Consider the following 72,089-nt stretch of genomic DNA (forward strand, 5'->3'; position numbering starts at 1 on the left):
TGCCAGAAGCAACTTGAGTCCTTTGGTACACAGTGTCCTCTCCTGCTTCAGGCATACCTCCATGTCTTTGCTGTTGCTGTAAATGCCACTGGCATGTGGCCTGGACTGTGTGTGTAGTGAGAGGGAGTCCCCCAGTGCAAGGAAAGAGGGGTTCAGGGTGGGCTGGTATGAACCAAGTCCTATCACCCACCAAGAAACATGGGGATGCACAGGCATGGAGATCATGTATGGGTGTCTGAGAAGCAAAGCCTGGATGAAATCTGGATCCTCCTGGTTGTTGGGGAATGCCCTACGTGAAAGAGTTTCCAGTCCTGGCAGGTCCTCACCACCTCACCTTGTTGTCATTAGTCAGAAGATTTTGGTTTCAGCTTCACTGGATTTCTGTCATAGGCACATGAGAAAATGAAATGCCAGCTTGCATTGGAGCTGGCAGGGATTATGCTTTTCTGTGTACCTAGAATCTGAATGGGCATCATCAAAGGACTGGCAATCACACCTCCTTCAAGTTTCTCTATTCAGTATATTGTATTTTAATAAAACACAGCCTTCATTAGTCTCATGCCTTAGGAATAGACACAGAGCTTCCTGATAGATGAAGAAAGTGGTTATTACACAATGCAAATATCTGCCACTGGGATAAATCTATAATTAGGATATCCACTTCTGGACATTTTCCAAATACGTCTAAACAGTTATGCCAATTACTGGTATAATTGTAAATGAATCAGAATATGCATCATCAAATGAATCAAACTGGAAGTTGTACAGTTTGCCTTGCTAATTATACTGCTCACAAAATAGCTGACATGAGATATCTGCTACCTGCTGACTGGGGAATGCAGGGGGTTCTTTATGCTAATACTGAACACTCTTAATAAGTAGGTTATTTAAATAGAAAAATATAAATAACTTCAGAGAGTGATCAAGAGTGGTTATTTTAACATCTAGGACATTCCCATTCTATTGGATTTGGAAAGCATGCATTGGTGAGGACACCTTTGCAGTGTGTTAACAGAAAATACAGATGCTTTTTTTTTTTCCTTTTTTTTTTTTTCCTCCTCAGTTTGAAGTCTGAGTCCGGCTCCACACAGCTTTTTCTTTTAGGGTTTCACCTACCAGTACCAGCAAAACCTTCTGTGACAGACCAAAGTGTATGTCCAGGTGTTTGCTGGCAATCACTTTATGCCCAGTTAAAGTAAGGATATTCCTGAGATCTCTATAATTCCGTACCCCTCCCCTCCTTAGAGAATTTGACCCTTTTTATTGATTCTGGAATGATAGAAATAAAATGTGTTTTATTTTATTTTATTTTATTTTATTATTTTGTTTATTAAGGGAACTTTTAAGTAGTTATTTGTCATGGATTTTTGCCATGGTTATTTACAAAGAAACTCACGGGGAACTCACAGGATTGACAGTTATTAATATCAGATTGATGTCATACTCATTGGAATAACCTTCATTTTGCAATTGACCCCTCTCAGTGGCGTTAATACTTGACTAATATAACGAGCTGTGCCTGCTCCCCCACCACCAGCTGGTTCAGTCCCACACAAGATGACAGCGAAAGCTGGTGAGGGGGAAGCAGCAGAGAGGAAGCGGAGACTAAAGCTCTTGCTGCCTCATCTTTGGCGTTGCTTGCTTCGCTGTGCAGCTCAGCAGTGGCAGAAGTGCCTCACAGGTGCCTCTTCAAACAATGATGCAAGTGTTCATGCGTCCTCACCACTTGCAGGAGTCAGGGGAATCAGCTCATCTGCAACCCCTAGTAGCAGTCTTACAAATCAAAGAAGAAGCTTGTTAGCAACAATAGCGAGTGCCAGGCTCATGATGATCTCTTTTGCCTCTTGTGTTTCGCTTCCCCTCAAAAGATCTGAGATTACAGCACACATGGAATAAGGGTGGTTGTAGAAGCAGCCACATCTCTATGAATGGCTGTAAATTTTTTCTTGTTCAGAGCAGGGAAGAACTGACTCTGCAAAAACGTGGGGTGAAAGGGAGTTCACAGTCCTGTTTAATTGCTGTAGTTATCCAGAAATAAATCCAGACAATGGCTTTTTCCACCTTATACCTTTTAAAATATAGAGAGGAGAGAGAGAAGAAAGAGGCTCAAAAGCTTAAAGAAGAATAAGTGTTCAAATAATTATGTATGCAGAAGTGAACAGAATTATGTTTGGTTCTTACCTTCTATGGTCTATCTCAGATGGCTCACAAACACTGAATATAGGGAGACTATAATTATCATTAGGTACCTGATTAGAGTTAAGTGTGAATAATAGCACTTTTCATCCACAGGCTGTACTCACACATTGGTATGTAACAGTGCCAGACTCCTTCCTGAACTTTACCGTATAATGTGATAATTTAGGGGAAAAAAGGAGTACGTGAGAATTCTTCTCTTTGATCTCCCAGGTATCCTTATCCACAATAACTATCCAATAAACCAAGTAAATCTCTCTAATTTTTATATTTTTATACATCTCTTTTTTTCCTCATATTGAAAACTGTCTTTAGCCTTCTAACAGAATTTCAGAGACACCCACATTCTGTAATATCATGCTTCAGAGAGTAAGGTATCTCTAATACAGGTTCTTGCTTATTTTCTTATGCTGCTAAGAAAGCCAACCTCTGCTCAGAGAAAACTGCTTGCAAAACAACTTGAGCAAAAACATGACATATCTTAAACTCCCTCACCCTTTTTGGCATATCTGTTATGTTCACTTTTAAACAGTAGCTCCATCAGCTTAGGTGCAGTGGTGTCTTTTGATATGGCCGTAATATCTATGCTTTTGCAGAGCTTGTCCCTGCTCTGTGATGCCTACTGCCTCTGATGTCTGCATACTGGAGAGCTGTGCTTTGAAAGAAAGAAAAAAGCCTGAATCTACTTAGAGATTAGGATTTTAAAGAAAAGAAGAAGAGGAAGAAGGAGAAAAGAAGAAGAAGGAGGAGGAAGAGGAGGAGGAGGAGGAGAGGGAAAACAGAACTCAAAATTGGATAAAAGAGGCTGTGAAATACTTAATTTTGGACAGTGTCTTGGACCACTGAATCAGTGACAAAACTCTTGCCCTGGTTGCAGTGGATCCTGGGTTTCACTGTTTTTGTATTCCTGAGCAGAGGGTAGATGTTGTCCAGGAATAAAATAATGACTGTATGAATATTATGCAGCACTTTGTCATATAAACTATGACCTTCCACTGCTTAAAAGTTTTCACTCATCATTCTGAAAAAAATTGAGGTTAAATGCTACGGACAAGCTCTTCTGCTACTGATGATTTGAAAGATGAGGAAAGTGCATAACCTAGATGATATTTACAAAATACAGTCTGCCTTTTGATAATGAAGATGATGACGATGTGTAAGAGTGACTATCCGTTACAATGTGATACCTGTTGTATATTAGGTATTATGTTACTGGGACAAAAGTATTTGAAATCCCCAGGAAAGAGTTTGCAATTTATGTTGATGGCTATTAAAATATAAGGAAACTTCACCTTTCTCTGCTGAAAACAAACAAACAAACAAACAAACAAACAAAAAACAGAAGAAATCAAAATATATAGAAAAAAATGAAATAATAGGTTAAAGACAAAATGTTTGAGTAAATCATAATAAAGGTAATGAAGGAATTTCCAGGACATAAATTTGAGATAGTAGAGAAATTTATAAAGGAATATAAGAATAGATGAGAAAATTTTGAGTGCAAAGAGTGAAAAAAAAAAGAACAAAATAAAAAACTGGGGAATACTGAAGAAGTACATTATCTTGAGCTGTTCCTTGCACTTTTCATCCACTCAGCATCATTTCCAGTGAAATATCCTCTCACAAAAGTCTCACCTATGCTTCCCTTCTTCCTTGACAGCCACCAACAATCTTGCCTCCTCCTGCCAGCCCTCTCCTTCAGCTCCTCTCAGCTGAGGGGGACAGAGTCTGTCCAGCCCTTACAGGTTGTCCTGTGCTGAGAGGTGGTGCTTTACATCACCTGATTGTATTGTCTCATGAAAAGGGACAACACACCCTGCCAGGCCATATGCTTTGCCATGCGGACTGCCTCACACGGTGCAGGAAGGAGGCAATTCATTACTATCTTCCTCCTCTACTAGCTGCCCAGAAAAGGAGCTCTAGGGTTTCCAGTTCTTTTCTCTCCAAAGGAATATGAGCTTTTACTTGAGACAAAGAAGATAGAGGCCAAAAAACTGTTTCCATATCAGTTTTGGGGATGCAGAGTAGCTGTCTCCTTCCCTAGGCAAGCTTACAGTGGGATTTGAGGGGGAGTGAGGAAAAAGCCTGTACAAATCCCAGTTCCCAGAACCAAAGACCACACAAGGAAGAGGAGAAACACAAACACAAGAAGACAAAATTGCTATGCAGGATGACAAAGCAGTGTGTGGAACAAAGATGACAACAATGGTAATTGATGGGGAGGGAATAAGGGAGGCAAGCTTGGGCAAATGGAAAAGACAAAAATAAACGACCAGCCTTCTCAGTGCCTGTCATACAGAAGCCTCCTGCTTCCAACCACTGCTGGTGCCACCAGCTGCATCTCCTCCATGCTGCCCTCCCACCAGATCTCTCTGCTTCCTGTTACTCACAGTAAATGGTGATAATAATCATCGAGGGTGATCAGCACAGCAACTTGCAGTACTACTCCCATCAGGAGCTTTCTCCATAACACTCTAAATCCCAGAGAGACAAGAGAGCAAAGCAATGATCAGATTATAATAAGCATCATTCACTTTAGACTGCACATAGTCAAAGTGCAGAAAGCTGAGCCTTGACAGTGGAAGAGCCTTTGCTCCCACACTGTGTTCCTGCTGGAGAAAAAAACAACAACCCTGTTTCATCCCTCCTAGTTCCTACCATTTTTCCCTGTGATTTTAGAGCCTTCACAACATTGAAAACATGAACTGCAATGGATTTCTTATCTCACCCCACTTGCCATTTCAATTTATTGGCATCTCCTGCTTAAGTCATGGTAGTGACAAATCTTCTCCGCCACATTTATGGTTAAGATATGCTGCAAAAAATAAGGATATCAAACATATGCTGGTTGTAAAGAAACAAAGATTGCAGATTTTTTACTGTGTATATACAAAAAGAGAGAGCATTTTGCTCAATACATTTTTTATATAGTAGTTCCAGATTCAGGAAGGTAGAAACAATATCATACATAACTGAAATCCATAGACTTTTAATTTTGACTTTTCATTATGAGTCCTTGGAAATAAACTACTTACAGCTCAGTTGGACAATTCATGCAATGTTTTTGACAGTTGTGGAAGAAAATAGAAGCCTGAAACAAACTAACCAACAGAGCTGGGTAGAAACGGAGCCTGCAGACAATTGTCAGTATTTTTAAACTCCTTGCCGCAGCCTAAATTCCATTAACATGAGGCTTGGAAGGACACATCTGTTATTCTTTAAGGAACTAAAGCACTTGGCTGGTCTCCTAGCTCTTGAACAAAGTGTTCAGGGCTCACATGGCAACACTTTGCTGCATATAACGAATCTGTTTAATTTAAATTATTTTTCTAAAGGAAGAAAGAAAGGAATGAGTAATGATTGAGAAGCATCTGTGAAGGATCTGCTATACTTTGCATTTTTTTTGCAAAATCTGTCTTCATATGTTGGTTCATCCATCATCTACAGTACTAGCAGCAGCACAAACATGTGGAAGTACTCTAGATAAAAAGTGAAATGTCTAGAGATTAGTTTAGCTTCCTGATATACAATCTTATATGTTAATGGAGGGTTCACAGAATAGGTGTGAAGAAAGCTCAGTTTAAGTTGCAGCTATTCCCACCAAACTGATTCAAAATACTGGCAAAGCTTTTCTTCTCTGAGCCACTTTTGTGTTGGAGTAAACATGCATATTGTAAAAGGAGAATTCAGGTTTCCTTGAATTGGATTTTGGTGTAAGAATCTGATTCTTAAGATTTCATAAAATTCAGATTTAGGAGTGTAGGGAAGAAATAGCCAAGTGTGAAAAACAAGCCAAGAGAATAACATTATCCAAGGAGACAAAACAAGGGTTAAGTGAAACCAGATGTGTTTGAAGCTGTCCATGAAATAATGTACCAAGAAAACCACAAAAATAAATTACAGAAAGAGAAAAGTTCCCATTCACTCTTCAGTTGAAGAGATTCATCTTGACATATTTGAGTGGCTGCATATCTCATACTAGGATAAGTGTGTCTGTGTGTATGTATGCTATACAGACATTCACAGTGGGTTAGTAAAGAAAGAAAAATTACAAGGAGCAGTTACAATAAATATGCAGAGGAAAGGTTTTGTGATTTGGTTAGTAGGCTTTAACTACTGCACTCAAAGCCTTTCAGTAGTCAGGTTTTTCAGTATCCTCATAGCTAATACAACCTGTAAATGTTGCATAGGGTGGATAGCTTTATGGGTATTTTAGGGTTTTGATTCCTTCATTCAAAGGACTTAAAAAAACACAAGTGTTTTTCTCTGTCCATCCAAGTTCCAGATGCCTCACAACTCATTCTGGTCACAGAAATATTTCAAATACTACTTCAAGTAAACCCCTCCAATTATAAAAAAACCACTATAATCATGCATTTAGGAACATATGTTTAACTTAGCTTCATCTATTTTAAGCAGAACAAAAGCCAACTGAAAAGTTTCAAAGGAGATTACACCACTTTGAATGGAGACACTAATAGTTGGTGTATTTCTTTATATTATTATTTTTTTATTTTTTAAAGAAACACAAGATATAAAGCTGAAAAATAATATAAATAAATTATGGGAGAATGAAATTTCAGCATGTATGGACTTAAGGATGATTGCCAGGAAATCCCTACCTCTCATGCCAGCTCTGTCAGTGATTTGCTGTATAATATAAAATTAAGAGGGATGAAGTTTCTAGGAACAAGTAATTTGCATTAGGCTAAATGATGTCAAAGAAAATGGACAAATTTGCAAGCCTTTCAAGACTTTAAGTCATGGAATATCTCTGTCCCACTTTTGTCCGTCTGTAGCAACATTCAACCTGATCTACTTAAGGTACTGGCTGATCCATCTGAGCTCTGCTGCTGAGATACACAATCATGCGTGTGTGCTCCTGGGAAACACTTTGGCATCAGTTCAGCAGAGGCACTGAAATGTGCCAGGCTTCATGCTCACAACTAATTTTGGTCCAAGGACTTGTGGCATCTTACTTGGAGTACTCCCATGTATCAGAGCTTGTAAACTATAATTTCAGTGTGCAGCTTTAACATGGCACAGATACAAGTCTGCCTTCATGCCCACAGCTCTGCCCAAGCAGTTATAGTCAGCACCATGTCACTTTTAAAACCATTTCTCTGCACCCCTGCACAAGATATCCACTGCTATGTCAGGGGTAAAAGTTAATAAGTAGTGTGGATTTCAGTTCACCTCCCACTTTTACAGGTGGAAGAATGTGAAGCAGCATGTAGGAAAACTCGAGAATCTTTGAGTCATTTTGCTCCACTGTACTACAAAGGGAATTTTACTGTTTAGAGGGAGACAGATGATGAAACACTTGCTCAAAATACAAGAATGATTGACCTTCAAGGCCAGCAGACCCGGTGGCAGTAGACAGCATAACTTCTTGCTGAGTAGTAGAGGCTGAATGAAATGAATGCCTTCAGTGCGTTCTTCATCCTCAAACTCATCTTCTGAGACTCATGAAGGAATGAAAATTGTGCCACAAAATAGCACCAAGCTAATAACATTTCCTCTCTTGCATTTCTTTCCTCCATCTGCTCATTCTTCCTGCACATCAGATTGATCCGAAGAATGTTTGGTTGAAGGTCTGTCTGGCCTATAAGCCTCTTGCAACTTCCGTAATCTGCAGTAGAGAGAAATACTGAGTGGTTCTCAATGATTTTCCTATGTAAATGTTGACCTCAGAAGGAGCAAAAATACCTGCTCTGTTAGCATTGCATGAATTGTGCCTTGTCCTTTTTGCTCAAAAGCAGAGAGGGAAGGAGAGGTTCAAAGAGCCTAGAATTCAAAGTTCTTTAGACAAAGAGCTTTCCTTCAAGCCTGTAGACTCTCAAATCTTTTAAGTGTGTTTTCTTGACATCATGTTAGTGTGTGATCATGAAAATGGAGGCTTGCTTGTTTGACTTCTTCTTAGAAAGAATTCTCCCATTCTTCAAAAGACATTTTGACAACAAAAATTTTAAGATTTTCCATTTCTGACTTTAAACAAAGACATTTAGCAGCAGTATTTCCTGAAGGCCATATTCTATCCTAACATATATATTCATAGATGTAGACCAGAGAATTTGCCTTGAACCTGAGAAATGCTTGAAAGAGCAGAAAGAGGTGGAGAATGCAACACATAAAGACACAGAAGAGTGACCTAGAGATAATTAGGCAATCATGTAATGATTTAGCATTTTCTAGCAAGCCTGTGGAGATGACTGCATCAAAATAACTTTCACTAATCTATGTTTATATGTTTAAATAAAATGGAAGGGCACAAATGGAGAGGTGGACCCTGCAACTCAGGCCCTCATTTGAGCTGCGAGAGGCTGGGTAGGAATTTGAAATTCTCTTCCACAGGCCAATTATATACATTGATCATTGGTCTACTGGCTATTTTTACACAATTTTGACTGCTTTAGCCAAAAATTCTGTGCTGAAAAATCTCTGTCATTCATTCTCATTGACATTATTTTATTTGTATCAGGTTTCAGAAACTGGCATTTTCCCACTGCAGAGCTCTTGGCAAGCAGAATTAGCATGCACTCTCGGTGACAGTTTCATTACTGCTTTCGTTCATTTGCACCCTGGTGAAACATAGCTCTGGAGTTGAGGAGAGCTTTACTCTGCCTGTTTTCTGCATAGTAACCTTGGGAAAGCTGTCTGTTTGGAGGCTTCCTTTCCCTTTCCCCAAGAGAAATACAAAGACTTCCCTCCTTTACAAAGTGCCTTGAGACCCATTGTTGGCAATCACTCCATGAAGATTACCTATTTTATATAATCTCTAAAGCCACCTTCCTTTCTCCCCATTTGACTGATTCATGTTGATGTTTGCACAAAGAGAGAATTTCTGTGTGCTACCAACCATTCATTCAAGGCCTCTTAATTCAATCAAGCCACTTAATTCCTATATTATATTATCAAAGAACTATGTCTCACACTGTCAAAGAAATGTGATTACATTTCTAAAATTGTTTTTTCAGAAACTAACCTCTGTTTATAGCAAATCAAAACAGAATGTAATCAACTCAGTTTGCTTTTGACAGATGTTTAAAGCAATTTTCTGCTACATAGTTTCCTTGTGTCTGGTTTCTTCAGTGCCAGGACACATTAGTTACAAAGCAGGTTCACTGAATATGAGGAGGATTGTTTGCCATTAGATAATCCTCCTCTATACACTACTATTCCTTTACTTCCAACATGTGTGCTGTGAGTTCAATGCTTGCAAAATGTATTGCTCTGACAGCAAGGAAAGTCATCTTCTGCTTATAAACTGGGAAAAACACACCGACTTCCTCTACTGCGTTACTGAAGTGCCTTAACACTAACATGGCTCCAGATGCAAAATCAACATAGCCTTGAGGATATGCTTAGCTTTGAACATTATCTGTCTTGAAATCAATTATACTAATTCTTCTCTAAATTGAATCGTTGAACTGCTCTTTCAAACTAATGCTCTACTGCCCACTCCTGGACATAGGAAAGTAGTTCATTCTCAAAACCTGTCTGATTCACGACTTCCCTCCTGAGCATTTGAAGTTGAATCTGAGGCAGACAGTTATTCCATCAAGAGCAGGAGTCCACTGAATAATCTTGTCTTGGCATTCAAAACCATTCTGGACTGGATTTAAGCAAGTTGTCTGAACTTCCCAGTATTTCCCCACTGACTTGTGTATTCTTCTGTATTTCCCTTTTCCCTCCTCACCACTGGCAATAAAATAAATTTCAACATTATTTATCTTTATTAGACTGCAAGTAAAATGAAAGGAATGTATTTGATATGCATCACATCTAGTAACCACCTTAGGAAAATTGTTTTTCTTCTCAGTATTAAATGGCAAACAAGCAATTATAAGCTGAACATCACATGGAGAAGGAACATCTAAGAAATGCAACTTTGATTATTATATGAAAAAAAAAAAAGCTTATTAAAAAAATATAGTATCTTGAAAAGGAATGAGAACATGATTAGTGCACTGAACATAGTACTTAAATAATTTATATCCCTAGGCAAGACTAAAGGTTCTTTGAAACAGATGTCATAATCTACAAAGTAAGCTCCTTTATCCCCAACACTGGTTTTGGAGATATGTCTTGCAAGATGGTGGTGTTTGTCTTCAGGACCTAAAGCAGTTCTTGACATTATTTCTCCCTCTCCCCCTTAAGGCTTCAAATGGAGGCTGCCAATTGCTGTTTTAGTAGTAATGTCCATAGACTGATAAATTTACAAAATAGTTATTAAAAGATAAAGTATAAAAAGTAAAATTGCAACTATATCAAAGCAAAAGTTCTCAGCAGAAGAGACTCAAATGCAAGGTGAGACCTGTAGATGCCTGCTCCTGTGATGCAGGGGAAGAAGAAAGGTCATGAGTTCAGGGAAAGCAAGAACAATCATAAACAGCCTTGGTCCTACCTTTCTTGCTCTTACAGCTAGTTACAGTCTTTATAAATGCTGAGCATTAGGTCTTCCCTGAAGAAGTCTTGTCGTTCTGGGGACAACGTATCTATCCCATGGATACAACAGTTAATTTTTAGATCACTATCTGTCTCTGTTTGGGACCTTCTCAATAATATTTTTCCAGGACAATCTTGCAGTGGGAAAATCTTCCCCAAAGCACTGTAGATGAAAACTAGTAGTTGATTTATTTCCCATTGTAGACACTGCCTTGTAATTCTGTAGTGTCAACTCTTCTCTGTCTTTTCCTGGTCCCTTTTCCCCACTTCAGAAATATCTACAAAATATTCTTTCTTTAGTGCCCAAGGATTTAACAGAGATATTGACAGTAGCTGGTAGTCTTATTGCTTCTGATAGTATCAACAACAAATATTTACATTTGGGAGAAGTGCTCAACTGATTTGTATAGGACTTGTTTCCCTAGAAAAACTCTACAGTCCTAGTACTGTATTGTACTTGCGTATGCCACAAGCATGAATATGAATATGCAGCAGCAGTATTATTCAAGGCAGAGTTAATGGTAATAGCTTTTCCCCCCAAATTAATGAGAAAATATGTCAGCATATTTAAATAATACATTGAAATCAGAGCACAGCATGAATAATATTTAAATTAAATCTGACAACACAAGAAATATAAAAAAGAGTATTCACAGTAGTGGAAAAAAAATAAATTTTGAAAACTACATTTTCTAAAGGAGGAAATAATTAAAAGGCCTACTTCAGTAAGATAATTTATGGAATCACCTTATCAGCAAATAAAAAGTACAGTTAGACTAAAAGAAGCCTCCACGAAATGAAAATGAGAATAACTGAAAGCAAGATGGATATGTATATTGCTTTGCAGGAATGCACAGAAAACAAAACAGGGAGATTGTTCTCCTGAAAGAAGTCTCATTTCTTGCAGCTGAAACCTTTATGCCATTAAAAGAACTTTCAGACAAAAAGTCTTTAAAAATGATGCTTAAGCACATCTCAAACCAAGCAGCTGAACAATAAGGATCTCCAGTTCACATTTTTGAATGGTGGAGCTCACAATGGGAGGTTACATAAAAACAAATGCCTGAAAAATAGTGAAAGTCACTGTGACAGTACCTTGTTTTGGGCTAGAGATAAGGAATGCACTTAGGTGTAGGTATTGTTTGTTCTATATTTCACTGGTGCAGTGGAAATAGGACAAAGGTAACCTTGATTTTGCACCTTGCGTGACCAATTCTAGACACCAAGTGAAGTACAGTGGGCTAGAGCCTCAGCTGACTCAGGTCTGACTTTACTACCGTTTAATGTCTTTAAAACTCCAGATGCTAGTGCCCTTCCTTCCTCTCTTCTGATGTGATATAGCCAGCCATGTCTTGTATTTAACTGAATGGCATGGACTTTGGGCAAGGGTGATTTACTTTGCTGAATAAAAAGAATCCTTTACCTTGCTGCCCACTGGTCAAGAGTATCTCCCTCTAATTTAGCTGTGTTTTGGTGGTGTTCCTCAGAAATGCTCCTTGGTGGTTTAGTGTGCTTCCTGTCTCAGTGCGTCTTCTGGACTTTTAAAAAGTCCTTTCTTATATACAACTTCATACTCAAATTGTCCATCAATCATATACTATGATTGAGCTATGTCTTTTGGGGAATTAGCAACTGATATGAATAGTGACTGATTCATTCCATCCTACTGCTCAGGCTTAGATAAATATCAAGATGTAATGGTAGGAATGAAGATGTCACCTGAACCTTGTTCTGGCACATGGGAGGGTGGTGGGGAAGTAATAGCTCTTCCACTCCATTGTACGTTGCTCAATTAAGCCAAAAACTGATCTCAGACAAAGGTACTCCAAACTTGCAGATGGGAGCAATGCCTTCTTCACATATGGGTGTGAGTGTCCAGTACCAAGGAACATAACACTGTCACTGAAAGTGTGTTGATGCCTGACCAGATATGTAAAAAAATGGCACTATTGCCCACAATACAAGGCAATGCACCACTAGTCATTTGCAGAACTCCCTGGGGAGAAGCAAGGAGAATTTAATGAGTAGGTTTAAAACAAGCTGAGTGTTGTGAAGAAATACTGAGTGGTTCTCAATGATTTTCCTATGTAAATGTTGACCTCAGAAGGAGCAAAAATACCTGCTCTGTTAGCATTGCATGAACTATGCCTTGTCCTTTTTGCTCAAAAGCAGAGAAAGAGCAATAAGACTATGATCATAAAGCCACTAGTCTAGAGGAAACCACTTTCTCTCATTCTCAAGCCTGTGGGCACTTGCATAGCCTGAGTGTACTTTCTTGACATGCTTGCTTGATTAGCTTTCTGTTAGAAGACTGTACTGCCATTCCTCAAAAGATACTTTGCTCTGGGGAAGAGAGAAGTGGTTATCCAGGTAATGTGAAAGTTAATCATCAAGAAAGGGAAAAGGACAAATATGGGAAAGCAGTTGAAGGGGTGAGGGTGAGGAAGGAATGGCTTTTACCCTCAGTCCAGTCTTTTAAGTTGTGCATCATGTCACTCACCATGAAGTTTACTTTCCTCTTCCTAGATGTTACCGTTACTCAATTCTGCAGAGGACATAGTATAAATTAGCTGGCTGTATTAGTTCTGTGTTTGTGAGCTGACAATGAGCTTATGTAATTTGTTTCACAGTTCAGAGATATACAATTTTTTTGACAGGTATCTCAGCCTTCATGGGATTATATGCAGATTGATTTTCTTTTACTCTGAACAGATATTTCTAAACTATCCAGTTCTAATGAAATATATTGTCTGCTTTTACAACTTTCTTTCTTCCACCGTATCTATCATCCAGGGCCCAGCACTTGTATTGGGGTTTTGGCTTTTCACTTAGGAAATTAGTTTTCCCTGTGGCAACTTAACATCATGAGATGTTTCAAAAGCTTCACAGTACCTAAAATTAGTTATGTTGGTTTAAGCAGATTTCTTACAACTTTTCATGCATCTAAAGCAGAAGGAAATGCATACTTTTGACATTGTGGAAAGTCTTAGCCATTGAAACTGTTAATTCTTTACAGAATTCAGATAAATACAGGAATTACAGTTCATATCCTTCCACGCATAAACAAGGTATAGGGTATAAACTGTCAGTTCTTGTAAGGAAATATAAATAATCTCCTGGCAGTCTCTTTGAACAGAAGTTCAACATTTGCTTTCTGTTAGTAAATACTGTCTTGTTGACCAGTTTTCACAACAGTGAAAATTCCCCTAAGGCAGACAAACTTTTTGACAAAGCGCCTAAGGATTTGGATCCACTACCTAATATAACAAATGTCTTTGATTTGGACATCGGATAAGACATTAACTGCTTTAGTAGAAAAATGAGATACTGTGACATTTACCAACTGTTCTCTGAAAAGGTTTATTTTCCTCTACAATTTTTGGTTAATTCACAGAAAAATGCCATTTGGATATGGCTTGGGGAGATGATGTTTGTTTCAAAGTGGAAATTCCCCATGCTGTTGTGTAGAAAGGGAGAAAATGGTCAATTTGTTTTTGTCTAAAAGCTGTCAATTTTGAAAGCAACATTTTTGTTGTTGTTGTTAAAACTATAAACAAAGAAAAGAAAAGCTGTAAGAATCACAGTGCTTGGAAAAAAAAATCATAATCCATGCACAAATAAGTTATAAAAAGACAAAAGGTTTGATAAGGAAATTGCATCAACAGTGATACAGTAACTTTGGAAAACCATTGTCATTTGAAGGACAGCAGAACATACAGTTACCTTCCTCATGAGTGCTGTTTTCTTTGTGTCAGCAACTAGAAGTTTTCACTTGTATTTTGAAAAAAAAAAACTGTTAGGTTAGATAACCAGCTTTTATGACATGTTCATTTGTTTTAATTTCCTTTTTTTTTTTTTTGTGAAAGTAGATATTATTATTAAACTACACTTACTATTGTAAAACAAGTTTTCTGTGAAATGTTTTACATAAGAATAGTTTTTTCATCTTTTTTCATAATTTTATCCCTACCCACCCAACTTCCAACTCTGTAATTACTATTGCCAAGTGATAAAAAATAATGTCATTTCTGCATCGAAAGAGATTATTACATTTCTGTGGGTGTGATTCTTTTCAGATAACTCTGACTAAATCAGTTTAAGGCTGGCATAAGCCAAATATCTATGCTTTTCATAGAAAACTATGGTTTTCTCTGTAGTCAGAAAAGAGATATGGACATTCCTGAAAGAAATTTGTCACTTCTGCTTTCTTGCATGCTTATTTTGGGCCACCTTTGAAAAGATTTTTGTTTGTTTGTTTGTTTGTTTTTCCTTCTCTTGCTACTAACTGTAAAGGAGCCTACATCAACTAGCTTCTGCATGGTCCAGTTTTTAGATGGCTCAGGTCAGGTATGATCAGTTCAACTGCAAGCGTGTGACAGCTTGCACACTAAAAGATTTTGAGTAACTACATGCAAATGTTCCTACTCAAAAAGGAACTGCACACAAATAAAATGCTAGCTCCAATTGGAATTAGTTTTGATTCAATCAAATAAATATTATCAGTTTGAAAACTTGATAGAATAGGCTGACCAGCTTGAACCAGGAAAGGATAATTAGAGACTTGTAGATCTGGACAGTCCTCTTTGTGAACTATAGAGGGGTTTTGATGAGCTCCTCTTCTGAGTTCACAAGTAGGCATGCTACACAAATTTTCCTTTCACTTAAACATTATTTTCAGCAAGAAATCACCTGCTGGATTTACCTTCACCCCTTATACTGTTACAACAACCACTCCAAGGAGCAAGTGTGAGGTACAAATCCAACTGGGAAGGTTGTTCATACAGAATTTGGGTTGATAATGCATATACGTTTAACTAAGAGATTAATGTTATTTTTCTTAAAACTAGTTTTAAATGCCCGGTATAGGCTATATACACAGACACGATAGGAAGAGCTAGGGAGAACATTTCAGCAGTAACTATTTTCTGACTGTTTATTTGAAGCAGTTTTGCTGTTTGATAATTAAAAGCAGTTAGTCAATTTTAGGACCCCCTGCAAATCACTTTCTGGACCCATGAATAGGTATAATCCCTTTCAGTTTTGTCAGGAGAGACCTGCCTAATCTAATCTGCTGTATTTCTAATGTTTGCATTCCCAGAGCGTTTAATTGCTTCACTGAAAATCATTTCCATGGAACGGGAAGGAAAATCCTCAATAAAATTGCAGAAGGCTGAAAGTGTAGTGAGCAAAGTATGGTACTGTGATTCATGGGTAGCTTTCTACACTTAACCAGATGCACTGGGGATGTACTTAATTGTGCATCATCCCAGGGAATCAGTTTGGCCCAAGCTGGTGAATGGCATTGACTGCTGAGTAATGAGGGTAGTTCTGACAAACATTTCTGTTTAATGGATATCATTTGGTAAGGGCCAACAGCTTAGGTTGTGTTTAAGCACAGGAGAAAAGAGAAGGATATTTCACGCTTACAATTTTATAGTACAGAAGCAGCCAAATAAAGAAGTTAAAATAAGTAATTAAGATGGAAGAAAATATTTTTTTCTGTCTGTTTATACATTACTGTATCTTATTTTGAATAATTCACAGCATTAAATTGCTTCCAAGTCTGTAAGAGACCATTGAAATATTATTTACTGCTGAATGCCAGCTATATCTGTCAGCACTCCAAAAATGTACAGTTGACAATGAGTCATAAATAAGAGATTAATTAGTGCAGTAGTTGGAAGTTATGTTGCTGATTCAGATATTTAGTATCCACTTCTCTAAGATAATTTGCATGTGCTCTGCCCTCTTATCTTCTGTTGAAAGATCTGTTTAGAAAAAGGAATCTAAAACCGCTGATGGCTGAAAAGAAGAGAGGGACGTACAAGAAGGGTGCATGGGGGTACCTCAGTGCTGGCATGAAACAGTCTGGGAGTCAATGAGGGTGACAGGATTGATGCCTTTGGAAACGGGATAATAGGCATTATATTTAGAAGCTCAAAGGCCAACCACGAAAATACCTAATCAGTTTACACTCTTGATTTAAGCCCTGTTCCCTTATTCTGCATTTTATTTATTTATTTATTTATTTTTCTCCTGTCACTGGGAATTTTGCCAGTGCTCCTAGTGGGAGAATTAGGTCTACTGGAAAAACATTTTCAGATATTAAAAGAATTTATAGCAGTATAAAAAAATGCACACATATTACAAATGAAACAGACATCACATATTGGAGATGACACGTGTTAAACTGCAGAGCTGTAGAAAAAAAAATAATTGATGGTAAATCTTAGTTACTTCACCTAGCTCTGTCCCCTAGTTCACCCTTGGACTTACTTTAATGTCCTGAAGTAATGTCCTATCTTTTGGTAACATCCGATGTCTTACTGCAATATCCTAATAAATGCTTGTACAGCTTCTGGAGGTTAACTATTTTTTTATTGGCAAATATGAAATTCCTACAGAAACAGTTGCCTATTTCTCCTTGACCACACATAGGACATCAGCAAATTATGCCCTAACCTGTTTTCTTCTGAACCTTTGATGTTATGAGTTTCTATTACTGACTAGTAGGCAACTGCACTCTGAGTTAGTTAGTTAGCTCTGAGATCCCTATACACTTAAAGGAAATAGGTACTTTGGAGCCTGTTTCCTCATGAGCATTTAGAAAAAATGTAGACATCTCCTTTTGCATGACCTCAATTGCATTTTGGAACTGGCTGTTTCTCTTACCTGGATGAGCTTGGGTGACCAGATCAGATTTAGGTATCTGCATTTGGTCAGATAAACTTCATGACTCCAAATCTTTAGTGAACCTATTGATATTTATGCTGATGGGGTCATAAGTTGAGTGAAATAGAGAAGTCCTTCCATACCATTCATCACTGTTGGATGAGTAGTCTGCAGAGTCAGGAAAGATGTGGGTCAATTTTAACGTGTTATAATGGTGAGCCTCATAAATGACTGAATGTCTAGAAAACAAGATCTTCATGAAAAGATGAGAGAAATGGAGATTAATTTAGTTTAGCAAAGAGAAGAATGAGGGAAAACGAAATCATGTTCAGTGTATTTCTTTCATCTGCAAAGAGGCAAACAAATTTGTCTTCATGACCTCTGGGAATGGGACAAGAAATAAAATGCTAAAAGTGCAGTGAGAGAAATCTAGGTTAGATAATAGAGAAATTTCTAAGAGAAAGGTTGCTCAAGCAGAGGAACCTTAATCACTTAAGTGGTTATAGAACGTTATGAGAAGATTTTGTAAAAGGGTTGAAGCAATGTCTCTTGGGTATATTTTGAAGTTGGGATGTGAAATGGAGGTCCTCAGGGTCCGTTTTTTCTATCACTCCTTTTATGTCATTCTTTCTTTCATTCACTGATCTCTCTATTTCTCTCTCTTTTTGCATGTTGTATTTGAGAGGAGAAACTCTCAGCCTCCAACAGTAGTCCTGGTTTTATTTCTAGGTCTGGATCTCAAATAAGTAACTGTTTTTTTAAGTCAGCTGGAGTGTTTTAGGTCACTCAGAGTTTTATGACTTTGTGGCTGGCCTACAGAAAAAAATGGTAAGTGAAGAAATATTTCTATTTATTCTGGCCTTCAAAAATAAAACACAACTTGCATCAACCAATTAGAGAATAGCCACTCTCACCCCAAACTCTGCTGAACAAAGGGGACAGCCCCAGAAGGGCACGCAAAGGAAAGGAATTCCTGCAGAAAACCTGCTGTGCCTTTCCTGCTACCTGGTGACTTAGCCTTCAAAAACATCGTGCCTAACAACCCATAAAAGAACAAGCTGGTGATTTATACCCATCTATAAATGTTTATTATATTTCTATTTCTAAAGAAGAATTTTGTTTCCCTCAGTCTGGGACTTGTTCATTGCATTTACGGAGCTTTTTTTTCAAAAATAGTGACTGCTAAGTGTTGTGTATACAGCTGTACTATCCTGTAATTAAATGCTCTTTAGATAAAATCAACACTATTAAATTTTCAAATAAGTTTATAAATGAGAATGAAAAAAAATCATAAAGTCTTTATTTTACCGTATCACATGAAAATAAAGAAGGAATTAGGATGGTGGCAGAACAGAAGGAAAAATCATTTATCACAGTATCCTATTATTTTTCAGAATATCATAGAATTGGTGTTATTTGATTGATTTTGCTTTCTGTGTCTACTAATAAATGAAAAATACATAAAATAATATCTATTGCTTTTGTACTGAAGACACAGACACAAGCATCTCTCCCCCACCCTGTGCCGCCCCCCTCCCAAAAAAACAAAACAAAACAACAAAAAAAACCACCAGCTTCTTTTCCTCTGAAGTGCTGGCAGTTAAAAGCACATTTAGTTGGCTGTTATACAGAATATACATTTGGTCTCTTCACCAGTAGTAGACAGTAATTTCCTATACATTAGACTTTGGACAGTGGGAAAAAGCCCATTTTAATATTCCCATGTTCTTTCTAAAGCTTACTTCTTTTTTTTTTTTTTTTTTTTTTTTTTTTTTTTTTTTTTTATCCCCTAAGAGAATGAACACTTTTAGAAACAAACCCAGGGTTGATAAACTAGTCCAGAGGTTAAAAAAACATATTTCTTGGAGACTCGTAGCAAAGGAAATCCCACTATATTTTAAGAGCAGTTCTAATAGAAAAACTTAGAGTTTCATCTGTTTTATAATAGCCATATGTGCTCATTTTTAATTATAGCCACATGTAGCAAGAATGTGTCTTTGGGCTATTTATGAACCTGGAGCTAAGTTTGTTGTGCCGCTAAAACTTCCCTTGGACACGAGGAATGCAATGTCAGGTCTAGAATGTGACATGCACGCAACATTATAAATATACAGCCCAAAGTATCCCTTTGGTCATATGAAGAAGCCCAAAAGGCTACTTTAGACATTGCAAACTTCAATGCTAAATACAAACTGAGCTACAACTGTATGACCACTAAAACATGGGAGCTGCCTGCAGGGGCAGGTAGCTTGATTTATGTACTTAAACCCTTTGGAGAGTCTACTTAGGCTTTAAATCTGTTCCTGTTGCCTTTCCCTTGCCAAGCAATGCCAGTGTTAATATTTGCTTTTCCAGAAACATCTCCAGACTCATTCTCTCATGTCCCGTTCTGTATTAAAACATCTCCTCCAAAATCTTCCCTACTAGTAACCAAAGCTAGAAACATTATTACTCTGCACATCAGATGAGATCCAATCACAAGTGAAGTACAGCTGCCAAGGCTCAACAAAGTTCAGGTAGGAGGTGGTGGTAGTGGGCAATCGTGAAGGTTTAGAGGAGTTTGTCACCTCCTTCTGGCTCCAGGTCCACCATCAGGATGTCTGCATTTATTCTTCCAAGTCAGAGATATTACTAGACTGGCCAGAATCTCTGATGTAGCAGAGGTGTTGGAGGTAACTCAATAAATGTTCAATGCGTACTGCTTAAAAGACTGTGTGACAGGAATCAGAATACAGGGTATTTCCCTCTTCTTACTCAGTGTTGTCACCTTTGGGTAGAATTGTGATGCTTCTTCCATTGCTTTCTTTTGGTCTGCATTTCAATCCTCAAAGTAACACACCTACAACAAGAGAGAAGACATGTTTAGCCTGTTTCACAGCTTTGAGTTGCTCTCCTGCGAGCTGGAAATTGAAGATCCATACCCCAACAAAGTGAAAAGAGCCAAGACATGAAGCTTTCCTCCATCTCCCACTTCAGTCGTCTAATTGCTCTGTGGGTTTGGCCTCACTAACACATTTCCTACACCTCAAACTGTGACTTGGGGTGCTCTCAGAGATACATTTTCACATGCCTAGGCTAAAAGTAGAACCATATGGTTGTAGGCATAAACAGAATTAGGCACAATTTGAGGAGGATTTGAGGAGGATTTTGAGGATTTAAGTTTCGAATGTAGCTATTTACAGGTTTGTAGGAAGATAAAATCTATTCAGCTGAAAAGCTCTGGGGCACAAAAGTTCTTCCTCAGGTCTGAGACAGAAGACTACAAAGCCAAACAACAGTTTTTGAGCTGCAAAGAGCCTACCACTAAAACATGGATGTTATTTATCAAGACAGCTAGCTTGGCTTATATGCCTTTGTTTACAGAACTAGCAAGTGCTGGCTTCAGAGGCAGCCAAGCATCTAAATACCTTTAAGATTTTATTTTTTTTCCCATTGTGAAACCATGGGAGAAAAAAAGAAAAAAAGAAGGAAAAAAAAAAAAAAGAGGAAAATCACAAGTGTTTCAATATATTTTAACAGCAAGTTAAATCAATGTTCTTTTCTCACATATATAGCTTTTAAACATAATTTTCTTTGTTGCCAAATACTCTTGTAACAGTAATGTTTGTTTCTTGTAAGTGCATTTTAGCTGTGTCTTCAAAATGCTTTCCAAAGAATGAAAAGTGTTTAGGGTATGGGGAATACTGACATTCAAGATAAAGTTATTGCCAAAAGGGCTTTTGAGAAGTAAAATAAACCTTTTCCCAATTGATAAAAATATATTAAGTAAAGATCCCTCAGTAGAATAAACACATTTTATTTATTTATTTATTTATTTTTTACTTTTCACCAAAATCACAATAATATGAAGTTACTAGCAGAACAGATTTAATACAATTCTGTTATGTCACTGTAAAGAAACTACAGTGCTACATTAGATAATGGACTAATTACACACCACATGCCATTAGAGTTCAATGGCTACTAGAGTCCGCAGGAAAAAATCCAGCCCATTCTCTGAGAAATACAAAGGTATGAGTGTGAACAGAGGCAAGAAAGTACTTGACTATCCCACTGACAAGATTTTGTTGTTAACCAATGGACTCTTTGTGCCCAAATTCCCACATGGAATGGAACACATTATTTATTTATTTATTTATTTGTAATTTTTTTAGTATGTACAGTATTATGAGCATAGATTCCTCTAATCTGTGTCAATATGATAGCCTTCTTCAAGAGTCTGGAATAGAAAAGTGAAGTTTGCTGCTTCCACCTACAGTTTCTTTCAGGAATACCATCAGAAGTGGTCAAAATGCCATTGACTTCACTGTTCCATCATCCACTTGTTTGAGATCGGAGTGACAGACACAGCACTAAAAAAATGGAGGCATCATAGATCTGCTGAAAGACAAGTCACTGAATGGGCTGAGCTGAGGACAGAAGGTATTAGCAGCACATGACAGCCTGATTCAAATGTTGTGATTTAAACTAAAAATAAAGTCTGGCCCATACACATCTTTTTTGAAAAGTATTCACATTGTGATATGATCAGTTATGTGCAGTAAGGAAAGAAGAGCTAATCTCCTGTTTGCTAACTTATTTACTCAGAAATTATTGCTTAGTTACACAAAATTTTTTGCTATTCAGTTGTTTCAGGTTCTCCTGGCCTAACTCTAATGAATGAACAAACTTCCATTTCAGTAAAAGGAAATAACTTTGGACTAAGATCAACTATTGAAAATTCTAGGCTAAAAAGAGATCATATGAGCATATAAGTGAAAACTATATGATTGTAGAAGCAGAATTACCAATTTAGCTGTATTATGAATTAATGAAAATTATGATCAGTGAAAATTAGGCTTGAGGAAAATGCAAAGGACTTCTATTTAAATCAGAGGGAACAAATGAGGGAAATGCAAATTAAAAAAGAAAATCCTAAAAAGAAATGTAGCCTTGGGCTTGAATAGCCAGATATATGACCTTCAGTGACCTTCAAATTATGTTTTATTGAGAGAGATGGTTCCTGGCTCCATCTTTTCATCTTCACAAAATAAATGAGTTATCACTGTATTTCACAGATAAAGGAGTATCTAAAATGCTGTCAATACCCTTTCAAGCAAAATCTCACAGAAAAAATAGGACATACCACTGACAGAAGAAAAAAATAATATTTAAGAATATTTCTGCAGACAAAACTGTAAGATAAACCTCTTGACACAGACTAGTGCCTTTTTACAAAGACTGCTGAACTAAAACATGAAAAAGAGAGAAGAATGGTACTGGCAAGTGCAAAACACGCCAGGTTAAAAACAGAGAGGTTACCACCTTAAAATATGCTTAAAATATGCAATGGAAATCTGATTCTAGAACAGTGAGGTGCTTCTGGATTCTTGATTATTATTTGATATCCTTGTTTGGTAATTCCTTCCAGAAACCATGGGAAAATTCAACTACATTTTGTTTTCCATACAAGAAATGTTTAACAGTTTTATTTTTTTGTGTGTGTTTTAATTTAAAAATGAATGTGAGCTAATAGCTGATAGGTAAGTAAGAGGCCAATATGTATATAAAGATGAGAAAAGGTAAGACTGAGAGAAGTATTCATTCATCTCTTGGCAGCTGACCATGATGACAACGATGATATCCCATCAAACATGCTCTTTTGTTCAAAATGAGCACCATACTTTATTGATTCCCGGTGAAATTGCTCTGAGATGAATCAAAATACCAGCTGCCCCATTTATTGAGCTGTGAAATATTTCTATTCGTTGTGCAGCTGTGTGAACCTGAACTAATCTAAAGGGCAGATCCTCTATAAAAGAGCTCAAAATAGTTTTAGGGAAGGCATTTTGCCTAAGTATTAAGTACTCCCTGCTCATGAAGGATTCTAAGACAGGGCTTCCTCCGAAGGAAAAGCAATGCTACTTGGTGAATAGAATGCAGATTGCTGCCAGTTTGTCATAGATGCATGGAAATTACAGAACCTATTATATATACACAATTTTAAAAAGTGCTAAGAAATCTCATGCCTAAATGGTATGTCAAGGAGCATACTGCCTTGCATGTGGTATTTGTGTTTTGCAGAACAAGACCCATAGTTCCACTGTGTGGGTGACAATTCAAGTTATCCTTGTACAACCATGTGTTTCTCCAGTGAGTGTTATCCATATGAGGGGTCGGAACAGAACAGTATAGCATACTAGTTTATGTTTTGACAGATGGTAAATAATAAAGCAGCAATGAAATCAGCCAACCAGCTTACAGTTTTCATTTTTAGTGCCAGTGCATATGCATACTGTTTTGGGAATTATGCTCTAATTAACCTAAAGCATGTAATATTGCTCTTTTACAGATAATGGGAGGATTAAGGGAGAGCAACAGATTTTAGGGTCATTATCAAAATACCACTGGTAATCAAAATTCTAGATAACATATAGGAATACTCTAAGACATGAACTGAAGTTTCTCTTCTTGGCAACAATTCTTTTTGACTTTTTTTTTATTTTTGACAAGTATACTTTTTCCTCAGAGGGTATATGGTTCAGGAAGATCCTGAACCACTTATCTGTGGTGAACAGTTGAACACTTCTCAGTCACAAACCTTGGGCCATTTAGCTCAAAAGAGTGGAAGAGACAGTGGGAAAGAAAGGAATTAATGTATACATTTAAATATGTGTGATGAAAAATGTGGGAATTCAGAAAGGCTGAAAATACTTTTAGGACAGATCTACTAGCACCAATTTGGGAATTTTGAGTAATTAAAAAAATATCTATCAGTTTGCCTACTTTAGCTGTGAAACAGTAGATTCAAAGACTATTCTATTCAATCACAACCAGAATTTCAGGGACTAAACTAGTAATTTATGGGCAGAAAAATCTCAACTGGGGGCATTTATAAAGAAAGATGGAAAAGGAGACGTGGGCTTTTTTGTCATCTGCTTAGCACAACCCCAGGTTCAGGAACTTCTTTGACCATTTATACATCATTTTGCACTTGATAAAGCTATCCTGAACTACAAAGTACCTCCTGGCACCCTCTTGTTAGAACAAAATGAAAAGATAATATATATTTGCAGACAGGTGATAATGTTATGAAATAGGAATAGGAAATATGTAGGGGAGGGAACGACTACAGTGGGCCCTGGCATAGAAAAGAGAAGACTGGATGAATGCACAATAAGAGGAACAAGGAATGGTACAAGGCAATGTACAGGGTCCCTGGCCTCAGATGAGAGTAAGGAATGTGGCTTCTGGGGAGTACAGAACTGGGGCAAGATGACCCCGCAAATGAGACAAATGGTACTGTGAGACTGAGTTGACAAACTGGTCCAGTCTTAGTGAAACAATGAGAATGAAAGAATCTATGACAGATGTTCATACCACTGAGGAGAAGGAGTTGAGGGACCAGAGCAGGATTTCAGTGCAGGTAAAAAAGAATCATACAATCAGAGAATTATTTGGGTTGGAAGGGACCTTAAAGATCACCTGGTTTCAACCCCCCTGCCATGGGCAGGGACACCTCCCACTAGACCAGGTTGCTCAAAGCCCCATCCAAAATGGCCTTGAACATTTCCAGGAATGGGGCACCCACAGCTTCTCTGATTGACCAGGTCCGGTGCCTCACCACCCTCTGAGTAAAGAATTTCTTTCATATACCTAATCTAAATCTACCCTCTTTTAGTTTAAAACCATTCCCCCTTGTTCTATTACTACACACCCTGATAAAGAGTCCCTTCCCAACTTTCCTGAAGGCCATCTTTAGGTATTGGAAGGCCTCTATAAGGTCTCCCTGGAGCCTTCTCTTCTCCAGGCTGAACAGCACCAACTACCTCAGCCTGTCTTTGTAGGAGAGGTGCTCCAGCCCTTTGAGCACCCTTGTGGCCCTCCTCTGGACTTGCTCTAACAGGTCCATGTCCTTCTTGTGCTGGGGGCCCCCGACCAGTACTCCAGATGGGGTCTCATGATAGCAGAGTAGAGGGGGAGAATCACCTCCCTTGACCTGCTGGCCATGCTTCTTTTGATGCAGCCCAGGATATGGTTGACTTTCTGGGATGCAAGTGCACATTGCTGGCTCATGTTGAGCTTCTCACCAGCCAACACCCCTAGGTCCTTCTCTTCAGGGCTGCCCTCAATCTATTCCCCACTCCTCCCCCCAGCCTGGATTTATGTTTGGGATTTCCCTGGCCCAGATGCAGTATCTTGCACTTGGCCTGGTTGAACCTCATGACATTTGCACACCTCTCAAGCCTGTCCAGATATCTGTGGATGGAATCTCTTCCCCCCAGCGTGTTGAGCACACCACACAGCTTGATGTCATCAACAAACTTACAGAAGGTGCACTTGACCCCACTGTCCATGTCACCGACAAAGATGTTAAACAGCGCCAGTCCCTATACAGACCTCTGAGGAACACCACTTGTTACCATACTCCACTTGGACATCGAGCCATTGACTGCAATTCTTTGAGTGCAACCATCCAGCCAACAAAAAGAATATATGAGGGAAGGGGTGATGAGATAGCATACAGAGTTACTCATAAGAGGAACATTGGCACAGAGAGAAAACAGCTAATCAGAAATAGGCACCTGCCTGGCCAGGAGGAAAATGCAGAGGGACAGGAGTATGGCAGATAGGACCACAGTGATGAAATACAGTCAGACACAGTATTTGTTCACAATAAGCTTAAATGACAATAGCTGATGAAATATGTAGTCTCCTTGCTGCTGCTGCTGCTTCCCCATGCTTTTTAACTACCTTGCATTCACTGCTGCCCAAATGTAACAACACTTTCAGCTAGGTGAGCAGAGAGGATTAGGAACAGCATGATGATTTACTATCCACATAAATCCTGGCAAAATTTTTTTGCAGCTTCGCTTAGTGCAGGAATATTTTCATGTCTTTTGGTACGATTGGAAGGTCTTGATAATGCTAAAAATCCCACAGGTAAGCAAGGTCCTAATGCACTTAGTTAAAGAGATTATTTGTGCAATGCACTTCAAAAAGAAGGATCAATGTGATCTGTAATTTTGTAAAGACTGGGCAGACACAAAAAACAAGACATGGGTATATATAAAAAAAACAAACATATATATGGGTGTTTGCTGTTATGGTGGTTTACTCAGGGGGGAAGCTGAGCTCCACCTCAGCCACTCTCTCACTCCCACTCCTCAAAGGGGAAGGGGAAGAAAGTTCGATGGAAAGGGCTCAAGGGTTGAGATAAAGACAGGGAGATCACTCAACAATTATCGTGATGGGCAAGACTGACTCAGAGTAGGGAGATAACAAAATTTATTGCCTATTACTAACAGTGAGAAACAAAGGAAGGAAACCTTCTCCCCATCCACCCTCTTCCACCTCCTCCCCTGAGCAGTGCAGGGGAACAGAGGAATGGGGGCTGTGGTCAAAGACACTTCTTCTCCGCCACTCCTTCACAGTCACTCTCTGCCCCTGCTCCACGTGGGGTCCTTCCCATGGGATGCTGTCCTTCCCAAACTGATCCTGCGGGGACTGCCCACAGGCAGCAGCTCTTCAAGAACTGCTCCCACATGGCTCCGCACCACGGGGTCCATCCCCCAGGAGCAAACTGCTCCAGCATGGGTCCCACACAGGCGGCAGTTCCCCCCAGACCCCCTGCTCCTGCGTGGGCTCCTCTCCACGGGCTGCAGCTCCGGCCTGGGGCCTGCTCCTACAGGGGCTCTCCATGGGCCGCAGCCTCCTCCAGGCCACATCCACCTGCTCCACCAGGGGCTCCTCCACGAGCTGCAGCGTGGAGATCTGCTCTGCCATGGGACCCATGGGCTACAGAGGGACAGCCTGCTCCACCAGGGCCCTCTCCACAGGCCGCAGGGGAACTTCTGCTCCATGCCTGGAGCACCTCCTGCCCTCCTTCTGCACCGACCTTGGTATCTGCAAGGCTGTTTCTCACTCCCCTCTCTCTCCCAGCTGCTGTTCCCCAGCAGTTTTTTGTCCCTTTCTTAAATATGCTCTCACAGAGGCGCAAACAATGTCACTTATTGACTTGGCTCTGGCCAGCGGTGGGGCCCTTATCTAACATGGGGCAGCTTCTCCACTGCTACCAAAACCTTGCCATGTAAACCCACTATACTTCTGGGAGGAAAAAAAAAATACAAGGAAAAAATGCCTAGAAGCATTTACACAAAATTTTTTGCAAGTGGGCCTGAATTCGTGATTGGGTGATAACAGGAAATCTGAGGAAGTATTCAGAGATTGATTATGCCATGTTAAGTTACAGAGAAATGATTTCCCTTTGCCAATAAAATTAAGTTGGCTATATCTTGTTTCTATCTCTGCAAATGGAGATTAGATCCAAATATTTCTGAAGCCAGTGCTAAGACTGCCATATATATAGAACAAATATATAGAGAGAGAATTCTATATATAGAAAAGGTCTGTAGCATTTTTCTGCCTTTGTTTGCAACAATATGAAACATCCCTTATTCATATTATCAAACACATCTACATTCTGAAGTGGGTCACATTCAAAATGGCTATTGAAAATAGTCATCAATACTATCAATCCTGTCTTCCAAGTTATGCCCAAGAGTAGTTTGCGAAAATGGTGTTTGTCCCAGGTCTAAACCATAGCAATTTACTACTATATGTAATACAATCCAGTGAGTGGTAGTGCACCCTCATATCATCTAATTTGCCCGTGGATGTAATACCTTCATCTTCAGTGACCAACTAAAGATAACAGAAACACCTTTCAGATTCTTTAAAACAATACAAATAAGAGAAGTTCTATAGAAACCTCTTCTCAGTGCATCTTATCCCTTATTGCAGTCTGAATGTAAAAAGCTTTTGTGGTGTTGTTTAACATTTGGCTTTGAAAAAATTTAAATGGACAATCATATACTCTCTTGGATCTAGGCATTCATCTGTCGAAAACTTCATGGCATAGCATTTGTAGGCAACAACACTGTGGCAGTACAATAGGAAAAAACAAACCCCTCCTAAATGGATATTCATTTGCAAGTTTTCCTATAAAAAAATATATTTGGAAAAAAAAAAAAAAAAAAGAAAGGTATCATTTAAGTTACGATATTTTAAATAAACTTTTTAAAAAAAGTTTTAGATTTTCTGCCTGCTAGGGATAATGAAACAAAGTGAATTCCAATAAAAATTTCCATTTTCAATACAGACTTCCCAGAAAAAAAAATGCTATGGAGGGACAGAAAGTAAAAAATTATAACAGAAAAAGATATGATTTACATATCCCCAGAGTGTTAATTTTCTTGTTTATTTTCTGAGTATATATAACACTAAGTATCAGGAACAAAGAGAAACAGAGACAGAACAGAAAGCAGCTGAAAAGAAAAACTAATTACATGAGGGAATATGAGTGAAACAAACAGCTTTTCTGCTAGTTTGGTAAATGGCAGAAAGTATTTAGAGAAGGTTCACAACTACACAGACATCCAAATTGTTACAAACAGCCACGTGAGGAGTCTCAAACCCTCAGACAATGGAGAGGATCTTATAGCACAGGAATGCCCAGACTGCATCCAGGAACCATGTAAATGCAGCCCATAGATCAACTGTCCAAGTAGCATTAACAACGCCTGGGATTCAGGGACAGTGCATTCCACGCAACAATGTCCCAGTCATAAGAACCAGGGAGCTGCTCCATCATCATTGTGGCAAATTTGTGAGAATAAACTGATCTAAGGCAAAAGCTCCCAGCCCCACCTCCTGTACCCTATCCCCCTTAAATCCTTCAGGAACAGAGAAACTAAACTGGTGACAACATTTGCATTTCCAGGTTCAAAGCCAACCACGGTATGGGAGGTGGGATGTGAAATGGGAGGGTGAGAGAGGAGAACTTCCTTTGTGGAAAGTGCAAGAGGGGCAAAGAGTTTGGTATCTTGGTTTGTTCAAGTTGAGAAAGTGGGGAATGGATGTAGAAAACAGGGTCTCAGGAAGGTAAGCTATCAGGAGTGTAGTATCAGGAGAGAAAAGATGATGCTTACATTTGCTGGGACAAATGTAGCTGGCAGTGGTGAGATGATGGGTTAGTGTGAACAATGATGGGCATGACCAATGTGAAAATCTCTATCTCAATTTTGCCATGTCAACATGAGTCTATTCTAATAAGGAGAAATAGCACTAGGAATGTGCCCCTGCATATCAGAAATGGCATTTAAACACTTTTCCCGTCTTACATGTTTATGTACTCTCCAGCCATTTTGCACTATCATGTTTTTATCAAGCAAGACTTGGTGTTTTCCTTTGAAATGTGCAGCCATCACATTTGTTGTACACATAGGTTTCTATTTTGCTACAGTGTTAAGCCTTATGTTCATTTAAGAATTATGTATGTCAAAAAATAAGAAAAAAAAAGGTACTTTTGGCTTCAGATGCATCTGTTCTTTTGAAGCCCAAAGATTACTTCAGTATGAACAGCTATTTTATGCTTATATATAGAAGCATATAAAATATGTTTTAAAAGGAAAATCATAATTGACCTACTATTTGGTGCTTTTGATCTTTTAATTAATTGATCCCCTAATTATTGAAAACTGTAGCAGAACAAATGGTAAGCAGGTTGGTTTGGAGCATTTTTGTAAGGATTTAAGCACGCAGACATGCAGCAATATGTGCATGCAGGAAAGCACTACAGGATTATACAAAATATTGCTTTTTAAATACAATGCAGCTCTAGGGATTAAAGTTTTCTGAATAGCCAAGTACACATTTTGGAGCTGTGATTCTATTGTTGCAGTAATATCTGGATTAAAGTCTTTAGCAGTGTACATTTTGACACAATAAAGTATAATGACACCAAACGAATATCTCATAATAGACAAAGTTATAGACAAAGGAAAAGCTTCAGGTATGAACTTTGATATAAGGCTCTAGCTCACATTACATGTTAAACATCGTAGCTGTGTCATTATTTTCAAATATATTTTCAGTGATCCGTTTAAATGTATTGCATGGAATTTCATTTTATCTATTCTTTCCTAAGGCAAAACATATCCTTCTATAGATGAAACTAGTTTTAATTTAGTAAAATAACATTAATCCTTCCTAATCCTTCCTAACTTCCTAACAGCAACTTTCTGCTAGATTATCCTTCCTTCTCCTTTAGCAAATGCATAAATCAGGGACATTTACAGTATGGGAGATGACCAGCACAGGAGACACACTCAGACTTCTACTTGTGCCCATTGTATGTGGTAGTAATTTCCTATGTTTACAGCTTTGCAATGTGAGAAAATATGCTAGTGGAAAAAACAAACAAGCAAAAAACCACCAACAACCAACCAACCAAAAAAAAAACCAAAACCAATAACAAAAAAACAAGAACATAAGGGAAACCTGGGGAAGTCCCCACTAGATTTAGTAATACCTTAATAGAGTCCATAAAGAACAATGTGATTTAGTCACCAGAAGAGGCTCTTTCCAGTGGGCGATGAGCTATGCATTTTGCCAAGAATGCAGATAACCAGTTTCTGTCGTGAGTTTTCTAGTGCCATCTTCAGTGAAAACCTGCTCCAGAAGCCAAGTTCTATGAAAGATTTTTTGGGGCCTGTCATTCTTTGTAGAATGACATCTTGTTCAAGGAGTTTTGCCCATTATGAAAAACCACTCAAAGGCATTGAAATTTGGAACAAATTAAGACAGGCTCTTTTGTTTGAAAATGATTTATATCCACAAACTCTATTTTGCTGTTGCAAATAAATTGGCATTTTGACATTCATTATAAAATCCATCTCATTTCTAGTCTCATCTTGGTTCTATACTGAAGCAAATGCACAAGTATCCATCTAAAGACATTTAAATGAGAGGCTCTACTATGACTCACTCCATCACTGCAGAAAGAAAATATTTCTCTAAGCTGATAATGAAAAATCAAGATGACTAAAAAAGAAAATATCTGAGAGAACTCATGGGGTCTGCTGTGTATGTTATGAGTTGGACTGTATATTTGCAGCAGATCCTATACTGTTTTAATAAATGCCATTGGCAATACTTCTGGTAGTTTTAAAGGAGACATCCTGAAATCCAGGACATTGTCAGCTAGAACACAACAGAGTCCAAGACAATTTAAAGCTCTTCTCCACCCCCACCATCACATCTGGAAGTAATACAGAGATGCTGAAAGATGCATTTCTCCCCCCACCAATGGGCTTAAGAAGGTACAAGCAGTCCTAGCTAAAGGTCTGAGTTCGTCATTCCGGTCCCTGCCAACCGACTGCCTCAGCACAGCTGTGTAGTCCTCACACCCTCTTGCTATATCTGCTGCTCATCCCATGCACAGCAACATCACTTTTACTAAGCTGTTTGCCTGCATGCAGACCAGCACTTGGAGAACTAGCTGAACCCCCTTGGCACACAGCAGATGTCGATTCAACTCCCCCCCACCCACCCACCACACACACACACTTCATGTGAGCTGGGAGGTGAAGGTGCATATCTGCTTCTTGAATGGGTGCCTACCCATGAAAGAACTACAGAAAGAGGGTGTAAGTCTTCCTCCCTTAGAAAGAGAGTGAAAGAGGGAAAGAAGAAAAAGAAAAAGGAAAAGGAAAAGGAAAAGGAAAAGGAAAAGGAAAAGGAAAAGGAAAAGGAAAAGGAAAAAAGAAAGAAAAAGAAAAAGAAAAAGAAAAAGAAAAAGAAAAAGAAAAAGAAAAAGAAAAAGAAAAAGAAAAAGAAGAAAGAAAAAAGGAGAGAAAGAGACAGAAAGACAAAGAAAAAGAAAGAAAGAGAAAGAGAGAAAGAGAGAGAAAGAGAGAGAGAAAGAGAAAGAGAAAGAGAAAGAGAAAGAGAAAGAGAAAGAGAAAGAGAAAGAGAAGAGAAAGAGAAAGAGAAAGAGAAAGAGAGAGAAAGAGAGAGAGAGAAAGAGAGAGAGAGAGAAAAAGAGAGAGAAAGAGAAAGAGAAAGAGAAAGAGAGAGAAAGAGAAAGAGAGAAAGAGAGAAAGAGAAAGAGAGAAAGAGAGAGAAAGAGAAAGAAAGAGAAAGAGAAAGAGAGAGAAAGAAAGCAAGAAAGCAAGAAAAAGAAAGGAAGGAAGGAAGGAAGGAAAGGAAGGAAGAACGAAAGAACGAAAGAACGAAAGAACGAAAGAACGAAAGAACGAAAGAAAGAAAGAAAGAAAGAAAAAAGAAAAAGGAAGGAAGGAAGGAAGGAAGGAAGGAAGGAAAGAAGAAAGAGAAAGAAAAAAGAAAGGAAGAAAAAGAAAGAAAGAAAGAAAAAAGAAAAAGAAAGAAAGAAAAAGGAAAAGAAAAAGAGAAAGAAAAAGAAAGGAAGGAAGGAAAAGGAAGCTATGGCTGTATATGTATAATGTGCTTCTGTTATTTCAGCCACACTAAGCCCCATTTAACATTATATTTTCTCCATGATTGCTTGGTATGTATACCTCAGGACTGATCCAAGGCCCTAAACCACTAGTAACCAAGTGTTGCTTTCCCACCTTGATTGGTGATACCCACACTACAAACCTCCTAATCATGCTGTACTATTTTTTCCTGCTGGATGTGATAAAATGTAAAACTTTTCTTAATGAACACGCCATCCTGCAATATCTGCACATCATCATGTCAAAGTGTACCCCACTTCCTAAAGAAGCATTAGCAAAATATGGTTATCCACTGGGATCTCTTTGTGTTCAAACCAGAGCTTTACACCTGCAGCTATGGGAATTCATTGCTTTCCCATTGCCATTTAGGATTCACTATTCCTTCTAACTCAGGCACCAAAGCAAGTAAACATCTTCAGTTTTTCATCTCCAGTCATTATCTTTACAAACTTGAAATGGACTTATTCAATAAATGTTCTTTCTAGCACTGAACTTCAACTAGTAAATCACAAATATTTTTAAAGAAACTATAGTGCATATTTCCCAGTGGTCCTTCAGTTTCACTGTCCCTATGAAAAGAAACTCAATAAATTACTGATACATTTTCCCTTGATAGCAGTAACTGTCACCCTGATAAAGCATCAAGAAATTAATATCTACTAAGGATAGGCAAAAAACAGGAACTATGTTATCCAAATAGGTACTTGTAGTGAGCCATCACTAATGCTAAACAGAGTCCCAGACTTGTGCTACAATAAAATGCGTTCGGTGGTTTTTATACTGAGATTAATCTTTTGGGTACAAAATCCATAAAAGTACTTTTTTTCCCCATGACTATACCAAAATGGTGAATTATGATATTATGCAACCCTTGCTGCCTATCTTTGGTTCAAAACCATTTCTGGTAATATCTTTCAGTAGACTTTACCCTGAGTTCTTCCCCTTTCATTGCTTACCACAAGACAGCTTATAGTGACCAAAGACCTCTTTTGCCTGTATAGCTTAAAGCATTTCTTTGGACAAACAGCAAAACACAATCACCATGAACAGGACTTTTCTTTTGTCTGTCCATAATGCAGCTATATTATATACAAAGATTTCTGTCAGAATTACAGTATTGAAAAATTCCATATATATATTTTTTTTATAGATACTAAGAGAATGATGAGCTGTAAATGCAGGTAAGTCATATATTTCTGTAAGATTACATATTTCATTTATTTCAAGATTATTCTGTTCTGTTTGTTAAGGTTTTAGATGTAATGACATCTCTATTAACATGTTCAGAAAGTGCTTTGCCATTTTATTTGTTTGACCAGAGTTATAGCTTCGGATGATTAATGGAAGGCATGCCCTGATTTCATAGAGATTTAGTGTACTCTTTTCTAGAAAGCTGGATGTGTTTCATGAATGAAAATAAAATAAGTTAAATGCTCACAAAAAAAAACTAAAAAGTTAAAAAAAAATCAATGGCTTGTGTACAAAGTAGCATTCAGTAATAATAGCTGTTAATTAAGATTTTGGTCGGTAGGTGACAGCTCCAGGAGACAGCATATGAAGTTCAGAACCCTTGTCTACCTTACAGCTGGTAGGTTGAGAAGAACAAATCAGAAGAACAAAATTTTGTTACTTGAATGACTTCAGACTAAATCCACAAAGGAACTCTCACGGAGGGATTTATTTCAACTAGATTAGGACACATTTCAATTATTAGCCTTGACTTGATGCACATAAGTAGGTAGAAGCAAGATCATCAAGGATGCTATTCGTGTGGCATTTTTTCTGCTAGCTGCCTTAACATGTGATGACTTGGACCCTAATAAAGTCCTGCTCCTTGCTTGGCTCTGTCACCATGGAGCTGCTTGGATCTCTAGCTTATATTTATGAAGGTAACTTAGGATTTTCAAACTAGGCCTTTAAAACCAGCACTGCGAACCAGGTTCTGATCTCACAATATTTGTGTGACTCCAAAGGATTACTTACAACCTCAGTGGATTTATTGAGAATTATGTAAACAAGGACAGAATCAGGAATGTCTAACAATCCTTCCTAAACAGAAAGAGGAGAGACAGAAATCCTGGCATGCAGTTCTCTTCATTGTTTAATGTTAACCATACTCAGAATGGTTTTGGCCTGTGGCAACTGGACAATGCTCTCTGAACAGTTGGAAGTATAAAATATGCCCAGGAATTATTCCAATGAGAAGTATGAAGAAAAATCATTTTGAGGAGTAGAGAAAGTTTATGTGGTGGTTGTGCTGTGCCATTTGTCCCGAGTGTCAGAAAATTCCTTTTATTTGGTAGCAAAAAGGCAGTATTGACAGAAGTCCAGGGCTCACGATCTTGACAAGAAGATTGTTGGTGCTACTATATAGAGCTCAAGGTAAATGGCAGTTAATGGTGGTAGTGGTCTGAGGTACTTTGACTACACTGTTCCCAGTTAATCTTGCAAACGGAAATGTATGCCTCTGAAAATACTTTCACCTTCCCAATTAATAGCAATTAATCCTGAACTCACTTATCTCCTTATGCTTTGGAATACTAGTAAGGGGTTTATTAAAATTGCTGTAATTGAAATCTCTTTCTTCTAGCATATGCTAAGAAGTTAATTGTCCACTAGACGTATTTGTCCCCTTTGGGAATAGATAGCTACATATTAATCCATTCTCATGAGTAATTGTTTAATCAGTTTCTATAGATTTTATGCATCCTTAGTTTTTACTTTTATTCCTTTTCTGTCTTTGACTGCAAGCTACTGAATAACGGTGTGCAGGATGTAGATAGGCATTAGGTTGAAATGGGTTGTAGTTTATATATAAGCTTCACACTGACAGAATTTGCAGCTCTGAAAATAGCTGATGGAAATATTTTTCTAAACTGGGCTACAATTATTTAAAAATACTTCCTGTGAATATATTTTATTAGTTATTGAAACATCACCAAAGGACAAAATGTAGAGGATACCTTTTTATTTATCTCAGTGGTAAACTAAAATGGTGTTAAACATATGCTTACAGATAAATTTGAAGATTTCCCCCAGAAAGTTATAATCAATCACACTCTTAATCTATTACAACTGACTTTGATGGTAAGATTTTAATTGGATTAGCTTTCCCTGTACACTACAATCTTCCTTCAATATCAGTAGCCCCTTATAAAGGTCCTGCCTCATTGCTCAGTGGTAGAGTTTCACAGGCTTATAAGTGAATTTTCCAGTGGGGGAGAAATCAAGGACATAGTGTGAACAGACTTTAAATGTAGCTTATTATGTCAACACACACACATGCATCATAGCAGCTGTAAAATGAAGGCAACCACACACAGCATGAAGTCAATCTCCCTTCCAGGAATAATGTCATTACACAACACCTGGTATGCAGAGAAACTCTCACTTTTGAGAATTTATTCAAATTCTAAAAAAGAGTGGAGACTGTCCTGCTGCTTACTTAGCACCTTTCCAAAGGCTATGGTCTCAGCTGGAGCATAACTTAATGTAAAACTCACAGAAAAACATCTATCAACATTGTGGATTTACTTGCAAGCTAGGAAAAGAACTTGGCAGACAATGTGTAATAATGCCACCTACTGCCACCTGCCAAATGTAATTTGCTTAGCTGCAAAGCAATGTCATGATTCTGTTTTTACAAAGTCCTTGTATTTATAGATTAATGGCCTTAACGTTGAGATGAATGAGAATTTTACCTGAGTAGTTTTGAAGTAAACTCTATTCATTGTCCAAATGTTTCAAGACCACTCCTGATTAAATTGATACACATGTATTCACAAAGCATAAATTCATGGTTTCATTCTACTAACATTAAAAGAGATTCTTCACCAAAACTAAATACAGTATTAAATCTCAGTAATCAAACCAGAATTTTGCAAATATATTATACTTCAGATGTTATATTTTCAGACTAAGAAAAGGAAAACGTGAGTTGCCTATGGTCAATGTCATTATTTTTCAGCAGTATTTTTATCATAGTTTGGATGAAGTGATCTGTTTAGAGCAAACATGCAAGAAAATAGCAACAAAGTAATATTAATAGATTTATAAAAGCCTAAATGTGTTAATAAGTCTTCCCTTATTCTTTATTAATTACACAGAAATGTAACTCCATATTTAATAATTCAGATTTATATTTATTACTCCATTTTACATTCCTTTCATACTGAATCTATAAGCAAGAAGATTTTAAAGTTAGTTTTGGGAATTTATGATCATATTTTTAAATTTGGTACATACAATTCTGGTGTTCTGGAGTCCACATTCAGCAAAGCAGAGGACTTACATGTGCACTATGCCTTTTTTTTTTTTTAACCTGTTCCATTGTGTTTAAAATACTCCAACAGCCCCTGAGGTGAGCAAAAATATGATTTTGGTACCCTTGTCTGGATGTAGAAATGGGGCTTCAGTATCTTAGAAAGCTGAATCTTGCTAATTTTTGCTCTCTGAGTGTAGTTGGAGTTTGAGAACTGCTTTGACTGACATGTCATGATCTGTCAGTTTTTTTTTCTAAAATACATGTCATCCAGCTCATGATGACATGAGCTTCCTCCCTCTGAGTCAAGAAATAACATCTTCACTAAATAATTCATAGAAACAGACCCTTATCGCTTAACTAGCTTATTCAGCACAAAGATCTTGAACAGCATTTCACTACACCAGAGAATGGAATATCTACCCTATTGAATTAAAAGTAGCATTGTTAATTCCAGGAGAAATCACAAAAGGATCCAGAGGCTGACTGAACATACTCAAAAGTTTTGTCCTTTCAGTGGGTTTAGTGCAAGATTATCATTCTTGAAGACAACAGGGAGCAAGAGGAAGGCCTCCAGGTTTTGCTCCACTGGTATTCCTGAGCCCATGTCTCTGATGAGATGTTGATAAAGAACTCTACAGATTCTTGCTTGCTAATACTAGCTGTGACATTGCCTTTCACTAAAAGCATTTACTGAAAATTGGGGATACATTTTTGCCTTGATTTAGAGTGCTACCTGGCACTCCAGTATAGCCCCAATGTCCTGGATGCAAAAAGTGCAGTATTGCAGCCGCTTCCTTCACCTGGCAAAGGGCCATGAGGGATGCATACTGTTCAGCATCTCTTTCACGATGGTGGCTGAAATGCATCTTTTACAATATGGGCCAACTTTTGCTTTCCTTTGCTATTCAGGAAAACCTGGGTAACTGATCAGTAAACTGAAGCAGTCGTGGCAATATGACACTAAACAGAGCTATGGCATGTGAAGCTTAGAGTTCAAACAAAGTTGAGATTAGAAGAGTCCATTAGCTGAAGACACTGAACTACAGGATTTTTTATTTTTTTTTTTTTACAGTGCAGCATGCTGCATTCAGGCAGAATAAACCACTAATGACTTTACAGAAAACGAGCAGATTCTCAGTCATACTTCAAAAAAATCTTTTCAGTGACCTTCTTAAAAAGCTTATAACTGAATGCAAATCATCTTTGCACATTGTTTAATATGTGCCTTTTTTTCCTGGGAATGGCTGCTTTGCAAGACACATCCAAATTACTCAGACACACCCATATCAATCATACGAATTATTTTGGAGGTCAAATTATGACACTTTTATAGTTACTTAAATAGTAGCCAAATGAAAAGAGCTACAGCTCAGAGAAAAATATATTTCAGATTTTATTTAATTTTAAGCAACAAGTAGATTACTGCAAGCCACATATAAGATCAGATGGCCAAAATAATATCAAAAGACTTTCACCACCAATGTATCATATTTACAAAAATTCCAAATATTTTTTCAACTGATTAGATAATTTTAAAAAAGGATGTCTTCACACAAATAAAAACAAACCTTTTATTCTGAATACCATTTTTATAAAACGTAGTCAGTTTTGTTGATAAAAATCCAACATGGAATAAGTGGAAAAAGTAGAACAGAGAAGTCTTTTCTGCAAGAAAATATTTCAGCATTATTATTTTTAAACCAATTTTCAAACATCTGAAATACAATGTACACTAAGTGAAAAATTAGTATTATAACACTTTGTAGACTTTTTCCCAGTTTCACAGGATTCTGGTTTTCCTTGGGGAAAGTTGCAGATGAACTTGATGGCAACTTCTATTTTGTCCAAACTGGCAATATCAATACCTGGAATGTGATAGGAAATAGTTGGAAAGCAAAGAGCGAAAAAAATATCAAAATTAAAAATTAAATAGATGTACTTAATTGAGTAATTAATCACTGGATTAACCACTGTCAAGTTGTATGTTAAATTAATTCCCACTTAAGGGTTTTGAAACAAGATTAAAAGTATTTTGGAGTGTTACAGACCAGTTCAGCCACAAGTAAGTGAGCTCAATATTGTTTAATTGACAACAGGGAGAAACAGCTTCCTCCTCTGCAGAATTTTTTTAACAGCATTCTGTTCCTAAGATATCAAGATCCTTATAGTACCCTTGGGAGTGGAAGTATAGGAAATTAAATAAGTAGAATCACCAGACTTATTTTTGAACTAACTCCAGTTTTAATTCCTATGAAACAACAGCCTCGTGTTCCTAACTCACTCACTTGTGAGGTTTTCATCTCATTTGGATTCCAGTGCAAATGGTCACTCCTAGGTCTGAGGGAGCTCTGTTTAGCAATTACTAATGCAAAACTGTACATATACAAGTGATCTGAGGACTAATGAGATATAAGATGTGATGTTTCTGGAGAAGGGAAGGTGAATGTCTCAAGGGAACAGGCCTGTATAACCTTATGTACATATATACTTTCCATTTAATATCATTGGTAGATCAGGTGGATGGTTGGACTTGTTAATCTTGAAGGTATTTTCCAATCTAAATGATTCTATGATTCTATCTTTTGAGTCTAACTTGAAAATCAAGCATAAGAATTATAGCACATCTTTACAATTTTTTTTCTCTGATTCTTCTCTTTATTCTCTAGTCCTTCTTCCTATCATCCTCATTATTTAGTGATACAAATTAGTGGAAGAGTGTTCCTTTAACGCATTGAAAAATCTTAACTTAGAAAAAAATAGCAGAGGTTGTTTAGGGCCCACTGTCTTAAAAGTTCAGGCTAGTTAAACAGAAAACTGTGGAACCCTTCATATCTTAAGACATAGTGGAATCAGAAAGAGAAACAGTGAGGACACCTAAAATGAGTAGGAAGATGGAACAGATGCTTTGTGAGGACAAGTAAAAAAGGCTGAGACTTCAATATGAAGGGGAGAAGTCTAAGGAGATGTGACTGGGATTTTTGAAAAATTGTTAAAGGATAAACTGATAACAGAACCTTATTTGTTAAATTTTGCAATACTGAAAGTACAGGTGATTGCTAAAAGTAGAAATATCAGTTCAGTATAGATGTGAATGCAAAATGCTTCTTTATAAAGAAAATGGTGACCTGAACTTTGTTTTCATGGGAAGCCATGGAGGCAGGTAATAACAGCAGATTAAAAAAAGGGGGGGGATTAGACATATTCATGGAAAATATATCCATAGACAAATACTAAAGGGAATAGGCGTGGATATACCTTCTAACATCCTTAACCCAACAATTGTAGATACTGGCAAAGCATAAGGAAGAGACTGCGGAAAACAGGCAGGCCCTTGTGCTCCCATTAAAAAGCCTGTCCAATCTGTGTACTCTTTTGATCCTATGAGGCTTAAGCAAAGCTGTCCTCCTAATTAGCCTCCTAGGCTAATTTTTTAAAGCTTATTTTTGCTGTAGTTTTAGCTTATTTGAGCCAATAATGTATTTTTGGGAGGATGAAAGCCACAAGGAGAACTACTGAATTAGGTTGTTCATATATATATATATGAAGCATATATATGAAGTGGGGTATGTGCTGAATTAAAAGGCTTCATGGAATAACTATAGAACTTCAGACAACTGAAACAAAAAATTGTAATGAAAACCTTAAATGTCCTCTTAAATAACCTGACAGAATTCTACCTGACAGAATTCTTCCTCAAAGTTCAACATTATTGATAAACATTTATAATAAGCTTGCTCAAGAACATCATAAATATGTAACTCATTTTCAGTTCTTCTTCGAAGAACTTAATGAATGCAGAAAGTACAACTAAACCCTATTATTAGTATTATCCACTATCAAATAAGAATGCCACAAAACAGCTTAATCTCAGCAGCCTTACAATTGTACTATCTTAAATAGAAAATCTTCTGTGTTCCCTTATTCCAAACACAAAGAAAAACCACCAGAGACTATTGGTTGATCAGTAGGTGGCATAAATTATTCCTGACTCCCCACTACAATCAGAGGGCTTTATACAGTTCCTGTTTAAACCAATAAGAGCTTTTCTAGCAGCCACAATGGGAGAAGGATTGGGGTGGTATTTTGTAATAGTGGGCCTTATGTTTAGTGTGACAGTAATTTATAAGTCATTACTATTGAACAAAATGAACACAAAATGTCATCCCACAGCACTAATGGTTTTCCAGTAGTTGGCCAAGGCTCTGCTTCATGGAGAAAAGGGCTGAGCAAATCAGTCCACACCTGCAGTAGCTTTAATAACAAGCCTTATCCAACGATGCCATTTAAAGTATTCTAACTATTTTTGTTTCCCCTCTCAATTACAACCATACAAAGATGATGGGTAATTGCCAGGCACACTGCAAACAGCTGCATTCGCTCCCTTATGTTAGCTGCCACCTGATAAAGGAGGCAAAATAATACAGCAACATCCTTCTATAGGGAGAAAGCTGCCATCTTTTGCCACCTAGTTACATCCTTTTCTTGCCTGAGGAACTCTCTCTCACTTTCTTGCTTCACAGTAGTCAAATACTAATGAAGAGTGCAAAACTCAGAGTACTCACTGCACTACATGTCCTGGTTGAATTTCATCTCTGCCTTTAGCACTTCAACTTGCACATGACATACCTAACTATCTATATATATATTATTGGGACTAAACAAGCATTCAAGAAAAATAACAGCATGAAAGTCCTAGAGATATCTGATTCCCCTTTCATGTTCAGGTGCTTGCTTGTAGCCCTTATAATCCTCAGTTTTGTTCATTTTCTTGTTTGAGTAGCACAAGGTTCCCTAGCACCCATGATCTGGTGAAGGAAAATAAGCATAATGCTAGTAGACTTCTATTCTTATGGGCATGAATGATATTTTGGAATATTGTGCTTCTCAGCAAGGAAAGAAAACACTGCCTGATTACTAGGCTAGAGCCTATTAGCCCCCTTTTTCCCAGAAAAGTGCTAGTATTGCAAATTTCATGCAAAAAGAAGAGAGAGAATAAAGTATCCTCCCAACCCCCCTGCATTAACTGAGAGACCTCCTTTAGCACTTCTCTTTTACAAAGCTATTTAGGTTAATATACCTCTGAGAACTCATTAGTGGAGGCAGCACAAACAGCAAGAACTGCAGGTGTGTCTTTGTTCAGGCAAATCAGGTAGCAGCACAAAATTGCTGAAGATTTACAGGAAACAAAACTGTTGTTAAAGTCATGTATTCAGGAAGGTATTGTAAGATGAAATGACATGTTCATCTTTGTCATCCATTAGGGAAGAGAATAGGAAAAAGGTTATCTGTCTTCATTTTTCTTTGCCATCTCTTACAAGTCTTTAAAATAGAGTTTACAAGATTTGTAGAGGCTCAGAATTCACTCTTATTGAGCTCTGCACCTCATACAAATCAATGAAGACTAAAATGAAAGTCCATAGCTTCTTCCTTGCCTTGGCTACTCAGGGTAGCACTGGGGCTTTCTGTGGGAATTTGTTCAAGACAGCCATTTGTTCATTTTCTCCAGCTAAATCACTTGATCCAAGAAAAACTATTAAGTCCCTAGAAACATTGCCTCCTAGGCGAAGAACAAAGTAGGTGTAAACTTGATTCTTACCCTTTCATTTTCGTCCTTCAACAGAATATACTTCCCTTATATTAACATTAGAAGACCTTACTGGACATGCTTTTTTTCATCTCTTCGTACTGTCTCAATGCCTTTAATCTTGCTGCCCATAACAGATTTAATAATTATATTATTGTCTCTTAAAGGTAGAATTGTCTCATGTCAGCAGCCTACCATGTAAGATAATGTATTGGTAGTATGTGGCTAGGTGGGAAGCAATTTGATGGTGGGAAGGGAGGCTGGGGCAGCCTCTGTGAACAGAGCCCGGCAGCTGCCTCATGTCAGATCAGAGCCAGCTCCAGCCAGTTCCAAAAGGGACCCGCTGCTGGCCAGAGCTGAGCCAGTGAGCGATGCTGGTTGGGCCTCTGGGAGAGCAGATTTCAAAAAAGAAAGGGAAAAAACAAACAAAAAAACCCACAAACAAACACACAAAAAAACACTGCTGTGCAACAGCAGCTGGGAGAGAGGCTTGAGAAAATGTGAGAGAAACAACCTTGCAGACACCAAGGTTAGTGAAGAATGAGGGGGAGAAGGTGCTCCAGGTTCCGTGGTAAACTATGGCGGAGCAGATCTCCACGCTGCAGCCCACGGAGGAGCCCCCGGTGGAGCAGGTGGATGGGGCCTGGAGGAGGCTGCGGCCCATGGAGAGCCCCCACAGGAGTACTCCATTCCTGAAGTATGGACTCCGTGGTACAGACCCATGTTGGAGCAGTTCTTGAAGAGCTGCTGCCTGTGGGAAGCCCTCGCAAGATCAGTGCGGGAAGGATGGCATCCCATGGGAGGGACCCCACATGGAGCAGGGGCAGAGAGTGACTGTGAAGGAGCAGCAGAGACGAAGCGTCAGGGACTGACCACAGCCCCCATTCCCCGTTCCCCTGTGCCATTCGGGGCGGGGAGGTGGAAGAAGGTGAATGAGGGGAAGATGTTTTTAATTTGATTTTAGTTTCTTATTGCTCTAGTTTGTTATTGGTAGGCAATAAATTACACTAATTTCCCTTATGCTGAATCTGATTTGCCTGTGATGGCAATGAATGAGTAGTCTCCCTGTCCATATTTCAACCTACAAGCTTTTTTTTTTTTTTTTTTTTTTAATATCATATTTTCTCCCCATGTTCTGTTGAGGTTGGGCAGTGAGAGAGTGGTGTGGTGGAACTTAGCTACCTATCGATATTAAACCACCATGGAGAAGCAGAAAACAAGGTGTGGGGTAATGAATTTATACCTATCCTTTCTTCATCACCAACACTTTATTAAGGGCAAGAAAACTCTGGTTTAGTGACGTTATATATATATATATATATACAAGCAGATCATTAGGGAGTTTCTTTTTCATGATTCCTCCTGAATTAATTGAAAACCTCATGCTGAGTTTCCTGTGTTCATTTGAACCAGGTAAGTGTAACTGCTTCAAGTAGATTCAAAGTATAAGTACATCCCCACCACGTGTGTGTCATTCTGACTCAGAGCCCAAGCAAAACAAGCACTGAAGACAGTGAGAACTTTTTCAGTCACACAAGTGGGTTTTACATTTGCCCACCTAAGCTAAAAGAAGAGCAGATAGTCTTCATGATCCCCCAACCTACACATCATCATATCCACATGGGCAAAATCAGCAGAACACATAGCACACCTCCCAGAGATCCAAGATTACAGGGAGTGTTGCAAATATAGATGTCAGACTCGCGAAAGACTCCCACTGTTGTCTTGCGACACTGGTCTCAGCATTCCCACATGTTGCTGGATAATTTGGCAGTACCAGTCTAAGCAGTTCCCACTGGCTGTTTTCCTCCTATAGCAGGCACTCAGTTTGTTCCTCTGCCAGTTAGCAAGGAAAGAGTATGTTTACAAATATAGTAGCTGTGCTTGACCTGCTAATGACCATACATGGTTTGAAAGCCACAGGTAGCCCATACCTGAGCTCAAAAGCTCCTGTTATTTAGGCTCTCTTCAGTCTGCTGCTACTCAATAGTGAAGATTTGGAGACTGTGAGATTATACGGCATTACTCAGCTCTTGAGTAACTTGTCTTGGGTCCAATGAAACTAGTAAAATTTCACTTGTTTACATCTTCACAGAATATGCCCACCAACTATTAAATCAAGATTCCCTACTTGGCCATAACAAATACTGATAGTGGTACTGTGTCTGCATAGAGTGGACTAAAATCCTGGTATTACTGAATTAAACTACTCAGGCTGATGCTATTGCTAATCCTCTGTGTGTAATGAAGAAAGAGAGAACACAGAACTACTGCTCTCAATGCCATTTTAGTTAAATTTGCACAAATTGTGTTCAGTATATGATTAGTCAGGAAGCCTGTAAATAAAATTATATTGTGATGTTTCCACGTTTTGAAGGTGCAATGTAAAGCAGAGTAAATATGAGCTTTACATTCATGAAAGTTCAAGACTCCTAAACAAAACCAAGACTCAGTTTTATTTTTCAAAAATTCAGTTACATGGTAGATTTTAGTTTTTCTCTATCACTTAAAAATTATAGGGGTTTGATAAAGCTTAATGAAATCAACAGAAAAAAATCCATGACTTACTATGGGCTCGGAATCCCACCTGTGATATTCAGGTCTCACAAAGACATCTCATGGCAAGTGTCAGATATGAAAAAAGAGTTCTATTCTTTCCTGTTACTCACACTTCATTTGGAAATCCAGTCACTTCTAATTCAATTAGGAGATCATCCCTGACATATAGCAGTTTTTCATCTTTACTGTGTTCCTTCTGTGGTTTTCAAAGTAATTTCTTCTTACTAGTCCAGTGATGGTTAGTCCTACAAAAACTGTTAGTGCTACGTCTTTATTTTGTGTATGCATAATCATTCCATTATTTAATATTAATATCAAACGTGAACATGACTTTGAAGATTATTTTTATGACAACTGATATATTTTTGGAATTAATCTAGAAATAAATTTGTTGTTGGAATATAAGGAATATCATGAACTGTGTGCACAAAAATGAGATGGTAAGATCACAGCAATAATGAACTCAGAAAAGGTGCCTGAGCTCAGTACTTCATACATGCAAAATAAGGATCCATCCAACTTCTCACACCTCAGAGCTCTCCTGCATAAGTACAATCCATTCAAAGCCTTTACACACATTGTTATATAAAAGACATATATGCCAAATATCTAACTTAGAAAGCTGGCAGGGGAAAAATTGCCTAGAAACTAGAAAACTAAAATTTTCTTAACCATGTAACACTTGAGCTGAATCAAAGAGATTTGGTCCATCAAATCTAATAAAGCTCTCAGATGTTACAGCCTACTTTTCCTCCCCTGACTTCCCTGGAGTTACCCTGATAAAGAGTCTCTGCTCCTGCATCCACTTTTCAGAGTTAACGTGATAGGTACTGTGACACCCAGTGTGCTTTTTCAGTGGCTAAGCCATCCACGGAGAAAACACTATGTAGGCAGCTAAAAGGGCCGTGATCCATGATATTAATTCTCTGAAGCACAATTCTTACTACTGTGGGAAATTCTATAAGAGTGCCTAAATTATCCATGTATATGGATGGGAGCTCCAAAAATGTGCATTTCAGCCAGGAATTTTTCACTTACAAAACTGGCATTCACTACAGCTATCATATCATAGTAAACATACAGTGCATGACAAGGATATTAATCATAGCTATAGGTATTCTTGTAGGTAACCAAAATGGCAGAGAACCAACCTGGCCTGAAAAAGGATGCTGAAAATGATTTTCACATCCTGGCTTCTATTTTATAGATGTTCTTGACACGTTTTAATTTTTCATAAAAGCTGCACAAAAAAATACATAGACGAGTTGTTTATGCCACTGCAGTTAAAGGAACAAAATGCATTTTACAGAGAGATGTTACACAACGCAACCATACTCATTATCTGCTGCGAAAGGAGACCCCAAGACCTGGAACAAGGTGGACCCAGGCTCTAAATTCCCTCTTGGATACTGTGGCAGCTTGGGCTGAAGTCCAGCCAGGGCAGAATTTTGAATTGGTTGTGGCATGATTTAAATAATTTTCCCTATATCCTGCAACTCTGATAGCCAAAATCAGAAAGAGGAGCATGAATTCTGTCCTGCTCTCTCCTTTTGAACTTTTCTTCCCACAGGTGTACCTGGAAAATAGGAGGCAGAGCCAGTTAATAGGCCTTGTGGCTATTGAAGACTCCCCTTAATAAGAGAATCCACATCTTTCTGACTGCTTTGCACTGCTTCAACCAAGCGAAACAATTTTCCTTCCTCTTCCATTGTGCCTTTTCTCATTTGTTTTTATGGCATTTCCTTTCTTCAAAGCTCAGTCCCCTGCTGTGTTTGTTCCTCTCTACTTTTCCCACTTGCTTGTCTCCCTGATGTTTCTCCATTCTTGTCTATTCACTTGCCTTTCATTTTCCCAGTACTGTGCCCTTATGTACCTCCTGCTGTCTCTGATATCTCAGTGCCATCCTTTTATTTCTCCCTGCTTCCTCAATAGGCAGGAAATTACACAACAGGTTTGCAAGAAAATGTTCATACAGACAAGAGTTCTAAAAGATGTAGCATTCCTAAAATACTAAAAGTTCACTGGCTTACAGGAATAGAAGGACTAATTTCTAATACTGGGTTTGGTGCCATGGGCTAAAGTGCTTTTCTTCCATTAAAAAAAAAAAAAAAAAAGGTTTTCCCTTGCAAAAAAATCCAGAAGTACCCTTAAAATTATGTATGCTCTAAAATCATGATGCCATACGTGAATTGTTCAAATGTCATTAATTATTTAAGAGACTTTCAAAGTTCTAAAATAAATTAATTCATGGGTTTCTGTCATCTCAATACTTCCCAACTTCTGATTTAAATATGGCTGATCTCTTCTTGTACTCATTTGCCTCTAAGGCAATCACTAGACTGCAATCTGTTTCTGACTTTAATCTCTAACTCTTTGGCACTGCTATCAGAGAGTTGTTTCTTTTTTTCTTTTTTTCTTCTTTTGATAATGTATTCAATTTATAATTAATATTTTGTGTTTATTAGATCTGAGTTCTTTCCTTTCCTTTCCTTTCCTTTCCTTTCCTTTTCCTTTCCTTTCCTTTCCTTTCCTTTCCTTTCCTTTCCTTTCCTTTCCTTTCCTTTCCTTTCCTTTCCTTTCCTTTCCTTTCCTTTCCTTTCCTTTCCTTTCCTTTCCAACACTAGCAGGGATATTTTTCTCAGACTGTGATATTGTATTGATTTTTATTTCTCTGCCTTTAATTCATTTCTTGGTATAGGTAAAATGGGAATATTTTCATGCAAATTATTCATTAAAATGTTCATTTTTAACCGTACCTAGTGTCATCCTCTTACAAACTGGCAAAAAATTGTTATGGGCTTACTGTGTGACTTTGGAAGAGATCACGAAAAGCTTTCTCTGCAGGGCTTGGCAGAAGCCTCGTGGGGCTGCAGCTCATGTGAAAGGAGAATGGCTTGCTTTTTACAAAGTTCTTCCATTTTATGCTGTAAATAATCAATTGCTGCCTTGTGAAGGTAAAAAGAAGGGCATGAGTTTGGAACTGGCTCATTCCTGAGCTGGTGGAGGATGCAACTGAAATATAGCCCATTACTCTGTAATTCCCAGTTGTATGTAAAATGCCAGAAATAACAGGTAAGCAAGGAAACATTTTCAGCATGCTCTCTATACACTTGCATCAGCTGAGTCTGAGCAGCAGGAGACCACCCCAGGAGACTGTTACTCTGGCTTCTTGCTGCTTTGCATTGCCATAGCTGCAGGAAACGTTTTGCAGCATTTAAGCATGAATCAAACCTTGGAGATCTGATTTTCTGCACCCACTCTTGCCCATCTATGTTTTCAGCTCGGGCTGGACTGCTGTTAACTGGGTAACAAGTATTAATTAAAAGACTCTCTCCATTCAGTGCTTGGACTGAGAGCGTGCAGCTCAGTGCTGTATGAGACATGAGTCTACAGCCTGCAGGTACAAGTTTATGCCATATGCCATGTGGATAGCTATAACCCAGGCCTAAAATATTCTTTCTGCTAAGAAAAGGGCAGTATACCACTGAAAACAAAAAGCAACAATTAACTTATAACTTCTATTATATTGTCTTCAGAAGGTGCCAAGTTACATTTTTTTTGGTCCTTCCATCAGGGAACATCATCAGTTGGAGAAGACCTCTGTAGATATATGAAGAAAACTATTGACTGGTAATTCTGCACAAGCACAGTATAAAGTGGTGAAGATGAGAGCAGCTGTAGCACATGTATCTAGTTGGACTGGTCATGAACCCAGAAAAACTTGAAGCACAAAAACGTACACCAAAATATTTCAGGAAATGGCTACAAGGCCATTTTTTAAAAAAAAAAAAAAGTTCCTTTATTCACCACTTTCCTTTCAATCTAATAAGCTTTCAGTTAATTCTATCTACAACTACCTATGACTATCAGAAACAGTCAAGTATTTCACCTTCCTCACTTCCCTTTAAAACCACCTCATTTTTTGCAGCATGAATGAAAACCCCACCCCAGAAACAGATCTGGCTCTCAGTATTATGTTTGCCCTGTTACTGTGAGCACAGCAAACCTGGGAGTCAGCCTGGCAGAGCTTCAGTGCCCTTGGGGGGCCCTGCGATAACACCTTACCCTGCTCCCTGATCTTCAGCATCCACACAGTGACTTCCACCCAGTGTGCCACAAGCTGTGACATGTGGCCCTCCCAAACCCCTAAGGTCAGTACAACCTTAAACACATCATCTCCTGAGTGTAAAGAAATCCTGCAGTCTGACACTGCTGCACACAGTGGGGATTGGCAGAAGCAGAGAGAACAGAGGGGCAGCGTGGAGGAAATGCTGGTGAGAAAAGAGAAACAGAGCAAGAAACTCAAGAGAGCAGACTAGGTGCAGAGAGATAAAGGAAGAGGGACAAGGGGAAATGCAGGATGAGGAGAGGAAAGCTCTTTGTTTAGACCTGGGCTGCATGAAATGGGTGCCAGTCCTGCATCAGGCAGACAGATCCCATACCTCACTTGTTTCTTAATTTCAGCACCAATGCTTAAAGAGTAAGTTCCCTACTTTGGCCATGGAAGCGAGAGTTGTCTTTGAAAGCCTCAGAGGAAAGTTTTTCTTGACCGAGTTTAGACACCTAGACTATTGGTTTCATGTGGCAGACAGGAATTCCCATGTGACTTCTCTCCATTGACACACTGTATGGGGAAAACAGGCACTTCATGAAGCACCTAAAATTTCACCACAAGTTTAGCCTGTAAGGTAAGCAGACCTTGTCACATGATGGCATTCTAGGTTGAACGTACTGAGCAGATTTGACCTCCCTTCTTCACCATTGAGATAATCTCATTTTTTGAAGACACACAGAAGAAGATAATAAATATTGCTAAACTTCTCTAGTAACAGCAAGTTGTTGAGTCCCAGATGTCAGCTTTTATCTCAACTGCTGCCCATTATGAGCACACATCATTCTGGGATGAAGTGTTAGGATTATAACATCAAATGTGTCAAGGGTATGGGGGGATGGCATCATGTAGTTTCTTTCTTGTTAAATGAAAATTACTCCCACTACTAATTGAGAAGAATACCTGCAGAGATTAACAAAGAAGAAAAGGATGCACTATCCTGTGATAGAGAAACCAGAGTCCCAGCTTTTCGAGTCCTATACTTCACTAACCTCATTTCCTATTTTCCACGATTCAAGTATCAAAAAACTATTCCTCCTGCCAAGGTTATACAGTCTGAGGCTATACACTTTGTATAGGTTAGCCAAAGGGGCGAAAGTAAAAAAGATGATGGCACCAAATCTGGGAAAAGACAGTGAAAAAGTATAGCTGTTTGTTTGTTTGTTTTTCCTGTTTTCTTCATAGCTTTCTGTCCACCAAATGGAAAGATATTCTAATTTTTATGTTCTCACCAGCCTTACTGCACTTCTCTTCACACATATTTAGAGGGTGGAAAGTCCCTTCACTGCCATTAAAAAACACAGTGAAGAAAGGAAATTGTGATCAGAGGCACTTCTCTTCCTTAGTCCCCTTTCTCATGTGTGTTTCAGAGTCACAGTATCACAGAAGGGCTATGGCTAGAAGGGACCTTGGCGCCCATATGGTCCAACCCCCTGCTCAAGCAAGGACACCCAGAGAAGGTTGTCCAGGTGGCTCTTGAAGATCTTCAAGGAGGGAGACTCCACCACCTCCCTGGGCAGCCTGTGCCAGTGCTCCGTCACCACCACAGTGCTTCCTGGTGTTCAGAAGGAACCTCCCATGTTCCATTTTGTGCACATTGCCTCTTGTCTTGCACTGGGCACAACTAATAAGAGCCTGGTTCCATCCTCTATGCACCCTCCCTTCAGGTACATATATGATTGATAATATGCTGTCTGATGCCCAGTCCTGTATCTGCTGTGAAGGCAATGCCTTTCCTGCTTGTAGGAAGTGTTCACTTTTCACTGAATCAGGAATAAATGTCCCATGAGGGGTCTTTCTTTTTTCAAATTTTTGCATTAATGTTTCTAATCAGTCACACCAATACCAATGATTGTGAAAAGGAGCCAAGCTTCTTACATGTATCAAAAAGCCACTGTAAGAATTTCCAAGTACTGAAAGAATAATAACTAAGCAAATCAACATTAATTCTGGAGTTTACTACATGATCAAATTTGATTAGTCTAAGTTCAGTTCCTTATTGTTCTGAAAGCTGAAGGTGGCTGTTGTGTAAATCTGCACTAAACTTCTGTGACACAATACTATGTAAACAGATAAACCAAAGCCAGATTAGGTAGACCTAACAAATTCCTCCTTCAATTAAAATAAATCTCAGTACTTCTAAATTAACTTGTTTCCCAGGATGATATTTAGAAAACTGCTAGCAGCTCTGTTCTTGGAAGATTCACTCTTAAAGCTGTGTCTGCCTGCAGGCTCTCACTGACAATGAAGAAGTGCAAATAAAACAGGAGATGGTTCCAAAGACATACTTTTTGCAGGTAAGAGAGTATGCTACCATGCAAAATCATGAAAGAATGCCACTTTTTTGCTTATTTTTGGAAAGAAAGTTCTCATCATATTCTAACTACATCCTGGCTGTATCATTTTCCTCCATGATGAATGCTGTGTGAAAAACAAGTTTATAAAACTGAAAGAGTAGATGATATAGGCTGAGAGTGCACTAAGCAGTTTGGCTGATAGGAATGATAGCATCCTTATTTGTCCTACTACACTCTCATAGAAACCACAATGTCTACATGCAGTCTGACAACATAATAAAGTCAAAAAGGATAAATTAATGAAAGTTTCTGATGGTGTTATTTAAATGTGGTCATGTCACAGAGATGAGCCTCTAGATAACACCAACTAAAGAATTCTGAGTTTTCCTGCTGTGCTTTTATTAACTTATACTTGATTTTAAGTCTGATTTTTGATCTCAGTAAACAAAAACATTAGCAGCGATACTAATATTGAAAGAGCCTGTTTTCTCAAAATCTCCAGTGTGTAAAGAAAAAGTTCACATGTAGATGAAAAACAGAGAGATTTAAATAATTTAGATAAAAACAGGGCATAGATAATGAAGCATGGAAGAGACCTACAAAGCTATTTGAAGTTATGTGACAGAATACAGGATTTTTACAGAGAAGAATGTACGTTTGAAACCTGTTAGGGATTTGGAAAAAAAAAAAAGTGAGATTATTTTGCAGTAGAATTTCTAGACCTTATCTTGATATGCCTATGAAAACATGTTGGAAAAAGAAAACTGTATATCCATTCAGTCAGTTTAGCCTTATGCTTTTGAACTGTCTCAATGCAACTCGAAGAGAAATGGGGCAAAAACTAGTAAAAGAAAAAATAAAAGTAGCATCTAGAAAAAAATGTTGTGCAGTAATAAAGGTAGCTGGTGGGTTTTGTTTGTTTGCTTGTTTCATGTGAATATGTGGAAAGTAATTCCTTGGATCGATTAATACAGAGTCCATGCAGGTAAGGTGGCCTTGGACAAAGTCAGAAAGATCAACTGATACAGAAAGAGACACGATCATTTTACATAAATTCATTTCTTGACCCACAAGTGAATGAGGGTGACTTGTCACACCATCCTGATACCTATCATTTCAGTTTGTGTGGTGAAAGAAAAACAAATTTTGTTGTTCTTGTGCCTGCCAATGTTGTAAGTTGTTATTTTATGTCAGAGTATTTTGCTACTATGTGCCTGACACTGGACTGGTTATTCCCAGTGATGAAAGACCTGTTTCACATTTGACATCCAGCATCACTCTACCAGTCCTTTGAAGAACATTTCACATCAATCCTTTATGAGATTAGTCAGCTTGACAAATACAGCCCATCAACTTAGTGAGTGTCAGAGACTCAGTCCTCTAAAACTCTGGACTTAAGAGCTGTAGTCAAGTTTAGAGTGAAGGTCATAAATCTTCTAGGGTGGTGGTAGCTGCAATTTATTTGATAGCTGCAAGTCACTGAGGACTACATCAAACTCTCAGTCAAAGACTTATATTCTTTCAGGATAGGACTTGGACTGGATTCAAAATCATACTGTGTAGTTTAATTGAATGAATGAAACACAGTGTTGAATTGCCAGCTGTTATGTTAGAACCCAGACTTTTAATTGCTTGCTCACAAATGACTCTCTGCATGTAGGAGGAACTACAGGACTGTTCCATTTAACACCCAGTAAATTCAGAGCCTGTAGGGAACTCTGCTGCATGCAATGCAAATACTGGGGATAAATACCTAAACATTCCCAAGTATGAAAAATAAACACCCTCAGAAGTTTTAAAAATTAACATAGTCTTAAACCCAGAAATTGCATTTTGCAAGGAAATGCATACACCTATATATAAATTTATATGTTATGCATAAATACGTATGTTACAGTGAAATATTTCAAAGTCTGTTCTTAGTTTACTAAGGCTTTGCTTCTATTTGTCTATTCCAATTTGGAATTGAAAAAAAGTATTAACAAAAAATTCTCTTCCCTTTACCCTATCCAGTATCATGAATTATAACTGCCTGTGCCAAGTCTGGCATCTTTCAAAATGAGCACTCTGAATTGCTGAAAATGTGACAGAATCTAGAACAAAGATGTGGGTAGGCAGAGGAACACAGCTTGAAGGCAAATAATGGTGTAGAAATGTAGCTGTCATTTCCAAATGCAAAGATTTGATTTTTTTTTTTTTCACATACCTGCCAGGATAATTTGGGTGAAAGGAGAGAAGAACTGTTGCTCCTTCAATAACAGAAGGCCTGAGATAAAGGTCTGAGCTCTCTGCTTTTTAGTCTCTTCCTAAAAATGTAGGATTACAGAGCAAAAATGAACTTCAGGTATTAGATGCTTTAGCCACATGGGCACTCATTTTCAATTGTGAATAACAGATTGAATCATAATAGTCAGGTCCTGAAGGCCAACCATTGCTATTACATTTGATTCAGTCAGCAATGCCACATTATACAGACCGCAAGTGATAATCAAAATCCCCTTTCACAACTGAATATGGTTAGATACAGCACCAAGTAACATCTGAATTTAGAGAGAAGGAAATTGATTACTTAATATGTATATTTGATGTCTCCACAGTTCTTAAATTATTAAAATAGTCACCTTTAAAAACAAGTAGATATTATTTTCTCAATAAAAATATAATAAGGAGGAGTACTGGAGTTCATTTGCATGAGTTAGGATGATTAGCCTTTCAAAACCTCTTGTGATATCTAATTTCCTAAAGGAACCAATCCCAAGAATTATTATCTTCTCTTCCTTTGGTGCTTTCTTCACATATAATTAGTGCAGGCAACCTAGTACTTTCATTCCTGATCTTAGGAATTGCTTTTTCATTGAATACAAAAACATAAGTAGAAATATGCTGACAGCAAAAAGAATAGGGAGTTCAGCAATCACAACCTGCTGAAAAATTACTTCTAAATCATTTGAAAATTTGAAGAGCTAGGGAAATTTCAATTTTGTCTCTTTAATGAAATACAGCATAGTACTTGGGCTCTTTCTGTTACTTGTATTATAGTTATCATTCCATGTGTGAACTTCCAAGCCAACTAAACTCAGTGGCAATTTTTTTTTTCTGACCAGATGTCTAAGATTTCATTTCCAACTTATTGTGATTGCTCTTTCCCTATCACAACTACTGTTTCTCAGACAATAAAGTGAGTTTAAAGTTTCCTTAACAGCAGATATATGATAAGTAAACGAGGTCCAAAATGCACCTCATTTGCTGTTGCATGTTTCCAAGACCCTGTCAGCAAAATGTGCCTGTGGACAAGTATTTGAAGTTTATTAGGCCTATTGTATTAACAACAAAGACTTAATTGCAAAGCTTTAAAGCCAACTTGCAGACATAAAAATACAAAGTTAAATGGAAAGAATTTTAAGACTTCAATAGAGAGAAAATCCAGGATGAAAATTTTATGCCGTTCAGTGCAACATATTTCTGTATATGCATTACGATGTAGTACTGAACCTCTTACAATTAAAAAAAAAAAAAAAAAACTCTTCCTCAATCAGTGTATGAAATAGTCAACACATCTGTTCAGTAGTTTCTGTTCTTGATTAACACGTGTGCCTGTTGCATGCCATGCATCATACACTGCTGCATGACAATGGAAAGTGATTTTTTTCTCTGGTATGCAAATTATTGGAGGTCTTCAAAAATATCAGCAGATTTATTTTTGGAACTGTTATTAGCTCTGTCATATAGAAAACATAAGCAGAGTAACATAGTTATAAGTATGAATGTCATGGTTGCCCTTGGGAATATGGCATACAGTACTAAATACTTTTTTTGTGTAACAATCCAGTTCTAGATCTCTGTTGACTATAGTGGGAATTTAGACAGTATGCATACAGCCATGTACTTACAGACACTTTCATATAGTGAATCTGAAATCTATTGAAGATACATACTGCTGCCTCCAGACATTGAGCAATTCTCTTATTTATCCAACACTAGACAGGTAGACTTGACGCTCTTTAATCTCATCTGAAGTCTAGACCGAAAGTCAGCAAAATCTTCCTTCAGAAAAGGGACAGGATTTATGGTTTCCATCAGTCTTTGAAGACCCTTCTTGAAAATTCATTTGAAGTAACGGTACCACTTTCTGGAAGCAGCAATTGCTTTTAACAGTTATTCTGGGTGTCTATAAACCTTTGCAGCATCCTTGCATACCCAGGCTTATATCTATCTGAGATAGAAAGACATATTTCTATCTCAAATAAAAATATTTCAAATGCTGTGATGAAGACTGCCAAAATCAAGTCAAAAATAAATTAGGAAACTTTGAAGTTATATCTGCTTTTTCAAGGCTAAGAGAGGACAGAGATTACATCATAGGCAACTAAAAGATTTATTTTGCTTTCACATTTGCTTAAATTCTCTTGGGCAAGTCACATAGGAAAAAACACCAGTTTCTCTTTCTCTAAAACAGAGATAAGATCATCTTCTGCAAAATACTTCTCGCAGAAACACAATCACCTTCCTGCAAGGAAATTGAGAAGCAGGACTCTAATAAGAAGGATTTTTTCTCCATGTATACATAGGTCAGTATGTTCTTTCTTGTGATTGTGGTGGTTTAACACCAATAGGTAACTAAGCACTGCCATGCCGCTCTCTCACACTCTTCTGAGAAGGACAGGGGAAGAAAATATGATGAAAAGAAAAGTTCATGGGTTGAGATAGGGACAGGGAGATCACTCAACAATTACTGTCACAGGTAAAACAGACAGTTTACAGGAGATTAATGTAATTTATTGCCTCCTAATAACTAATTAGAGCAGTGAGAACTAAAAGCAAATTAAAAACACCTTCCTCCCCATCCTCCCTCTTCTACTTCCTGCCCCCAGTCAGCACAATGGAATGGGGAATGAGGGTCCCCCACGGGCGGCAGCTCCCCCCAGACCCCCTGCTCCTGCGTGGGCTCTTCTCCATGGGCTGCAGCTCCGGCCCAGGGCCTGCTCCTGTGGGGGCTCTCCATGGGCCACAGCCTCCTCCAGGCCACATCCACCTGCTCCACCAGGGGCCTCTCCACAGGCCGCAGGGGAACTTCTGCTCCATGCCTGGAGCATCTCCTGCCCTCCTTCTGCACCGACCTTGGGGGCTGCAGGGCTGGTTCTCACTCCGCTCTCCTAGCTGCTGGTGCACAGCAGTTTTTACCCCTTTCTGAAATCTGCTCTCCCAGAGGCCTAACCAGCCTCGCTCACTGGCTCAGCTCTGGCCAACAGCAGGTCCCTGGAGCTGGCTGGAGCTGGCTTTCATCTGACATGAGGCAGCTGCTGGGCTCTGCACACATAGGCCACTCCTGCTGCATGAGCAATCTTCTAATATATACATAAATACTGCGATTTTGAGGCTCTGAAGGGCAATACGGGATGCTAAGTATTATTAATTAAGATGTATCACAGCTTATGTTGACAATACAGACACTTAGATATTGAAGTCAGAATGGAACTACAAAAGCGGTGGGCAAAAATGTTCTTGTGCCCATGGACTCAGACATTGCTGGGTACCAACAGGAATAACAATGAGGAACACCATCTGCTGAGCTCTGAAATGAGCTCTTTATTCATGCCTGGCAGACCTGGAAAAAAAAAAAAAAAAAAAAAAAGGAGAGGAAAGGAAGGGGTATGTGGAGTTTGTAGCCAAAATTTGCAAGTAGATAAAGGTAAGCACAGCAGATGCTGTTAGCACATCCCTCATGGGGTTTTGTTTGCCATCCTCTATTTTTCTTTAGAGACTGGAGCCATCATCACAGGCACCCACTGAAATTGCCAGTGATACTTTCCTAAGCCTGGTACTTTCAGCAATCAGGTGTTAACAATGCATAAATACATGCTGCTGTGAAGTAAATTTGGATCTTAACAGAACCCAGCTGCAATAACTGAGATGGAACTAATGCCATTTGTGATTTTTGCAGGATAGGCTAAACTCAATGCTTCACAGAGGAGAGAAGGTACATTAGGGATACTTACTCATATAACAGCATATAGGTTTAGACCTCCACCTTTTTAACCATCAGTAACTAGAATCCAAGTGGCTCAGTCCACAAGTATAAAGCACAGCTGATTTGTCAGCTGAAAAGCAAAAGGAAGCTTCTATAGAGTGTGTTTTCAATTACCAATACTATAAGAAAATTTACAGTGCATCTTACAGCTTTAAAAAGGGCTTTCATTGAATGTACAACCCTGAGGCTGTACCCCAGTAAATATGACTTTTGCTATTATTAGTAAAAGTCTGAAGGTTTTGTGCTGACCTGACAGCTCAGGGTCTCTGGATTTTTTGCACTCGTCTTGGCCCTTTTCTGATGTTAGCTAGCTTTAATAAGCATGTCCTAGTGCCCTATTGTAACTTCATCTCTGAGAATTTCACATGTAGCAAAGGTCTGACAAATGCAGGTAGTCATCATGAGTCAAGCAACAGCCCTTTGTGTGAAGTGTGGCAGGGGAAGGCTGCTGTGCAGCTTTCACACTTCACCAGGGAACCAAGGAGGTGCAGGCAGGTCTTGTTAGCAAAACATGTGCATTTACATCAAGCAAATAACCCAAGGAAGAAAGCCTCGGCATCAATGCCTTGTTCCCCCCGGCAAAGTAGGGGAAGACAATCCCACCCAGAACAACATACTTCTCTTGGTAAATCCTAGCAATTTCTATCATCTTAGCCCACCTCACTGCTGGAGGAAGATGATGTTGTTCAAAGTTAGGGTGCAGGTGATATTGTAAGGATAAGCATTACTCCAGGCAAAGTAGTAGGTAGTATGAAGGGCTTTTCCTGTATAACAATTTTGAGAGTTTTATTGATGAGGCACCTCTGTTAATTTGAACAAGGAGTATATATACTTTTGTAACTGGGTAAATAGTTTTGGCTTTTAAAATATTAATTGGACTAGCAGTAAATACTTTTTCTAGGTATATGGTATGTTTCTTTCTGCTCTGCAACATTTGCAAGTGTATCAAGACCATTTACTACCAAATCTATGCCCTCCTGGACCAGTCCTATAAATCTGATTATGAAGATATGAACACATTTCCAGTGAATTAGCTAGAGGATGCAACACAAACTTTATGTTAGCTGTGGGAGGACCAATGACGCATGGTAAAGCCTGTTAATGATATCAAGTTAACATACCAGAAGTTTTGCACTAATTTGAACCAACAAAGCAAGCTTACAGGGGATCAGCACCTGGCTCCTTGCATCTGCAACAGTCTGATCTGGCACTGGGAAAAGGAGACAGACTTTCCTGCATCATAAAATCATGGCCTCAGAAACTCCACTGTGGTGGATCTGATTGGTATCCTATCCTATTCCCTTTACAATTCATGTGGGCTCTAGAGTGTTCATATGACAGAGAATGCTCTTTGGGATTCAATAAGTAAGGCATATTATGATGAATATGTCGATTATTTTTCTCCTTTGTGCTATATAAGTATATAAGTATCAGTCACCTTATCTTCCCTTTCTCTCTTCTGTCTTCTATCTCTATTTATCATTCTTGTTGATTTTCTCTTTCCTGGCTTTGTTCTGTCTGGCTCTTTGCTAGTTATCTCTTGGTTATTCCCCCCCCCCTGTTTTCTTGCCTCCCTTGCTTTTTGATGGCTCAACAAGATCATCTTTCCTACAACTCACTCCACCCCTCCTCCTTGTTGATCTCTTTCTGTATGCTAAGCCCTGCAGACTGCTCATCAGCACAGCTTCACTAAGGAGCAGGGGCAGAGCAGGGTAATGGTTTAGCATGCTGATTCCTGTTTTGAATAAGATGCTCGTGTTTATGGAAATAATTGCTGTGTGGATGGCTTTGCTTTGACTACAAAGCTGCAAGTGGTGCTAGAAGTTTAGCATTTTCCATTTCTACTAAATGAGTAAATGGGAGGTAATAAATGAAATTTAATATACTGTAATTTGTGTTCCATAAATAGTTGAGAAAAAGTTATAAGAAGGTAGTAATTATTTGAGACAGATTAGACTGGAAATATAAAAATGTGGTCATTTGAAATAATAAAAAAATAGAATAACAACAAAAGGAAAGAAAATAAATACGATATTATAAAGGAAGGGAGAAACTTTCAGTTTGCATATGCTTATAATCAAACAGATCAATCTCACTCATCCAGGGATGGACTTTACACCCGGAAAAAATGGTTAAAAACAAACATATATACAAATAAGCAAACAAAACCAAACAGGAATCAAATTAAACCTGTACTCGATCAGAGTGGGATACTGACCTTGTAAAAGCTGTAGTTACCCTTTTCAAGGTACCACTGACTGTACTGTTGTATTACAGGATGGCTTTTTGTTCCCTATATGAAGTGAGTTGATGACTTTGATCCAGGCAGTAAGGCAAAGTCACCCAAAACATATGGAAAGTTTACACAAATGACAGGAAGATATATACATTTTGGTGAGTTTACCGAGAGTTAAAAGGAGCTATTTTCTCTTGGCAATTTTCTCACAAGAGGGAAATGGTATTTTAGGGCTGCTAATATATCCAGAAGGCTAACACGGTGACATTGCCACATCAGCAGCAGAGAACAATAAAATAATGCAATGCTTGCTGAAAATGTAAAATAAAAAGATCTTTATAGAAGGCAAACCTTCATTAATATAGGAAAAAAAAGATGATATATCCACAGGGGATAATTTCATATTTTGTCTGTGGCTGTCAAGGGACAGAAACCACTGAGGGACTCTAATTTCATCCGTCCCTTTTCAATGGGATGTTGAAATGAGTTCAATGGGATGTTTTCAATGAGTTTTCAAATCACCGTTCCACTTTCTTGAGCTATGTAGTTCAGATGTTCAGATGCTAACCAGAGAATTTCATTGCTGCCTCAGTCTCTCAAGATTCAGTATGATATGTGTATTGACTCACTAAACTCTTTTGAGCCCCCTGTTTTACCAGGCACCAGAGATTCAACTAAAATGCCTAAATGAAGAACCAAATGAGGGTCAGGTTGCCCTCACTTTCTGTTACAGCTCAGGAGAAATATAGACATTAACAAAGTTGACTCAGTCTTAAATAGGCTAAGTGTCTTTTAAGATGTCTACATGAGAAGCTACAGGGGAATTATGTTCCTAATTTAAGTTCCTAATTGCTTAAAATTAGGATGAATTAGGCATGAAAGAGGACTCAAAGTATAAATGATGCTGCAGAAAGACACAGAAAATATGCTACAGGATCACACAACACAGAACCAGAGAGGCATGTTGTCTTAAGACCCCATTCAAAGCACGTGGAAGTGAACAAGCCTTGATTGATCTCAACGAGCTTTAGGTAAGGCCTTCAGAGCCCCGCCTCTGCTTCCCTGCGTGAGTTTCACAGAGGTGAGCCAGCACTTCTCACTTCACAAGTGTAGTGAGGTGTGACTGCCTGTCCAACTTGGAGATGTTGTCAGTTACGGCTGACATCACTTGTCATAGGTAAAAAGTGTTTCTCTCCATGCGTTTTGTGCCTGCATGTTCCATTCTCCTCTGTTTTGTACTTATGTTCCCGCCTAAGCAGCCTGTAATCCCCAGCTAGGTCTACATGCTGTGGGAGCTGTCTGCATATTTCCCTGACCTTTCTCAATGGCAAGAGCAGCTGCATTACTGCTTCCATGCTGACAGCTTCAATCTGGGTTTTACATATGCTGTCATCTTGCCAACTACTTTTCACGACTCATCAAAAACAAGAAAAAAAAATAAAAAAGCCAACCCACCAACACACCACGCTTTATTCAAAACCAAATTATCAGTTTGGACCACAACTGGCTTTTGAGCTTGTACAAAGCCTTGTGCTTGTAGAGTGTGGAGTAGAGGAAGAATAGTTGGATAGAAAAATAAGTGCTTCGACAGATTTCTCCTGTCTTTTAATTTAGAGTCACAGCACTGTTTAAATGCCAGATCTGATCAACCACTGAACAATAGTGATGCAGAGAGATCTTAATTAATCTGTAAATCATTTTTTTTGCTGAGGGAAAGTTGGTAGCATTTATCATAATTACTCTTTTTATGATCACATTTCTAGTTAGACTGAAACCCTGCTCTTCCACAGATCAAAGAACTATTGGTGTATTTCAGCAAAAAATCATTCAACTACTTCAGTATAAAGGTAAATGATAAAAGCAGGTTGTTTGCTCACTTTAGCACAGACAGGCTTTGCTCTAGTACTTAACTTTTTCAGGCACAGTGATTTTTCAATCTTGAAAAATGTTCTTTCAATGTATTTGTGTGCAGAGTTTATTTTTTGTTTTGTTTTGTTTTTGTATAGAAATCTCTAGGTTTTTAAGAAAGTAAACTGTAACAATCAGAACTTTACCAATCCTATCTCTCAAGGTAACAAGCACTTAGCAACAGCAGTTATTCATGTAGGTTTGACAACAGAAAATAAGTGGAACTCAATAAAAATGGATTATACTGAGCACTGTGCAATGCTAAATGGGAATATTTGAGCTTGCAAAGGTACTGGGAAACTGAATCATGATTCCATTACTGTGGTACTCTTCCTGTGCTAATTTCTCCTGATGACAAGTGCTAAAGAAATGAAGTAAATTTGCCCAGGCAGATCTTTTTTTTCACAGTTATATTGATGCGCGTATGGAATATCAACATGGCCATGAATTGTGCATTTGGGATCAACCTTTCTATCAAATTCAGTCTCTGGCAGGAACTTTCTGCTTCCATGCAGGCTGTTCTTCCCATTCTCTTTAAGCTTAATTTTATCTTGCCCACTGCAAAAGAGTGATCCCAGTGGCAGTCCTTTCCCTGCTCTGACACTGGAGCCTCATCACAGTCCCACATAGTCAGTCCCATTGCTCGAGTCTTAACTGATTTTTAATAAAAGTGAAAGTGTCCTTTTCTGAACAGTTCTTTTTGCTCCATTTAAACAGCCAGAACCACCTCCTGAACCCACAGCTATGCTATAACTTTTGACTGGATGCGACATTTCCCTTTTAGGAACACTGAGTCTTGAGTGCACAGAGTTTTTGCTAAAACAGCAAAACTTTCTGCAAACTGGCCTTTCATTCAAGGCTTTTCTGAAGTTCACAACCTTTGATCCTCCTCCACTTTCACCATCAAACTCTTGCCTGGGAAGACACGACATCCCTCTCCCTAATTCCAGTCCCACTTTCTCAAGTGTGCAATACAGTTTTCTACAACCTACATCTTCGAATACCATCCCATGCCCTAGGCCATGTTCCTTGTGTGTTGCTCCATAGTCACACTCATTTCCCCTTGTTATCCAGCCCAGAATTTAACCCATTGGTGTGCAACCAATTCTTCTTCCAGATCTCCTGGGCCCAACAAGAAAGTTGTTAACAAGCACACAGTAGAGAAAAGAACCTTAAGATCTGGACTTGGCACAGTTAGAATAGGCTGCAACCATAATTTTAAGCATAGTCCCGTTCAGCCCCCGCAACCACATTCTGGAACTGTCACAGATGGGATCTTTGGAGATTTTAGCCTGGAAAGCTACAGCAAGAGGGTATCTGTAGGACATAAGCCTATTGTGGCTTTCCAAAGGCCAAATCTGAGCAGATTTTTCCAGAGAGAGAAAAGGCATGTGTCTGCCAAAGCACACAAATGGATACATACATACAGGGTTTTCTAAAAAAAAAACTATTTTTTTTAAATGAGCAAAACAAATGTATTTTTTCCATTCCATTACTTCTACCAAACCACTTACAAGTTAATGTTAAAATAAATAAATCTATTGGGCAGAAACAGGCATTTGGCATGGAAAATTTCAGTTCAAAACAGCTAAATCATAGAAAGCTTGTAAGCAGATGAAAAAAAGTCTTCTAATAGGAAGCAGAAGGCATATTGATTGCTAACAACCCCACATCTACTACTTTTCTGTTGCTTTTTTTTATATTATCTGACACTAAATGTAGACAACAATCTGAAATGATAACAAGAGGGTGTGTGAGACACACAATAAATATCATAACTGCTAGGCTTTCAGAAATGACAGAGGGGGACTGGCTGAAGCAGAAGATAACCTTTTCTCTGTAAAAGTATTGATGAAATAGATAAACCACATACTGAGTCTAATCTGGGTATCTGGAGATGCTCAAATAACTGTCAAAATAAAATGAGAAATAGAGGACGAAACACTGTTCCAAAGCCTGCTCATTGATTTAAGCATTTATTAGTGCCAATGGGAATAATAACAATGAAAACCATCTGCTGATCTCTGCAATGAATTCTTTATCTATACTTGAAAGACTTGTGTAGAAATGGAAGCTGTGTGAGGCTGTAGACAAAACAAGGTGTGTGTGGCAGATGTTCAGAGGGCTACAGTCACAGGAATCCACCTGCTACGTTGTTTAGACCTCTCCAAAAACTGGAGGTCAGCTTCTTGTGGAGACACTGTCATCAGAGCTAACAATGCACTTCTAAATCTTGGGGTTTAATTAATCACCCATTGACCAAATATAAAAGAGATTCTGAAATGAATGCAAGTTCAGACAAGCATATTGCCATAATAATTAAATATCTAGTGACCTAAATATAGATTGGTGAATAAATAGAAAATTGATAGAAGATATACTGGTGGTTTTTACCTCCTGTGGAAAATTCCATAAATCCCTGACCTCAACTGGTAGTTTTTTATTGTATGCACTGTTTCAGTCCAAACTGGTCTGGTGCATGCTCGCTGCAGTTGTGATTCCTAGATACTTTTGATGATATTTTGAAGCTACATTATACTGTAAGATAATTTGGAATGTCTGTTTGCATTCTCATGCAAGGAGACTTGACCATTCAGGCAGACCTGACAGAAGGCTGTTGCATAAATCAAAGGGAAAAGAAAATTGAAGATTTAATTAGGGTGGCAAAATTTTCCTCTCCTAAAGCAGAGATAGTCTTTATACCACTCCCACATATATATTCACATGTTGAATAATCACTGGTTAGCAGCTTCTGTTCACCACCACACAGCCACAGTGTATGTTAGTAAATACAATTTTTGCCATTATTCATACAATACCGCAGGCTTGGCATGGATCTGAGAGTGGAGGGACTCAGAAATTCTCTGGGGTTGAGCTGTTTTTTGTAATAGTAAAGGGACTACAGCCTGATCCTGTTGTTCTGGCTCATGTGGTAAAGGTCCATCGGACATAGGTCATCAGTGTCAGAAGTACAATAGGCCTTTGTGTTCACAGAGGCTGGAGAAGGCTCTTGGGTGATGCTCAATGAGAAGAAGCAGATCTTATTAAGACATGTAAAAGTAGCTTCAGGTCAATCCTGGGATCAAGAAGGAAGGGACCCTCACCACTGTGTCATTCTCTTCCTCAGGACTGCAGGATGCCCAGGACTCATCATAGACCTTGCCTCTTCCATGAGCTTCCCTTTGCATGAAGAAGGCCAAAGCTATTGGCTAGAGGGTCCATAGGGATGCTGGAAGGGTGAGCATAGCTCAAACAATTTTTAAATTATTAGTGGTGATGTACTACCTTGGATGTTGGTATCAGTAAATGTTTGCTGCATTTCGGTTAGATTGTCATGATTTTCATAGAATCATAGAATCATAGAATTAGCCTAAAAATAAATTATTTTCTTCATATTATTTGCTGCACTTATATATAAAGTGTTCCCTCATGCCCTGAGCAAGCTTTCAATTGCAACAGTAGCTGGGATGCAACATGCTTTTTTCCATGTCCTTTGAAGAAGAAATAACAGTGAAAGATAGATACAGATCTTGCAATGGCACACATGGTATTTTATATAACTGCAATCAAAACCACAATTGGCTTCATACTGGGACATCTCAGTGCTTCTGTATTGTAGCTACCCTATCCCAAAATATTTCTCTTCATTGGTAGCTGTCTGTTAGATGTAAGATCTGAGTTGAAGTTATTTTAGTAATTAGGATCAAATCACAGGTAAAAGTTAGCCTACCTGGCTATTTCTATAATTCTGTACCTCTCTCTATATGCATATGTAGATATCATAGGTTCATAGAGTATATATCTGTATGTGCATTCGTCTACCTATCATGTCTACAGTGCTGGCTTCTGGCAGAAAACAAGGACAGGTATGTGAAGGGTTACCTATCTGTCACACAGCCCAGGAGGCAAGTGGAGAGGGAAAGGAGCCTGATGTCTTTGTAGTGTAGAAGATGGAGAAGGCAGCTAAAGTCTGGGCTACTCACAGAAGCCGAATGGCCAGACCCAGGGTGTGGTGGTACAAAGTCTGGTTGAGGCCAGTAACGAGCAGAGTACCCCAGGGGTCACTACTGGGTCCAGTCCTGTTTAACACCTTCATGGGGTCCCTTCCAGCCTTAGCCATTCTGTGATTCTGTGAAACTTTTTTGGATGGTGAAAGTTATATTTTTAACCACTGGGGCAGATCATGGCAAGTATTTTGTGCAAGGGAGGAAGATGACCATTTCTCTGTATCATTCAAATCCATTCCAGCAGCTATAGCCAAAAGGTACAGAAATAATTTTTCAGTAACTAAAGTTAGAATGCGCACTCCAAAATGCTCTGATGTTGCTCTACATGCTGACCAACAAAATACATGAGGATGAAAGCTGTCAATGAAAAATCAGCACAAGAAGAAGCCCTGAGAACTGCAAGGACAGACCTTGCAACTTTTTACCTTCTGCGTCCTTGCTGATTTGCCCTTCCCACTTTCTCCAAGTGTGGTTCCTAGGGATATCCTGCGGTGATGACTGGGCCTTTTGTTTGGACCTTGTAGGTCAGACTTGGCCTGGAGCCTGCTGTTTGAAGAGCCCGGCACTAAAACTGAAACAACTATTTAGTACTTCAGTGTGGCACAGTAATACACTTAACTCTCTAGATCACAGTCCCCTGCTTGGTGACTCATAGCAAGTCCTCCTCTAGGTGTCTAAATTGGTTTTGTTGGCGGTTTTCAGTTGCAAGTTTTTTCTTGCCAGTAAGATCTTTGAAGATGAGCTGGAGAGGAAACTAGCAGGGATGCTCTTGTGTTATTGCCAGCTGCAAAATTGTGCTCAAGAAATGTCTTCTTTTGAGAGCTAATGGTTCCCCTCAGAGATTAAAGGGTCAATCTGTACCATATGGTTGCTGTCCTAGTTCAGGCTCTGATGGCAGAAGAGCTTTTCATGGCAGAAAGCAGCAGAATGAAGAGATAAGAGGAGCACTCATCAGCTAGCAGAAGTTTGGGATTCTTTTGAGCAGAGATGAGGGGTTCTGAAGCCTGCTAAGTAAAATAACGACAACCCTGTCACCCATCCCAACCCTGCCAAACAGAGCTGTATATATATCAGCATTCTTCCTCTACAAATTCCTTTCAAGTGTACTCAGTATTCAGTAAGAGACTATGCACATCTGCTGTTACAAGAAGCAAGTTTAATTGCTGATGGGATTTTTTCCCACTAGCATTTCAACCCATCTGCATGTTGCGATTACTGAAGCCTAATTTTGTTTTTGTCTACTTCAACCTTTTCAAGTGATATTCATTAATCCCATCTATGGCATCTCTAACATGTGGGAAATCTGCCTAGAGTAATTACGAAGTATTTCCTCTGCACTTAGTTCTCATATAAGAGCATGGGAAGATAATGAAGGCTGATTGTAGTGTCATCATTCCATTGAGGAAATGAATGATGCTGTTCAAATAACAGCTGGCTTGTTATATAAAAGAAATGACAGATCAGAATAATAAAGGCAAACTCCCCTTTAACAGATCATTCTGAATTGAAAGTCTCAAATAATTGCCTGGAATCCTGGAAATACAGAAAATAGTACAAAGAGGTCCTATAGCTTGCTCTCTGAATGGTTGCGTGTATACATATATAAATATATATGCATGCTTGAACATATATGCCTAAAAATGTATAGCATTTTTCTTTCTATTATTTTTAATATGATATATATGTTAATGTATGTATCACAGTAAGCAAAAAAAGGATCACTAAGAATTGTATTTTTATATCTGGAATATCCATTCTGGAAAAGAGAACACAATTTCTTTTTATTGTTAACTGACTTGATCTGGGCATTTACGAATGTGAATGATATGTATTAACATTGAATTTAAGGGGCAATAGGAGTCTCACTGTATAATAATAGTTTACAGCAAAGTATCTTTATCAAAATCTTGTGAGAGCTTTAATCATATATGTATTATATATATTATATATATAAAATAGAATACCTCAGTTTTAAAATATTCTATTTAGAAGGTCTCACTTCTCCACAGATAAAATTTGCAGTGCTCAGCTCATATCTTGAGAAGCTGAAGGGCTCACTTCACTGTTTCTTTTTGTCTGAGGGTGCATTCCTAGACAGTCTTTCAGATGAGCTAAACCCTAGAGCTTGGCACCTTTAATAAAGAAAGGTTAACAAAATGTGGAATTATCTGTGTGCAACACCTGCTTGCTAAATGGAGTTTGGAATGAAGACAGGCTAATAAAAAGTGATATTTTTCATGTCTACCAATTTCCTTGAATGATGCAAGGAAAATGTCATTCAGCAAAAGGCATGATTTTAAATGATACAGAAGATAAAATTAAAGCCAGCAACTTCATTAGGGTAAAATGAGGCACTGGGATGAAATCTTTGAGAACAGACTCTCTCAGCAGCACCAACTACATTCCTAAACTAGACGCAGGAGATTTTGGAAGAATTCTTCACATGCGCCCATTTTAAAATGTAAAGCTCCAGTAACTGACATAAACTGGGCATGCAGGATCCATAAATAAGATGGACCCCAATAAAAGAATCACAGACTAATATCAGTCTCTAGTTCAACCTCCTGCTCCAGGCAGAGTCTGCTACGAAATCAGACCACATTGCTTAAGGTTTTGTTGAGCTGAACTAACCTTCAAGAATGGAGACTGCACAACCTGTCTGGGCAACGTGTTCCACTGTTTGACTTTCCTAATAAAGAAATACACATATTGTTTTTATGCAGTAATGTTTGCCAGTGGGGTAGCATAAGCTAAAATCCGTGTGTAGAGCTTTAGCAAAGAAATCCATACAGAACATAAAATCCTGTAAGAGAGGGCAATAAAGTAGTTTAAATTGAGAGTATATAAAGTCTTCACGAAAGGCTAGCTTCAGGAAATGGTGGAACAAAAATATAACTTGATTCAATTAGATTTTTATTATTATTCATAAATGAAGAAATAGGGATCTATATTGCCATAGCAACAAAATACCGTATGTTATTTCTATATAAATTTGAAAATGTAGTGTTCTCACAAGAAATTAAAACCAGAGCCCGGGAGCACAAAGAACATTGAAGTAATGCATTTATAATAGGAAACTAGTAATTTTCTGACCAACTGGTTTTGTATCCAAATTAAAAATTGTTGAAAGGGATATTTAACACTGAAGTTGATTTTTGGGAAGTATCTCTTCACTCCAGAGCTAGAAATTATTTAAGACCCACATTTTTCTCAAAGAACCATATATGCAGTTTTGCAGAAGTAATGCTTTGTTTGATAACTCAGTGCATAACCCCTTTAAAATAATATATATATATATATTGTGTAGAAAGAGGTATAATCTATGCTGCACATGTGAACTGATTCTACCTCTTGAAAACATAATTTATAGAGAGGTTATTAATCTCAGATTTACTGAATACATTTACTGAAAGGCTTTTTCTGAAAGCAATTTTATACAGCAGAGATATCTGCGTGCATTTAGAATGGCATTCTGCAATCCTAAGTTGCTAACCTTTGCATATGTTGTAAACCCTTCAACCTGAATGCCTCTTAACACCAAACTAAGCCCAACTGCAAATTTAAAGTAGTAGTGGTTAGAGCCAAAGTCAGAGTGAAAGTAGTTTGCAATCTTTTAGCTAGTGGACAGCATTCACATTTAGCATTTCAGTATCTCATTGGAATTCAGACATCAGATGAAATTGAGATCTAAATGGGAGCTCAGAATGTCTTTTTGTTAGCAGCAGTATTCTTGCAGCTCTCACAAGAGTGTCAAAGAAGGGAGACTGAATAAGAATCTCTTCTGCTGCTTATTCTTTTAAAGCCTGGATCTAGACTCTGCTGCCTCTGTTAGAAATCACATCAGCCTTTAAGAATTTGGGGGCTTTCAGGAAGGGATAAAAGAAGGCAATTTTAATCCAAAAATTTGCACCTGACCTGCTCTTATTGATGTCACTGGAAGCTTTCCAGGCTCAAGTATGGCATAATGTGTACGAAGGTGCTGTGCTGACTCTGAATTTTCCCAGATGATTGAGGCTCTCATCTGTTCTACATTTTTAATTTTCAGTAACGGGGATAGACCAGTTGTTCCATTATTTGGCAATGGTAGAAATTTTATATTTTATATTGAGTGTCATATTAAAAATTCAGACCTTAGTTCTGTTAGTGAATAATTACATCAAGATCAAGGGGATAGATGTGATGGGTTTTATTCCTTAATAAATTTTTAAGTCATTGACAATAAAAAGACATTTAATTGCTATTTCTGCTCTAGCAAAGTTCTCTGAAATTTTATGTGTTCAGTCTCATCACATTTTTCCAGTTCACATTTTCTCCTCTTTCCAGAACGTTGTGGTGAACTCAGTATATAAATGCAAAATATTTAGATAGTAATCAATGTCAAGTGGCCTTAAATTGAATGACACTGTCAGTTTTAGCTGATTAAATTGCCAGCAGCCATTGTGTCAGCAGAATATCCCTGTCAGTTACAAAGCAGCCACTGACCAGCTGACCAAGGAGATAAGTCTGTTAAAACATCTAGTGTTTTAGCAGCTGGCAAAACACTGAGGAATGCCTGACAGTCAGGAAAAAAGAAGTTCATGCTGCATGCATTGCTAAATTGGTAATTGCTACCATTTCAGCAGTGGACTCAATAAGCATCGAAAAGATCAGGGAGGGAGAGAGAAGAAAAGAGGATAAGCTCTTCTTTGAATTCCTTTCATTTAAATTAGAGTCAGCCCATAACTGTCTGTATTTGAGGGTTACAGTTGTGATATAATTCTGTCATTGGACAAAGACTTTTGAAACTTCTATTAAATTTTTCAAAAAACCTGGAAGGAATTAAGCACATAAATACAGCTAAAAAGAAGCAGAAATTAGGTGTTTAATTCTTTTCAGGTCAAAGAAATGTATGGACTAAACTGAAAACATATAATTGTGTTTGGTTTAGGTAGACAAAACAATGCAAAACTGATAAACCAAATCCAATGTTGTTTTCACTTCCTTCAAAAGACAAAATGATTTTCTACTTTGAATTTCCCTAGGCATGTGTAGTCCTGTCTTTGGGTATTTCCATCTCTGTATGCTCTAGTCTGAGCACCTTTTCACATCTACATCCTTCGTTAGAGATTACAGACACGATCTTACATGGAAGCAAAAGGCAGGACTGTCCCTGTCTGCATGAGTATTGCAAGCAAAATGGCCATTGTTCAGCTTGAGCAATCTGGCTTCTGGGATCCTGGGTCCATTTCAGCAGAAGAGATTTTACAAGGGGATGACAAACTCAGGGCAGTCAGCAGCCTGTCACAGCACTCTGCCTGCAGCAACAGAAATAAATCACTTCAAATCACAGCAGAAGGGAATTCCACCTTGCATAGAAGATATTCCTTCACCCTTGCACTTTTTCTCATGAAAACAAGCAGTACGTGCTGCTAAAGTATCTGTGTGACTCACTGTGGGCACCTGGGCACCTATCCTAAGGAGACAAGCTCTATTCATGGACAGAGGCCAAGATTATAGCCCTTGAGAAGGCAACGAGATACCCCTGTGATAACTTTTTTATATTAGCTTGTTTAAGTTGTACCTACTCAGATCCTGTTCTGTGTTGGACATCTCTTCGCTGAGGACATTGCTGGAAAGGTCTCCAAATGGAGATTCTCTAATCCTAAATTTTAGCCCCTGATCTAGATGGTCAGATCTTCTTCTATATCATTTCTCTACTCATCAGGGAGCAACCTCATATCAGATGCTTAACACAGGAACACCAGATTCTTGCTGGGTTTAAGGAGGGGCTTAAGAATATCTGCCATTTGACAAGAAGGGACTTTTCTGCAATAATTATAATAATAATTATAATTAATAATTATAATTTCCTGCAGTTGATTATAAGCAATCACATTACATAAATCTCTTTTAAAATGTCAGCTCCACCTTCCAGCTAGTCAGATTTGGAACTACCTATATATACCAGATCCATTGCAGAACCTGCTCCTCTCTTATTTTTCTTCTAAAAAAGAAAGAGCATGGAGACAGGTAAGGATATTACAGACCAAAGTGTGGGAAGCAGTAGCAGTAGAAATTAAGGAAGAACAACTTTCAAAGCTTGTCGTTTAGTCCTACTGAAGATTACTCATTATAGTTTCTATTTGATTTGGCACTAAAGTTGTAGAGTTCATAACATGGGAGTTCGAAACCAAGTGGCAACACAGCTACTTAGTGTGGGATAACTAAAAGAAGGATCTGGACAGATTTAACAGTACGTCTGAAATGCCTATGAGAGATACGCCCAGATGGAAAAGCTGTGCAGTGGTATGGCAACTCCCCATGCATATGCATGTAGTATATGTGAGGTGCTGGGATGTATTAATGGGGGAACTACATTAAGACAGTAGAGTTTAAACCTTCAAAATCGAAATGGACAGTTTTGGTGTTGTATAAATGAAACTTACAAAGAATTCTGTTTTCCATCCTCAGACAAAGACCAGTAACATATTTTGAATTGGT

Source organism: Cygnus olor, chromosome 1 (assembly GCF_009769625.2).
Source record: "Cygnus olor isolate bCygOlo1 chromosome 1, bCygOlo1.pri.v2, whole genome shotgun sequence".
NCBI lineage: Eukaryota > Metazoa > Chordata > Aves > Anseriformes > Anatidae > Cygnus > Cygnus olor.